The following is a 72,089-nucleotide window of genomic DNA, read 5'->3' on the forward strand; positions in this document are numbered from 1 at the left end:
GTGGTTGGTGCCATGCCAATGGTCCGACAACCCATAATTCCAATACCCCAATAGTTTGAAAAACTACCCTTTGGACGAAAGCCCATAGTCCAATGCATAGATTTATGCATTATGATTTATATGTTATTATTCATACTTTATGATTTATACTTTATGATTTATATTATCTGTTAAATTATGTTAACTGAGTCTGGAAAGAAGTAAGGCACGCTGTCACTGAACTCCAGCATTTTCAGTAACAGGTCTTCGGAATAAAGGGCTTTTGTTTTCGGGATAACGGGCCGTTGGACTATGGGCATTCGAAACCAATTGTAACAGTGGCTAACCTTGTACTTGGTTAGCCCCACTGCTAGCCTTGTAGTGACTATTTTTTTTGCGTTGGTTTGTTAAGTAAAAAGGGATACAAAGAAATTGTGTATAGCTCTTTTAAGCTGAAGTACGAAAGTTTTGTCCCCCCCGGCAGTGACAGTAATTCCACCAACACTGTTGATGTGCTAAAGAAAAGTAGTGGGATTCATAATAACGCTGCGTCGCTTTGGTCCCTCCCCCCTTCCTGCCTGTCAAGGTATTGGGTAACACAGGTAGACTGACAATACTGTGTAACCAATTAGAGAGCCAGAATAAGCAGGTACACTGTCAAGAACTGTAAGTGAGTGAGCAAGGTTAGTTGATAGTAATTTGTGTCGGCTCATGTTAACAACGTTGTTGTGGAGTAAATAAAACTACTCGAGTACAAATGAGCTGTATCGGCATCCTTCCGGTGCGCCAGCGCGGGATATACAGCGAAATACAGAGAGCTTTCCCTGGCGGCTTAATCGGCATTGTGTGAACTTGTTTGGCAAGGACTTGAATGTAACGGACGTTCATTAAGGCTATATGTAAAAATTTTGCATTCTAGCTTAAATATTTTATTTTATTTAGATGTAACTCCCAGTGATGGTTACTTTGCAGTGAATGACTTGAACACTGCATAAGGTCAAACCAAGAGAGTAATTTATTCAACAGCCCCAACAGTCTTTCATGACAGATTGCTATTGTATAGTTCTATGACTACATGCCTCTCATCTATACAGTGATAGGGGAAACAGTCCATCGTTGTCTGTGTGCCTTTTTGAAGTGGACCACAACAACAAGCGGGCTACACAAGCCGATCAATCCACTTGAACCGTGACCAGCGGCGGGTTTGTGGTCCTGTGGGGCTACATGTCACTGCCGGCGGAGCTGTGGCTAATGTTGAATGTGTCGTCTGGTTTGACCTTTTAGCTAATGGTGCTGGCACTCCTTAGCAAAGGCCACATTCTACATTTCAACCAATCACTGCTCCCTGCGTTAACTGTCTGCGTACTGGGGACTGAACGAAACAAGCCACCGAGGATCACAGTCCAGTAGTATTTGGGCCATTCCACAAATAATAATGTGGCCAGTGATGGCGATAATCAGTTTCACGGTGAATGTGATAGCGTGGCATGACTTGACCTTTTATCGAGCCTGAAATGTATGAGCGCTAGGTCTAGGTTATATTACAACATCAATATTTATGATAATAACATCGAAGTGCGTTATCACCCTCTCCATCTGAAACAGACCACCTGTATTTTGAGTGTACTGTCAACAACTACAGCGAATGCAGTTTGGGAATTTGGACGGCATGAAAGATTAAACCAACGACTTATCACACATGTACTGCAAAGCAGATTTTCAATTACGATGCAAAGCAGTCTACTTTGGTAATTACGAATTGCCAAGGCTGTCTTCATTAAATTGCATTATTTGTCATATTAGCATTAAGTGCATAATTAAATATGATTATCTGTAATTATTCCCATAAATTACATTTAGGCCACTGATCACCAAGGTCTTAAACACAACACCGAGTCTATGGTGTATTTTTCATGCTTCCAAATTGACTGTCCCGGAAATACATCCCCCAAACAAAGCTAGCATTAATATTCTATTCCCACAAATCCCATCTGTTGAAGAGTTTACAAAACTCTCCTCAAACTTTCCTTTCTTCTTCTATTGACAGTGTAATACATTATGTTGCTCCAGTAAAATGTGGAGCGATTATGAAGAACTGCGAGCACAAAGCTGTTGTAACTTGACATCTTAAATACCAAATGTTTATTTTTTTATTATTATTCATTCTCATGCAATGTAAAAAAAAAAGAATGAGGGTGTAAGTAGCATTAATGGTATCATAATTCAGCAACAAGCATACTTGTACATCTTATTGATTCAATTGTCACTTCAATTTTATTTATAATGTGAGAGAGAGAGAGAGAGAGAGAGAGAGAGAGAGAGAGAGAGAGAGAGAGAGAGAGAGAGAGAGAGAGAGAGAGAGAGAGAGAGAGAGAGAGAGAGAGAGAAAGAGAGAGAGAAAACGGAGACCTACACATCTTTCTAGTCATTTCTGCTCATTTGGAAACATTAGATGGGGCATTGTCATGCAGTGTGTCAAATTGTCATGGCAACATTGGAAAAGAAAAAGGCAACATGTTTTGGAAAGAAGAAAAAAAAGACCTTTTTCTGGACTTGGTGAGGTAGTGGACCAGCCTGCCAGCCACCGGGGGAGGAGACAAAACCGAAAACAAAGTGTGTGTGAGCGTGCGCGTGCGCTTGAAACTGCTGACTGGAAAAATGTGGGTTTCTTCAAGAGCTCACAAAGCCATGAAAGCATGTGATGACAGTCTGTTGAACACACTCAAACACTCATGTGGACACAGAGAGAGAGACACACACACACACACACAGACACACACATACACACACACACAGAGACCCAGTCATATGTGCACACTCACTGAAGGCTGTCGCAGCAGATGAAGCCTCTTTAAATCTTGTTACAAGTACCTGCCTGGAATATGAGAACTGTTTGAAATCTGTGATACAATCTTGTAGCCAATGTTGGTGTTTTGTAGTGTAATTGTAGTCTCAACTTACATTGCAGCTATTATAAAAATTTAAATAAGCTATATGTATCCTTTTAAAAACTATACAAACATGTTTCTGTAAAGCCATTACTTATTCCGTTACTCTCATCTATTAAGGCCCAAAAAGACCAAAAATAAACAAAAGTACAGTCTTGTGTTTATATTTAGACACCCTGGGCTGTCGACCGAATATTCCTCTGTGATGGGTAAAGCACTTTACATAAAAGCCCTGCGAATCCAGTGACTGGCATGTTGCTGCACAAGAACCATTTTTAATAATCAAATTCCCCTGTGGCTTGAGTAAGAAATATGTGTGCCCGTGTGTCTGTTCGTTCCTGTTCTCATTAAGATCTACACTACAGGGCTCTGCTTCAATGTTGTTTCCTGTATAGCCCATTACCGCTACCTGCCCCGGGGTTGGAAGTTGAAGCCTGAGACAAACAGCCAGCCGTGTGCAGTAAAATGCACCCGGGAGATTAGCGTGGCGAGGAAATCGGGGTGTGTAAGAGGGGTGAACTTAAGGTTGAGTCAACCTGAGGCCACAATGGGTTGTTGTGGAAAGACAATTTCCAGCCAGGCTTTTAGTGTGGGGGCAGGGGACAAAAAAGGAGGAGGGGGGGGTTAGAGAGATGGTATGGTAGAGAGACGGAACATTTAATATAATTTAATTCAGAACTTACAGACATAGATTTTTTTATTTTAAATCATATTATTTACTGTATCCCAGAGGAAACCCCAGTATAGTGTCTTATTTGCACACATCACATTAAGGATACAGTCAAAAAGTGCGAACACCGCTCTTTTTTTGTTTTGTTTTAATAGTGCCAGAGCAATATTGCCATAATATATTTTTAACCTAGAAGGACAACAATTGAAGGTGTGTAAAGGCTGAATAGAAAGTTGTTTTCATCATTCAAATGTGAACGTGTTTTTTTTTTTTTTTTTCTTTCATACTGTTTGCAATGGCCTTGGTTTGAATATCATTGTGCACAGCAAGGTGTTGCAAAATTACCTTTTACCACTGAAACCTCGGAGTGGTCAGAACTTCAAGACCGTTTTAATATAGGAACGGACACAAGTTAAGCTTCCACTTAAAACTCTGCCCTGTCCTGTTCTGCAATTCCACACTCACCCCGCTGTAGGATTTACCTGTGGTTGCTCCCAATTGCCTGTGGTGTGCCTGAGCACCCACAGAATCTGCACCTATGTCAGTCGGACAATTGAAATTTGCAGGGGAGAGAAAATCCAGGTGTCTGTACTAGGGATCGACCCATACTGGTTTTTCAAGGCTGATAACCAATATTTGGAAGAGATTACATTTACCGTGAAAATGAAATCTTTTAAGTCAAAATTAGATTTTGGAACGTTACAAACTCCAACACAAAACTTTGTTTAAATGCTTAAGCAATTATTTAATAAATGAGAAACTTTCAACATAATACCCAGTAACCGATAGTCAGTCAGATAATGTTGTGATCGGGACATTAAGTCCGACTCAGTGGTGAGAGAAACCGAAGCAGACGGACAGACACAGAGCTGTAGCCGAGCCAAAGAAGCACATTTTTTAATGAATTAACTATCGGTTATCAGGCAAATAAAACGCTGATACAGATAATCTGCAAACTGCCATAAAACGGCCCTATAATCAGATAATCGGTCTATCCCTACTCTATACTGACTCTATAAACGGAGCAGTCTGCCCCATGTTTTTTTTTTTTTTTTTTTTTTTCTGTCCTAAGAAACGAGCAGTACTTTCCAGCCACGTGATTATGAAAAGGCCGGTCTGTCAGCCTTGCGTGACTCAACCCCTACTATTTCTGTGTTGTGCCAATTGCAATTTAGCAGGTGTTGGTGGGGGCGGCTCACACTGATACTGTCAGTCACCATGTTTTCCAATTACCATAGCCTGCACACCAACATGATTGCCTGATTGGCAGTGTTATTTCCGTGGCAATTATTACGATTCTGATTATGTCAATCATTTCACTCTCCGCTCCATGTGGCATCAAATAGCAGTAGACGAGACGCTTTTTATTTCCACTCGTGTGTCCTGATATGGCTGTTTGAGGTATATTCTCTCTTTTTACAGTAGAGAAAACTTTTTAAAAATTCATGCTTCATCGCCTCTAGCGCCATTACCTTTGAGCTTGGTAGCTCATTCTAGATTACTAACGGCTTGTATATGGTCCCCATAATGATAATTTTCGCTCTCTGTCAGTAATAATTGCGAGGTTAGTTCTATTTTAGTGCAAGCTCAGGGCTTTCGGTTTTATCTTGCTACTTCTTGTATTATTCATGTCATCCTCGTGTCTTTGACTTTTCCTAGAGAGCCCTCCATTTAAACAGCAATTACTACTATTACCACCTCTACACTCCTCTGGTTAAAAAAAATAAATAAAAAAAAGCCATTTTCTTCATCATCATTGCCACCGCCGCCATCATCATCTATTTACTACATGATTCAATTAGTGAGCCATCAGATAAAAGGTCACAGCTGTAATCAGTCCATTGAGAACCTGCCTGCACCCCACCCCTCCCCCCGCTCTTTTTCTTTTTTTGCACCTTTCCACTGTGCCTGGCGTTATATCTAAGGGTGGCTAATGACCTTGCACTTTTGAACTAACGCAGTATCCGCGGCAACAAATGCATTTTGTCTGCGAGGCCTTCGAGCTACAAGCAGTTCATACAGAATCAGTGGAAATGCGTCGATTGGCAAGGCTTCATTTATACCCTCTTCTGATGACGCTTTATCAGAACCTTTTTTTCAGATTTGTTCCTCAGTCTCACAAATGGATTGAACTGACTCACGCCTGCCGCAAATGTTCAATATTCAAACTCGTGTCAGGACTCCAGACTGCAGTCTATTCAGGTGTAATGTGCTCAGTGATGGCTGTTTTATCTTGTGTGTTTTATCTACTGAATTGCACTGTGGTTTCTTATTTGCTGTGCACAGGTATGCTCAGATTGCTTTTTAAACCATCAGTAATCCAATCCTGGGCTCACAATTTGCAGCTTCAGCCTAGTGCTGATTACACAGCTATTGCGATGATTTGCCTGTCCCATATAGATGTTGGTAGACACGTGGAATGTGCATTCATGTTGTTGACTTTAAGCAGAGCTACAGTTTTCCAATGAATTTGATTTTATTGTAACCTTGATTGACATTTTAGCCACACTAGTGGTCTATATATCGACGGTGGTTCATTACGGCCGCCGGAAGTCCCGCTGGAAGTCCCGCTGGAAGTCCCGCTGGAAGTCCCGCTGGATGTCCCACTGGATTTCACGCTGGATGTCCCTCGCTTTCCGCTTTCTTTGTGTTAACTTTAAACTCTGGTCGCATCGAGTAAAATTAACCAGAACCTCTGAGCAGCGTTACAGGCTGAAAAAAAACGTTACTGTATTGTGTGAACAGTTGAGTAAGGGATAATGTAGAGCGAGGCGGTTGTTATAGCGAATACAACCCCGACAGGGTGATCAGGTCTTGAATCAGCCTGAAGGAGTTGTATTCGCTATAACGACCGCCTCGCTCTACATTATCCTGCTTATTACAGGACTACTTACCAAATAAATCAATACCGTATTGGTCCGAATATAAGAAGTTTTTTTCCCCTGGAAATACGTCTGAAAAAGGGGGGTCGTCTTATATTTGGGGTCTAGACCTTCAGCTGTTCAAGTCGCTGGTTTAAGGGATGCCACCTGTTTAAACAGCCAATAGAGAAGTCAGCCGGTAAAGTCAGCTATAAACTATAGAAATTAAATGATCCATAATCCATTTTATTTTAATGTTACAAACAGCTAGTCGAAATGGCAGAGTTTTAGATTTTTAGATGGAGCCTCAACGACCGCCTGAATACATTTCTGACAAAAACCACTGGTCGGGCACGCATTTTACCCTTCCCCCCTTGTGGAAGTAGCCGTATATTTTATGAGTCAGGCTGCTATGGGGTGCTGCTGTGCTATCGCTAGCTATAGGTGGACAAATTCATTCACCCAGCTGCTGTGTTAATCACTGCAGGTTGACACATCATTAGCTGAGGCGTTGTTAAGTGAGCGAGCAGGCTATCGGCTGCTCTAATTCACATCAAACTCTACATTTCCGTTGATGGTGAAGTGAGACAAGGTGAATGGGACTTTTTTGGGAATATTTATGTTGACGTTTCTGTCCTCATTCATTTCGTTTCCTTCTTGCAGTTGACACAGCTGTAAACACGATGTTGCAATGTCTTCTTCTTCTTCATCCTCTTGGCCCCCTTGGGAGCATAGGGTGTCCAGCATGGATCTCCACCTCACTCTCCCCTGCGCTAAGGTCTTTACTTCTTGCCAGGAGGTCCCCCGTCTTGGTCAGTTCATCAAGCGTGGACCGCCTCCAGTTGGATTTAGGTTTCCCTAGCTTCCTCTTGCCTTGGGGATTATAGTCCAGAGCTAGTCTTGCTGTGTTCCTCGGATCCTTGTTAAGTGTGTGACCGATCCATCCCCACTTTCTAGATTTGATTTCAATGTGGATTTGCTCCTGGTTCATGCTTCTCCACAAGTCTACATTTGATATCTTGTTGTGCCACATGCAGACTGAGTTCTTGGCAGCAGTTCGGATCTGACCTCTAGCGTCAATATGAAGCTGACATTTTTGTTTTTTTGTTAAATGTCTTGATACTGATGAAATTGCCATAAAAGTTGGTACAGATATCCATGGTGCCCGGAGGATGAATCCTAACTACTTTGATGATCCTCTGGCTTTTCATCTAGTTCCACCAACACGACTAACCTTTTACTTATCCTGTCAAATATCTACAAGATATATTGTCACAAAACTTTGTACAGGCATTCATGGTTCCCTGGCAATGTATCCTGATGACTGGTGATCCCCTGTTGTTTTCAGTGAAATGCATGGCATAACTACTAGACAAATATCCATAATATGTGGTACAGACAGCCATGTCTGGCAACCAATTACAGTAGGTTATGAACCTGGCTAGGGTAAATGGATGGCAAATGTTCTTCTAATTAGCTATTTATACGATGCATTTCACTCCAAGATGATTTTGCACATAAGCTTTTAAAGACAGAACCTTAGGTAAAGTGTTTTTTTTTTTTTTTTTTTTTTGCCTAACCATTGGCTACCAAACTTTTTTTTTTTTTTTTTTTTTTTTTTTTTTTTTTTTACATCAAGTACCCCTGAACTGACACCTATTAGACCACAGACCCCCACTGATAAGATTTTTTCCCAGGGTCTTTTTTATTAGAGAAAGTGTATGAAACCCATGAGCAAAAAAGTCATACAGTCTCTCATTGTGTTACTCATGGATGGAATTCTAGTGAAAATAAATGATTCCCCCTTTTGGTGGGGGACTCCCTGGAACGCTCTCAAGGACCCCAGCCTTATACAGTAATTTAAAGTGTAATTCAACTGACACACTTACCAACAATGGCCTAACTGAATGAAAGCGGACTCTTACAAACCCACATGGGTACACACACACACACACACACTCGTAATCACCTTAAACATCCGCGTCATATCTTTCCCTGAACTCACATACTGTACGCCTGCCTGATCAAAGAGGAAAACAGCAGGCGTGTGTGTGTGTGTGTGTGTGTGTGTGTGTGTGTGTGTGTGTGTGTGTGTGTGTGTGTGTGTGTCCATCTCAGCAGCTGCTCTGTCAGCATCCTCTGTCTGAGGGGGGGGTCCACACAGCATGGCTAAAGAACTCATCAACAACCCCAGGCGCTGTACTCAGTGTGTGGGATGTGCGCTGCAGACTCAGCCTCTCAGCCCAGTATATTCACACACACACACACACACACACACACACACACACACATCATCATCAAGGACCCAACTGTACACACATCAGCATGCTTACTGTCTGCATTCATCCAGCCATTATGCCTTGTGCCCACTAGGACGGGTATTTTTTAATGGGGGGTTAAGATTCGGCAGTGCGAGAGCTTGTTATGATAAACTAGAATCTGATTTGTTATGAATGCAAAGCACACAGCTAAAAAGCTCTCGGGGTATTTAGTCTCTGGCTACAGGCTTAATGAGTTTGTGTGTGCATACTGTATGTGCTGCATTAATGTGTGTGATGCATGCGTGTGCGTCAGCGTTTTGTGCGAGGGCTCGTGTGTTTGTTCTGCACTCGTCAAAGAGGAGAGCTCTCTGGAAGCGTAATACACTCATGCGATGGCTAGCGGCTGGAGGCGGTTGCTCGAATTCACCCGCAGAGGCTAATTCCATGCTAACAAGTCAGCGATGCCACATGCTTGTCCTTGCCCACAGCCCAGTGGGCCAGTCTCAAAGCAAAACCAATTAGCTTGCTCTGGGTCTGTCAAACACCCCCCAACCCCCCCTCCTCTGAAAAGTCATTCTAAACTTTTATTTTCCCCCCCTCTCTTCCCTTGGAGGCTTTTGATTGAAGGAGGTCTGTGAGGAGTGTAAAGGGGCTGCACATTAATAAGCCTGTATCACTGACATGAAAGACGACCAGCAAGGAACATCAAATACACAAGGCTAAGCTGCCTTGCCAATTAGCTAAAATAGCTGTTTAGTGACAAATCTTCTCACCCGCAACTGAAACCACGTCTAATGTACAAGCGAGCAGATGAATACAGCTTTAATGGACGCATTAGCACGCTATGGGATTCTTTGTGAAAACTTTCTTTGCGCTATCAGTGCGAGTCTGAAGAAAGCTGCGAACATGAAGGTGTCAGGACTCGCTAAGTGAACGGACTTGACACTGTGCAGTATGTGCTGCATTTCCACTGCGGGAGTAGCTTATTGGATGGTAATTAATGGAATGGAGGCCGATAAATACCTTTTTGTGAGCGGGCTTGTCAAGGACATGGAGACGGTGAGAGAGAGTTTGAGAGAGAGAGAGAGAGAGAGAGAGAGAGAGAGAGCTACAGGACGGACACCTTTTCTTCATCGTGACAGCTAATCCTCATCCCTTCATCCCTCTCCTCAATTCCTAAATGAAACTACCCCTCCCTCATCACTCCTCCCCTTCCACTCCTCTCTCTTCCTCCCCTTATCAGGCCCCCTGCCTATTCTCCCCTGCCCCAACTGCACTTGTTTCCATGGAAACACAGGATGAAAAGAGTTACTTCTAGATTAAATCAAAGATTTTGAAGTGCCGAAAATATTACAAGCTCCTTTTGAATCGTGTTCCTCAAGTTCAGGATGATACTCTATTTTCTCCTTCCAGATGCCGCGCGCGTTGTCCCTTTCTTCACTGTAAGAAGAAAGACAGAGCAGCGCAGCGTATTCACTCACTGAAGCAAACTATAAGACCTGTCTGTCTCTATGGGACCAATGAATGCCTTGTAAGTTGACAGTTTTTTCCTCTGTATTCCAGGGCCTTGTACTGTACGTGTCCCACAAATCTGTCAGCCGCCACCGTGGAGGTCCAGAGAAGAATTTTGTGCATAATTGAATATCCAGGCCAGAAAAAGAACAAAAACCTGAAAAAGGATTCTTTTGATGTTTCTGTAGGATACTGCAGTCAACCGTCTGATAAGGTTGCTTGTCTTCAAACATTTTGGAGGTTAGTGTGAAATGTGTTTTCTTTAGCCGTGTTTTTTTTCAATCCTGATTTACCACTACAATGCGTAGCTGGAAGCGCCGCCTCACTTAGCGTGCCGGCAAATAACTTAACTCGCTACTTGCTACGAACACCAGTGTTGGAGATGTCTGCTAGCTTGCAGATCAGAAGGAAAGACAATGACTGTAACATGATCACACACTAAATGCAAAAGATGTAGCAGTAGCATAATTGCTGGGTCAAAGTCAAACTTTCCAATTCGCTGGACTTATTCTGTAAGAAATATAAACGGTGATGATACTGCAGCTAGGCCTGTAACAATTATTACACAGTTGTCTAATTGTCCACTTTTTTTTTTTTTTTTTTTTTTACATAATTGCAGTTTCTTTATTTAAACGCAGTTAATTGCTAACATTAGCTAAGGTCCTAAAGCGTTTAACTGGTAATTGTTGATTTTGTTTGGATATGCCAAATTGTAATTTATATAAGTGATTATTGTTAGTTAGTTGTTGGCTCTTGAGCCTATACACGTGCCTGTAGGGCTGTACGATATGAACTAAAATCAAAATCCCTATTAATTGCACATTTTAGCTCGATAACTATAAATGACCGATAATTACATATTTTTGTGATTCGATGATGGACACTGCGTTTACATTTTTCTTTTTTTTTTTTGTTTAAAGTTTAAAAAAAAACATGTTTTGCATGATAAAAATGTGAATAGGCTATACAATCTATTTCCTAACTGCTAATTGACTTGTTAGTCCTAACTTTGAACCAGCAAGTTGCGTTTTAAGCTCCTCTTTTTTTTTTTTTCTGCTTGTGGAGAGCTACCTGACACATGAAACTATATTGATGAGGACCGGCGAGTTAAATCGGCCATCCGAGAGTACACCAGGCAGACAGACAGCTGACAGCCTGCAGGTGGAGGCGCTGGAGACAGGCTCGGACATGCACGCCGCGGGCCGCTCTGGACTTAAGTAAGTCCCGCGAGCGGTTTCAGGAAAGTGGCTGCACGTGTCCCAACAACGCACAAAACATCAACACCGCAACCTGCAGCTGTCCGCGGACACGGAGCGCGGAAAATGTGTCGGAGCCTCCCGGACGGGTGAACTGAGACTCCGTTTACATTTAATTCCATTGTGCTTTCTTTTGGAAGGCTGGCTGCCAAAAATCTCCACTTACTAGCTAATTAATTAGCCTGAGTTGAACGCTAGCGATCAGTAAACAGAAGGTCGTGGCTGGTGTCTGGTGTGTGCGCGTCAGCCCGCCCCCCACATTTGGCGACTGGCGAGCGTTAATTTCGGACCATGCACACACGGTCGAATGTTTTTAAGGAGAAAGTAGGCCTATCAACAGAAATAAATTATCGTCCTGGGAAAAATACATCGATAACAGCTTCAGAATTTCAATGTCCATTTATATATTATTTCTGAGACCATTATTTGTACAGCACAATTTTGAATTGTTTAAAGCTCTAACTGCAGCTGTTGCAAATGTTTCCATTTTTTATTTATTTCAAAAGAGTATTAAAACCATTTTTTTGACATTTTTGTGTAAATGGCTACTAACAGCAACTAAGCTTCTACCGTCTTTTACCGCGATTTAAAGTGACTATATGTAACTTTTTAATGTTTCTGAAACTGTGTAATGTTCCATCTGATGATCATAAATGACCTGTAACATCAAACGAGACTAACATTGAAAAGAACGCTAGTTTTATATAGTTTTTATTAATGCCTCTGCCCGGGTCCAATTTTTCCCGCAAAGTCACAGAATGACTTACGGCAGGTAGACGGCGCTACAGCAACACATTCTGAAGGGTCACAGATTTCGGCTGAATACCAGAAAAGCCTGTGTTAGTGAGTATGCAGGTAAAAGGTAGCAGCAGGAGATTTCTTTATATAGGCCTAATTAGGGCCCGAGCGCCGCCAGCGGCGAAGGCCCTATTGAAACTGAAGGATTTATTGTTTCTTTCCTTCTTTCTTTTCCCGTCAAATGAATTGGCTTTTTGAGGGGCTTAAGATATTCAAAAACTCACCAAATTTGGCGGTCGCATCAAGTCTGGTGAAAATTTAAGTATTTTAGGGGTTTCGGGAATAGGCTTACAAAAATGGCTCGGTAGCGCCCCCTAGAAAGTTAAGAAAATTGAGCCCCTGCAGTACGTTTAACGTAGACTCACGAAACTTGGTACACATATGTATCATGTCAAGATGTACAAAACACTTCATTAGAGCCATACCCTAAACCCAACAGGAAGTCGGCCATTATGATTTCAAAGTTCGAAATTAGTGCGATTTTGCCCATTTCCACATGTCGTACTTTAACGAACTCCTCCTAGAGATTTCATCCGATCAACTTCAAACTCGGTCTGTGCCATCTTAAGATGTTAAAGATGAAAAGTTGTTAAAAGAAAAACTTTTCGTCATAGGGCGGCCATTTTGTGCGTTTCACCGCCGAAACAGGAAGTGGGTGTAACTCGAGTGTACGTTGTCCAACTGGCTCGAAACTTTTCAGGATTCATAAGAGTCCAACCCTGAGGACAAATAAAGGCCTTATATGACAAACATCATCCGATTTACATGAAACTTAGAATGTGTGGTCTACATGTAATACTGAGCCGGCCCCTATAATATAACCACGCCCACTTACTCAAGCCACGCCCCCTTTCATAACATTTGGACCGTTTTAAGGTAGAGTCTTGTGTGAGGTATCACTGAACTCAGCAGAGAGTTCCTTCTTCATTGGTCATGGTTTGGCCCGCCCCCTAAGTTTAAGCCACGCCCCCTTTCATAACTAATGACCCGTTTCATGTAGACCCCTGTGTGAGATATCATTGAACTCAGCAGAGACTTCCTTCTTCATTGCTGATGGTTTGGCCTGCCTCCTATGCTTAAGCCATGCCCCCTTTCATAAAACCTTACCCATCTAAGGTAGAGTCTTGTGTGAGGTATAACTGAACTCAGCAGAGAGTTCCTTTTTAATTGGTGATGGTTTGACCCGCCCCCTACGCTTTTGCCACGCCCCTTTTCACAGCTAATTAACCGTATGACGTAGAGTCTTGTGTGAGCTATCGTTGAACTCGGCAGGGAGTTCCCTTTTCATTGTTGACGATTTGCGGCGTCCGCCGGTAACCCCGACGCGCGCAGAGGCGCGAGGGCCCGTCCATCGCTGCTCGCAGCTTTAATTGTATTTTAATTTTATTTTAGAAGTTATCTGCTGTAGTGATGGCTGATACTGGGGCAGGGCCATCACAGAAAAGAAGGAAATTTAACAAAGAACAACTACAAGCTCAAAGGGAAAGCGAAAGACAACGGGTGTAATCAGAGTCAAACTCGTCGGGCTTTTAACAGACAATTATGGGATTGTAAATTATTCAAAAATGTCCCCGAATTGGCCCTCAGGTATGTTATATGTCTATTTCATTCATATAATAACTTTAAATTGCGCGATGTGGTTGTACGTCAGACGTTTTATTCCTTTTAGTCCGTGTTTGTGTCGGCCTACTATTTTCCTTTCCCTTGTTCCCTTTTAGTTGTGTAAAGCGTCCGTGGGTTTCATGAAATGCGCTATATTAATCTAAGTTACACTATCTTAACTAAATATTGATTTATTAGCAAAAAACGTATTTAGATTTTTGTTTGACATCAACAGTCAGAATTGAAATGGATTGTGAATTCCATGTTGTAGAGACTGCAGAGCTGTACATTCAGACACACAGTCAGCTGATCTCAGCCGATGTTACCAGGAGCTGACCTCCAAGATGGCTGCAAGAGAGTTCTTTTAGTACGTCACCTCAAACCCTCTCCATGGAAACGACTGTCAGTTGTCCCTTTTGCTCAGTGCAGACGAGTAACAAGAGATCCATAGTGACACCGGTAGCACGCAAAGCTTTTACCAGCAGCAGCAGACTGAGTGCGTCCCTCCTTCACACATGGCCGAGTCCTGAAGGAGATGCAAGTGCGAGTTATACCTGACTGGGAGCAGGCATGTACAAGGGCACACGTGTGTACGCACGCACGCACGCACAGTGGTGGCTTAATCCCGGGAGAGAAGTTTGAGTCTGGACATCAGTCTTTACAGCAGAAAGCACGCTCCATCAGTCCACAAGGGGACCGTTTGAGTAAGAGCAGTCTACCTTACTCTCCATCAAGCTTGTCCTACTGCTCTGGTGACATTTTTCTTCCCTGAACAATGACTTTAACGGATGTTCAATCTTCGGACTGTATCCCCCTCCGAGTGCAGATCTTCAATAAGGGTGCGATTATTAAATGCTGCAGGACTTATACATTTTTTAATGCATACATTTTTTTATGCATGTTAAACACGGTTGTAAAACTTATGTCCCCCTTCTTTGTGGCTCTATTGTACTGAGAGCAGTAGCATGCTTCAGGGGGAAAGGATTTTTTTAGACTGGGTTACATTATTCTGCCCATCCCCGGTGCTACCACCCAACAGAGTATGATTTATGAGGTACAACATCACCAAATTGCACCTAATGAATTGTATTGCTACTGCCTGAATTTAACACCCCCTTCATTGTGCTGCCTTTGTTAAACATGGGTTAACTGCCACGCGAATACCAATCAATGCTGAAATAGTTAATGAGTAAACGGTGTGAAATGGAGAATAGGAAGGATTGATTTGCTCTTGGCCTAGGTGGGATTTATAGTGTGTGTTCTCACGCTGGGCCTAAAGATTAACCCCATGCTCTGTACAAGTGTTGGTGGAGGTCTAGCTTCATGTTACTGTATCCATGTGTTGAGTCTGTGGCCCATGAGGACGGCGTATAAACGGATCCCACACATCAGTCTGCATGTCCCCCCCCCGTAACTGATTGAGGGGGAATAAATTTAAGTTTAGCAGACACCTGCATCAAACCGACAAAATCCGCAGCGCCGAAGGTCAGCGTTGCGTAAATACCCTCTCGCTCTTGTTAACGTGTCATGGCTTTTAAATGGATCGACAAACAGCCCACCTGGGACTCGTGGCAAAGAGAGAGAAAGGGAGTGGGCGGGAGGGGAGTAAAAAAAAAACGGAACACGGCCCATCCGCGCCCGTCGTTATTTTTACAAGTCTTTACGACTCAATTTAGCGGATGGGGAAATAAAACAAGCAAGGTGTCGGAGCTCCAGGGGCTGAGATGAGTTAGTGGGGCTCCCTGAGCTGTCAGAGAGCTTGGCAAGGCGGCATGGGGGCTGGGATTAGAGAGAAGAGGAAAGGGATGGGGGTGTGGGGGTGTATGGGGGGCGGCAAGTTTATTCAGATTGACATCAGTCTTTAACTTCGCTTCACATCTCAGCTACTTGAAGTCTGAGCGGTTAGCTGAGGGAACTTCTCTGACCTAACTCTGTGTTCCTAGCATGGGTTCTACATGGAAATCAAACACATTTAGTGTCTTTTCCATGAAATTCTAAATGCTCCTAATTCTCTGGTGGAGTAAGACAGGCCTCTGTCCTTTTTAAGGTAAATGATTGACATGTTTTTTTTTTTCTTTTTTCAGTTTTCTTATTGCAATCAGGTGGCTGACTTGCTCCACGTGCTGTTAATTTTGCACACTGATATTGGTTTTTCCCAGCCCGCTCTGATAGTGCCGTGTTAATGGCACCGTGCACCCCTCAGAAAGGCCTCCTATTCTTTCATTCGCCTCTGTCTTTTTTTTTTTTCTTCCCCCCTGCTGTTATTTCAGACCAATTGGGAGCGCACACGCGTGGTAGGGCGGAGAGGGTCGGTAATTAAAATTCTGTTCAGCATGACAACGCTGTTTCATGCCTCATTTTTTTGTCACACGTGGGATGAATACGGGATAAGCACAGAGACTTTTAATAGGTAGGCAGACGCTGGCGGTATGTGCTCAACGTGCACGCCGCGCAACCACGAGCACACAGCTGCAAAACGCACGCACACCTACAGCTTATCAGTAACGCCAGCGCATACGTTGTGTTCGGTAATAGCGGAGGCTTTTAATGTTTTAATGTGCGCTTAAATAAAAGGGCTGGAGCTTTGTATTCCCTCTGTCCCTCACTGGCAACTGGAAACTTGTGTTTGTGTGTGAGAACATGTTTTCAAGGGTTTGTGTGCGCGCGTGTAGTACACACTTGCACAGCATGTGCTGATTCTGTGATGTGTTTACCGATCTTAAAGGGGGGGGGGGAGCAGGCATCACAGAGCCTCCTGGGATGCCGTCCACAGGGCTTGTCAACTACTGTCACTCAGTCATCACACCATCCCCATATCCCATACTCCCCTGCTCCGATCCCCGTGCAAAACAAAGACAGCGGCAGCCGCGGCAGCCGCATCCAAAGGGACCGTCACTCCGCCAGTATTTAACCTCTGCTACAGCTTCTTTCTGTCTCACTCGCTTTCCTTCGCCGCGCTACGTCTCTCTCTGTCTCCCTCCCTCTCCGTCTCCCCTCCCTCTCCGTCTCCCCTCCCTCTCCTCTCCTGCTCTCCTTCATCAAAGCATTTCTGGCTATTTTGTTTCCCAGCTCTACAGAGAGTTATTGCCCATGACAACGATCACGGTCGTTTATTTTCTCTCCGCAGCCCGGCCTCTGTATGCACGCCGGGGCTAGTATTACCCTATGATATTCAAGCGCTCTCTTATTAAATATGCATGAACCCTGGAGATGAAAATTAATTTTGGGAATGTTTTCTCCTTCTTTTTTTTTTTTTTTTTTTCCCCCCTCTCGCTCTCTCTTTGAATGCTCAAAAATGCCTTCATCTGCCTTTGTGTCAAGCCGTGAATTCATTATTTCATTTACCGGTGATGGTGTAACATAACACAATATGCGGGGGTACAGCGATGTTGCGATATAGATCTTCTGAAAGCAAAGGGGGGAGGGAGGGGGGGTGGTGCGCGACGACAAAAAAACAACTCCGGCCAAAACACACGTCGCAGGAAGCAAGTTTTCACAGATTCGCCGAGTTTTGAACAAGTTTGCCCTGAGCTCTTATCGTTCATGAATATTTAGGGACATAAAATGGGAAAATATTAAATTGAATAATGCATGTATGAAGCGATGGAAATCTGCAGTAGGACAGTGCAGTCTTTTACTGCGACATGATCTTTTTTTCTTTCCAGACACATGCCCCAGCAACCTTCAGACTCCAGACCTGAGCGTGTGTTTGAGAGCTCTTAGACTGCGTTTAGTCTATATCCACGACGTTCCACTGCCGGGATTGGTCTGTTGCCACCGGAAATTTTGCCGGGATGTCCGTCACCTTCCGCTTTCTTTGTGTTGGAATTCTAAACTCTGGTGGATTTGTGAGGACTATGGTTAACTGCTCCTCAGATCTCTGCAGGGTAAATCCAGACAGCTAGCTAGACTATCTGTCCAATCAGAGTTATTTTTCTGTTGCACGACTAAAACAACCTTTCAACCAGACTGATCTCATAAAGTGGCGTATGTATGACACGCCAATTCGTATGCCATTTTGGCGTCTTATAAAGATGCATAATCGCTTTTTAGCGTGTTTATCAATGCCATTGCCGTGTGAATTTTTTGCCGTAGCAAGTAGTATTGGGAGGGAGATTGGTTGAGGTGGTGGTGGTGGATGGGTAAAGCACAGGACTTTCACCCAGGAGAGCCGGGATCACGTCTCGTGTTTGATGTTAGTCAACAGTTTATTTTTTTATATATATATATTTTTTTTTTAAGCCTTCCAAAATGTTTCTTTCCTAAACCCAACCGTTTATTGTTTTCCTAAGCATGTGACGTTAGTCACAGTCGTGGTTTTGTTGTTTTCTTTTTGTGTTTTTGTCGGGGTTTTTTGTGTTACTAAAGCCTTTCCCAATGTTCTTTTCCTAAACCCAACCTTTTTTTTTTTTTTTTACACGCGTGTGACGTTCTCGCGATAGTACGGCACGTTCTCACGATAATTTTTACATCCGCTGTATACAGCGTAGACATACACGTGGATAGCTCAAAGTGCGTACAGATAACACGCCATTTGGCTTCAGGAAAGTGGCGTTTATGTTTACTCAAAGTCATGATGCCACGTTGTTTCAATTTACACACGTTCCACCAAAACAAGTTCCTTCCCGAGGCAATTTTGCAGCGGCACCGGGGCTCTGTGCGGCGCTTAGAACCGCCCAAGATGATTGGTCTAGAGAAATGCCAATAAACAAGTTTTTCTTCCATCCCGGTATGCTGTGTCGACTAGCCACATGGAAGACCCAAAGGGGCTGTTCGAGCAGGTTAGTATAGGAGGTCGTTTTTTATTTTCAAAAGCCGTTGTTGACTTACAGATGGGCTGCCATAGTGACCCCATCTTGTACTATTAGTTTTTTTATTTTTATTTTGTCAGCCATGTTTAGATTCAGTCTTATTCCTGAGACCAAAACTCTGTGTGAGTTGTAGTCCTATTCAGTCAACTTCACCCTTTTTAGTCGAGAAAATCCGCATGTTAGTCTAGTTTTAGTATCAGTGGATATGTTGACAAATTAGCCTAGTTTTATTAGCCTTTTAGTCATACTCTAATTGATTATAGGCTGAAATAACTGGTATTGAAAATTGGCCAGAAAATGAAAATGTTTTTTTTTTTTATAAAGAATGTACTTTTGCATAGAGGATGTCTAGTCTGACGTCAAAGGAATTTGAGAAATATGCGTATTTGCGGTCTTGTCAAGAGTAAGATGAGAAGATTGATACCACTGTTGTTGTTTATGTTTATAATAATGTTTTTATTATGGCTGAAACGATTCCTCGAGTAACTCGAATAATTTGATTACTAAAAATCCATGACGCAAAATGATTTGCCTCGAGTAGCTTCGTTTAATTAACGTCACCAACGTCGTATCGCTCGCGGGGTTTCTGCACGGATGCTGCTGGCGACACACGCCATGGAGACTCACTGACGGCGCAGATTACAAAAATGAGGAAAGAGAGCGTAAACAGCGAGGGGCTAAGAGAGGAGACAGGCTGGAGAAAACCGACAAAGTGTCCAGAGTTTGGAATCGGTTCAAACGTAATTAAAACGAAAACTCTGTACGGCGTGTCTATTGCAAAATGGAACTAGCTTCCCACAATAATAGCACCATGTCAGTGCTTCAGCATCTCAACCGGAAACATGGAGTCTAACTGAATCCTCCATTCCACGAAGTGGACCCAAAGGTGAAATTACACCAAATGCAACAACTTCCAAAGACAAAGACAAGAAAATACCATTGACATATATACAATGGACCAATAGACCCCGTTGCTCCGGACGGAGACCAGTGAAGGCTATTAGAAGCGTTTTTCCGGTGATCTCTTGCGTTACTGCGCAGCCTCCAACTGACAGAGACAACGTAAATGTGACGTGAGCAACGTGTCTGAAAGTTGTAAGTCTTCTGGTAGCTGTGCCAAGAGAAATCTCAATCATTCCCAATCTTACAGATACGGAGAGTGTAGGTGTATGTAAGGAGATAACATAAGCACAGGCTAATTATTGCTAACTAACATGCTAGTTAACATTAGTAATTAAACGTAAACAGCTAATGTAAGTCTAAACTGCCTGCGAGCTTCTCCTGTACTATACGGTAATTCCTCTACTGTGCGACAGTAAGTCGCTTGGTTATGACACAATCGTTAGCTTATTTTTACAAAAGCGTCTGCTACGGAGCCATAACGTGAGGTACAAGGTAATGGAGCCTTTTATACATTTTCGTGTTTCTTTAGAAATAAACAATGGACAAATAGAGTCTTTAAAGCTTCAGATGTAAAGTTATTCGCTGTCAAGTGACGTAAAAAAAAAATGGCGGTCAGTGTAATGCTAACAGGAGGTGATCGCTTTGTAGCAACAAAATGGCGCCATCGGAGGTTCGCGTTCTGAAGCGAAGCTTACGCCCTTGGAAAATACGTAGCGGTGACCACAAGTCTGCTCTAAAGAGCAGACTTGTTGAAAAACAGCTGATTGTTGCGCACCAATCTCTCTCCCTCTCTCTCTTCACGGACAAACAGCTGATCAACGATCTACTAGCATAAGTGTAACAGCTGTGTAGCATTGTAATCAAATCTATAAATGAAAATAGGTTGAGTGTAACTAATATTTACATATAGGCCTATATACAGATCAGTCTCAGGTTGAAACTTGTAGTTCTGAAAGTTAAGTTGCACAACGTACGGTAGTGTTTGTGTGTGTTTAATGTATGCCTTAGTTTGCGGTTGTTTATTTTCAACTTTTTTGTCCACTAAATCACCTGGAGATTTAGTCACAGTTATTGTTTGCTAATGTCCGTTCCGTCACCACCTCCTCCTCCTCCTCCTCCTCCTCCTCCTCCTAGTGGAGAAAAAAAAAAAAAGTCTGTTATCTGAATATATCTCTTGAAAATGGTTGCCTACGAAATGAACACTATGCACTATTGTATTTTGGTGGCTCAATGTGACACCCAAAGGCTTCTGTCACCTGGAAGAGCTGACCATTGAGCTGAGGGGGGAGCTTTGGGCTGCTCCACACCAGCCCCCTATGGCCTGCATTCACTCACGCTGACTCCATCTGCATAACTGCATCTTTCATGAGCTCTGGTCAATGCCCAATCCATACTTGTGTGTGTGTGTGTGTGTGTGTGTGTGTGTGTGTGTGTGTGTGTGTGTGTGTGTGTGTGTGTGTGTGTGTGTGTCCATCCATCCGTCCGTCCCTGCGTGTTATTCTCTGTTCTGGCACTATATTTCTTTTTTTGTCTCACTCCACATTAAATAATGTAATTGCATTCTTACTTGTTTGGGACCCAATCTTTGTCATAGACTAATCTTCCAGGTCAGCGATTGAGTGGTCCCTTTTTTTTTGCTTTGCTACGAATTAGCACTCTGACCCGAATCTCTTCATCACCTTCGTGGTCCCTACTAGTGGCACCTTGTTTAAGCCCGGTCAATATTAGCAAAGAGGGATGTGGGTGACTGGAGTTGGTAGACGGCTACTGAGGTTCTTATCAGGCAAAGTGGTTTTTGATTAGTGTTGATGGCTGGGACTAAACCGCCTTCAGCTTTTCCACTGGCTACACCTGTTATGTGTGGTTGGGTGTGTGTCTTTGTGTGCTGCTCTGCTCAAGGGTATGCCAGCGATTCATCACGTAGCAAAAAAGCTCCAGCCGCTGTGCAGTGACGAACAGGTTTTATGTCTGCTCCCTAAACTATAACCTTTACACCGTCTGGCTGCCTTTTAGCTATTTCCAGAATGCTGCTGTGTGTCTCCCTGAGCTTCAGCATCACTAAGGTGTACAGACAGGAAGAATGAGGCTTTTCTTGTTGTGCATTCTCCAGCCATGAACCACACTCTCTCGTGGCCCAGAAAGCCAGGCGGCGGTGGCGGCGGCAGCAGCAGCAGCAGTGGCACCCACTCTCTGAAACGCTCGGCATCTGGTGCAACAGACAGCCTTGCATGTTAATGCCGAGTTAATATTATTATTATGAACTGCGAGTGACTTCGCATGTTAGTGAGCGCTCTGTCAAATTAATGTCGGTTCCACTAATGCCGCCGTCTATTTCATGTCACAAGTACGCTCGCTTCAGACTCCCCGCTTGCTCAGGCACACTGGGGCTGGATATGGAAACGCACAAAGGAACGCACACGCATGCACACTCACACACACACACACACTCACACGCGCATCCTACCTCATGAAAAGATTCACACCCCTTCATCTCAACAGTAGATACATATTTACACACGCACACTCACACACACACACACACACACACACACACACACACACACCCTCCCTTTCTCTGCAGAAGCGAGAGACGAGGGGAGGCAAATGAATGTCCTGACTCATTTATCACATAGCCCCAAAAGTACAGATGAATCTAGTGATGAGAATCTGTCCTGAGAAATGTCAGGAAGATATTAACTCCAATACATCAAAGTGGAGCTGCAGTCTCTAAGCTGACTGCCAGCTGATGCTCCCAGCCTTTGGTTAAACGGGGGGGGGGGACACCACACCACACCAGCGACGATGTAATTTTTGCCAACTCTGACCATTTGTCACACACAAAACGAGTAAATAAAGACACAAGCGGCTTCCGTCCGAAGAATAACATCCGATGTGATGCGGAGCGAATTTCATTAGTGTGCAAACGCCATTCTTTAGATCTGTCTGATCTCAATGAAGTGTGAGAGTGAGGGGAAAGAAAGGAAGAGGGGGAAATTGCCTTTTCATGTAGATTTCACTAATCGCTTCCCTAACAAAATACGGCAGACTTGTACTAATAAGTAAGTTAAGGCTCAGTGGACAGATGGAGTGAAACAGTGCAGAGGCTAATGGAATTGAGAGCTTTCCATGCCTCCATGGGTGTCTTAATTGTCAAAAGGGAGAGTCTCGTATGAGCATTTCGCCACTCGCCTGCTGGATTGTGGGAAGTCTAAATTGGAGTGCGACTCACTGGGCTTGTTTTTAAGCCGGAGCTTCTCTTGTGTGTGCGAGCTGGATCCAATCCCTTATCCAGTGTCTGGAAACGAGTCCTGCGACTCACTCTTGTTTATTTGGGAACCAGCTTCAGCAAAAGTATACATTTCCAATGCAGCCAGTAGGAACCGCAGTAGACTCGTATCTAAAATCTATAACTTCTGCTGTTCTGTGCCTTTTCCTCCTGCACTCTCTCCTGGAATGTATAATGTGCTCATTTAGTTTTTGCATGGATTTATTTACTCATAAATATTCATTCTGAATGTCATATATGTGATTCATTTGAAGAAAGGAAAAAAAAATAAAAAATGCTTTTTCAATCTCAGCCAGCCAGGATTTATTGGCTCTCGTTGCTATTGTTATCACGATATACCTTTTTTATTTTTTTTATAGTAATCTTATTTTAGCTTTGCTGCTCTTCACTTGTTATTACAGCACTGGAAAAAAAAAATCCCAACCGCTGTGGTTCATTTGAAGGGAAATTGCTCGGTACGGGACTCCATGAGAGAGAGAGAATGTGCTTTTAATCTAAAAAGGTCAATGTGCGCCAGCTATTTTTGAGATTCACTGCAGGCTTATAATTGGGGCCTTGTCTGAAGACGAGGTAGAATTAAATGAAGACAAAGTTACCGAGCGTGTTGTTGGCCTTTTGATGAGAATCAGGGAGTGAGGACCCTTCATTTGCAACCTTTAACCAGTCCAATAAGATCCGATATCGCATGCAATTCTAGAAGAAAAATAAGTAAGGGGGAGAAATGAAATGGTAATTAGTATTGATTACCTATGCGCCTATGACCCTGCGGTCACCTCTTGCATTCTTAAATCAACCCAAATTATTGGGTATACTAATTTCATGCTCGGAGAGAAGTAGCCAGCAACATGGCAGTGTTTCCACAATGAAGCATGTGCCCATTGTGGTCCGAGGAAATGATAGCGATGGGACGCATCTTTGTAGTGGGCAGGCGTGGATGTGAGGCTGAATCCAGCACACTGGTTTAACTTAAGGATGATAATTATTCTAGGGAGGGTCTGTGGGGAGTAAAGGTGATTCAGGTGGCTCTTTCTTCAAATTACATTTTACGTCACCGCGCTGTCGCTAAGCGATGGCCTCAGACTGGCCATATATGCATGTAATTGCTCGCAGTTAAAACCGAACAAAAAGAGCCATTTAGGCGGGAAAAAGCAGCCCAATTACGTGTATACACAATTAATACACCCATGGGAAATTGAAAAATGTCTTTAAAAATGATAAGATTAATTCCTAATTATGGCTACAGACACGTGCACATTCACACAAGGCCTCACACACGTAATCTGCTCTAGTGATAATAAGCCACCATGTAGTGAAAGTGTGAAGAGCAGAAGTGGACAGCGACTGATGGAGGGAATGTGTGTCATAATGCACCCGGTGAACCCGGCCACCAGCCATGTGCCAGTGCTCTGCCGCCCCCTGCTGGCCTTTAGCTACAACATGAAGACACCAGCACCACTCTGGGACTCTTTTTTATTTTATTTAATCTTGTCAGAAATAATCGGTCAACTGTGTCTCACGGTAGAGGTATTTCCTAGACGTTTCTTAATCAAGAGACCACAAGATGCTTGTGTATTTTCCGTTTCCACATTTCATCTCTGACATCTTTGGATTTATTGGAGAGGATACACATATTGGAAATGTATTTTTTTTTCCTTCAGTATTCCAGTCCCTTACAGGGTCAGATAGCCGGAAGCTGATTTTCTGTAAAAACAGCACTGTTTTAGATGACAAATTGAGCAGTTTCTCTTTTTAATCTTTGAAATCATATCATATTAATGGATTTATTTTTATTTGCTGCCTTTTATGTGTTTCTCTACTGGGTTTATAGTGTTGCTGATTTGAATGCCCAACAGAGCACCATCAACCCACTATGGATGGATGTTAAGACAATTGGCCACTGGATGCAGACATGCAAAAGCCCCCTGGTCCAGAGAGGCCCCCAAATTAACAACTTATTTTTGTTGTCAAAGCTTTGGTGGAAACTCAAAGAATTTGGGAATTTATTCAAATTCTAGCAAAGATCCAAATGTTTCAATAGATATCGCAGGCTGAATTTTTTTAAAATGTGTATCAAATAGGGCCCAAGTTAACTAAAATATTGCCATTAGATGGAATGGTGCAGAGTCTTGTGTTTCAATATTTCATGCAGAGAACATCATATGACTTAAGTGAAGAGCTGGAAAGAATGTGATAAAGAATATATAGTTAGACAGAGTAAAATGTTTTTTAATAAACGTGGAGGGGTTAAGTAAATAAATCCAGAGACACTAATAGGGTACACTTCTCAAGTGGGATTTTTATTCTGTGGGAAACATTAGTCTCTTACTGTACACATATAACTTGTTGGTGCATTATGACAGACGGCTACTCAGTACAGCAGCGTCTACTGTTAATAAAATATCCATGTTTACGAGCAAAATAAGAAACAATGTTAAAAAGATAAATATTAGTTTCAGTGTAAAGCACAGCACGCAGTTCTCTTGACTTGCAGCAGTAGAACTATATTGCATCAGTCTCTAATAAATATGCTGAACTTCACACTGGTGCTAGGCAGATATACACAATAGATACAGTGTCTATTCTGTCCTCGTGCAGCTCTGAGCCTCAGAGCCTGCCTAAGCAATTGGACACAGAGAAAGTGCAATTTTAAAACCGCGGGGACAATAAACATCCAGGGCAACAAGGACACACAGCTGTGTGCGAGAGCATGAGGGCGTTTGGTATTAAGGGCGCTGCACAGGCTAGGTTACAGTTCATGAGTTTGTTGAGACAAAACAGAGTGGAGTGACACCTAAGGAAATGACACAGACAGGAAATGAACACAGCATGTGGCCAAACAGAGATGGCTGCTGATTACCGGAGCTCTTTTACTACACACGCGATGACTCCTCACAGACGTTCAGTCTTGCACGCAGACTGGATTTTGTTTTAGGCCTTCACATGGCTACTGAAGCGTCGGACTCTTTAGGCCGGTTGCGTACGACGTGCTCCAGCTGTCCGGAGTCGGACACGTCGAAGGTGGTCTTGTACTTGGCTAGGATCTTCATCAGAGGACGCAGCTTCAACCACCACTGCTCCTTGGGGATCCTGTGACTGCAGGCAGGCGAGCAAATATCATATATATATAATAGGGAGCAGGGACCACATGGGCATGTCATACAAAAGTGACTTTAAAGGCTAAAACTGGTGTTTGGGATCATTGATGGATCATCTCTGACATACAGTACAGGCCAAAAGTTTGGACACACCTTCTCATTCAATGCGTTTCTTTTTTATTTTCATGACTATTTACATTGTAGATTCTCACTGAAGGCATCAAAACTATGAATGAACACATATGGAATTATGTACTTAACAAAAGTGTGAAATAACTGAAAACATGTCTTATATTTTAGATTCTTCAAAGTAGCCACCCTTTGCTTTTTTATTAATAAGGGAAAAACTTCCACTAATTAACCCTGACAAGGCACACCTGTGAAGGTAAAACCATTTCAGGTGACTACCTCATGAAGCTCATTGAGAGAACACCAAGGGTTTGCAGAGTTATCAAAAAAGCAAAGGGTGGCTACTTTGAAGAATCTAAAATATAAGACATGTTTTCAGTTATTTCACACTTTTTTGTTAACTACATAATTCCATATGTGTTCATTCATAGTTTTGATGCCTTCAGTAAGAATCTACAATGTAAATAGTCATGAAAATAAAGAAACACATTGAATGAGAAGGTGTGTCCAAACTTTTGGCCTGTACTGTAAATATAACATAATATTTAGCATCATTCATTTTTATACAGACCTCTTAGTTGCGGCCCCACATTGTTGTTGGGGGAGCAAACACTAACGTACCACAACTAGGGGTGTAAATCACACGTTATTTATCCATATTTACGGATATCACAAAGTCTGCCACGATACGATTTTAATTCTATTCAGCGGCCTGTGACCGATACGGGACGATACCATAAGCCCATTTAACACAATGTTATATATATTTACAAAAAGCAACTAAAATATGATTTGACAGTTTCATTACGGAGCTCTTCCAGACATTGAAATGAAAACAAAGTACTCTATTTAATAAAAAAGAAATCTAAAGTGGGAATTTCAAAATACAGGTGCATCCTAAAGATGACGATGTGTTCCCACACCACCTTCAGTATCAAATTCAATGACTTTCCAGGCCCAACCACCCCAAAGTCCAGCATCAACCACGGCACGGATCAAGGTTAATTACTGCTACAATACTGAGAATTTTTGTAGTATGAGTAAAATATATAAATTCTAAAGAACTTTTACTGAAACGTGTATTTTCAAACCCCCCCCCACACACACACACACACACAGAGAGAAGATTGGTGGAGTTTGAGTAGTGCGATACGTACACAAAGTCGGTCTCGTCCTTGAGTTGTACAACGGGCTGGAAGACCAGAGCCCTGCGACGCATCCCCAGCAGGCAGCAGGAGTCCTCGGTGTTGGCGAACACTCGGCCTGCAGGGAGACACCGGAACAGTCAGAGGAGGAAACACAGTACCTTCGCTGGTTGCAAACAGATAAGACATTTGGCAGTGGGTGTGAGAGGTTCTATAGAGGGGTGGAAGCAGTTCTGTGTGGATCTACAGGAGGGCGACAATGAGGTGCAACTGAAAGACGGGAAGCAACTGAGGCAACATCAAGCATCATAGACGGACAAGAAAATGTGGGGTAAAGCAGGAAAATGGTTCCATTATTGATACAGGTCATGCTCGTGGTTTCCAGTCTTACAATTTCAGATGACCTGGGAAGTGGAAATCGAGTACCAGATTTAAATTTGTGAGACTAAGGACCCTATCTTGCACCCGGCGCGGCGCAAAGCCAGACGCAAGTGTCTTTGCTAGTTTAAGACCGACGCAGTTGTCAGTTTCCTATCCAGCGCCCGTGTCGTTCAAATAGCAAATGCACCTGCGCCCCTGGGCGTGCTGGTCTTACAGGGAGGTGTGTTCAGGTGAATTCTTGAGGCAGCAGAAAGTGATCGCGCCATTGGCCAACAAATACCATAATATGGCAGAATAATCGCAGAGACGACAGAGAGGGACATGGAGCTAAATATACTGCTCAAAAAAATAAAGGGAACAGTTTAACAACACATCCTAGATCTGAATGAATGAAATAATCTTATTAAATACTTTTTTCTTTACATAGTTGAATGTGCTGACAACAAAATCACACAAAAATGATCAATGGAAATCAAATTTATCAAACCATGGAGGTCTGGATTTGGAGTCACACTCAAAATTAAAGTGGAAAACCACACTACAGGCTGATCCAACTTTGATGTAATGTCCTCAAAACAAGTCAAAATGAGGCTCAGTAGTGTGTGTGGCCTCCACGTGCCTGTAGGACCTCCCTACAACGCCTGGGCATGCTCCTGATGAGGTGGCGGATGGCCTCCTGAGGGATCTCCTCCCAGACCTGGACTAAAGCATCCGCCAACTCCTGGACAGTCTGTGGTGCAACGTGGCGTTGGTGGATGGAGCGAGACATGATGTCCCAGATGTGCTCAATTGGATTCAGGTCTGGGGAACGGGCGGGCCAGTCCATAGCCTCAATGCCTTCCTCTTGCAGGAACTGCTGACACACTCCAGCCACATGAGGTCTAGCATTGTCCTGCATTAGGAGGAACCCAGGGCGAACCGCACCAGCATATGGTCTCACAAGGGGTCTGAGGATCTCATCTCGGTACCGAATGGCAGTCAGGCTACCTCTGGCGAGCACATGGAGGGCTGTGCGGCCCCCCAAAGAAAGGCCACCCCACACCATTACTGACCTACCGCCAAACCGGTCATGCTGGAGGAAGTTGCAGGCAGCAGAACGTTCTCCACGGCGTCTCCAGACTCTGTCACGTCTGTCACACGTGCTCAGTGTGAACCTGCTTCCAAGGTGCCAGGGTGCCAGTGGCGAATTTGCCAATCTTGGTGTTCTCTGGCAAATGCCAAAACAGTGTTGGGCTGTAAGCACAACCCCCACCTGTGGTCGTCGGGCCCTCATACCACCCTCATGAAGTCTGTTTCTGACCGTTTGAGCAGACACAGGCACATTTGTGGCCTGCTGGAGGTCATTTTTCAGGGCTCTGGCAGTGCTCCTCCTGCTCCTCCTTGCACAAAGGCGGAGGTAGCGGTCCTGCTGCTGGGTTGTGACCCGGCCTACGGCCTCCTCCACGTCTCCTGATGTACTGGCCTGTGTCCTGGTAACGCCTCCATGCTGTGGACACTACGCTGACAGACACAGCAAACCTTCTTGCCACAGTTACCATTGATGTGCCATCCTGGATGAGCTGCACTACCTGAGCCACTTGTGTGGGTTGTAGACTCCGTCTCATGCTACCACTAGAGTGAAAGCACCGCCAGCATTCAAAAGTGACCAAAACATCAGCCAGGAAGCATAGGAACTGAGAAGTGGTCTGTGGTCACCACCGGCAGAACCACTCCTTTATTGGGGGTGTCTTGCTAATTGCCCATAATTTCCACCTGTTGTCTATTCCATTTGCACAACAGCATGTGAAATTTATTGTCAATCAGTGTTGCTTCCTAAGTGGACATTTTGATTTCACAGAAGTGTGATTGACTTGGCGTTACATTGTGTTGTTTAAGTGTTCCCTTTATTTTTTTGAGCAGTGTATAAAGATGGAGGTGGTCATGGAGCCAGCAAAAAAAAAAGATTTACCTTCGTCTTATGTCATCCATGTGTATGGGAAATAGACATAAAAAACAGAAGAGGAGTTTTAACTTTAATTGTAGTATACACTTGCAGTGTGCTTTTAAGACAAACTACAGTTCACACATCACTCAACACTTGTTAGCGTTATCCGTCCATAAGAACATTCAAGTCACTTTCTCATTAAATAGTTACGCTGATGGATGTAAATGATCAATAAATGATTTCCTTTTGAGAGGACAGAAATGCATCAAAATGGCAGACAGTAACTCCATGACAGAACGGTCACGCCTCTATAGGGAGGAAGAGGATCCACTACCACGCCTCGTCTCACTAATATTGAAGTGGAGCATTAACCTTACCCTGTCTGAATGTCTCCAGCAGCTTTTTGCTAACCCACTGCATCGCCTTGGCGGAGATCTTGGTCCCAAAGTTACGGTCGAATGGAGACGGCGCTCCTCCCTTTTAAAAAGAATCAAAATGTTTAATTTCATCGCATTCTTTAAACCCAAAAAAACAACATGAGGATGAAACAACCTGACGATTGATATTTTGTCCATATATGCTGTGTATTACTGTGGCCAGACTCAGTCTCATTTGTTTCAGAATTTTCTGTTGTCTTCTTACACACCAGCCTGCATTCTCGGTGAATATGTCACATCCACAGTCAAGAAACAGGAAATGATGATAGAAAGATGTATATTCCAGGGTTTCCACAGGGTTTTAAAAAAAGTCTAACATTTCAAAAATCAAAATTAAGCCTTAAAAAGTCTTAAATCCACTGAAGTATTGTGTTCTAGGTCTTAAATCATTTTAAACCGGTATTAATTTTCCTACGTCAATGACTACGTTTACATGCAGCCAATAACCCGTTCAAAACCGGAATATTAGCAATAACCCGGTTGCAGGCGGCCATGTAAACACCGGCAAAAACACAAATATGCTCATATTCCTGATTTTAAAAACCCAAAAATGATCCCTGGGTTACCCCTTTTCTAACCCAAAATTTTGGTCATGTAAACGCGTATCGGCATATCCCCATCAAAAGGAACATTGATTTGTGTTCTGCGCATGTTCTATTCGCAAGGAATCTTGGTCTTTGGAGTAGAGGAACTTCTTGTATGCGCCAGAAAACCTGCGCGTAAACAAGAAATAGAGGTAAACATGGCGAGGCACAGCACCACACTTTTGGAGCGATGAGGAAACCAATTTCTTTATTAGTGTGGTGAAAACCATGAATATGTCTTTTTTTGACGGCAGAAAGTACCGAGATAGTGAGATTTATAAGAAGGTGACCGAAAAGTTACGCGAAGCAGGGTTTGTCCGTACGTCCAAACGCTAACCGTGCGTCGCCGTTTACATCGGGATATTGCCAATTGATTACAAATTCAATGTATACAGTAGTAACTCTCTCTGCTCACGCATGTAAACGGGTTATTCCGAATGTTTCAGAAACCCAACCATAATGACCGTAACCCAAAAATTGACAGCTTGTAAACGTAGTCATTGTAACACTACCTCTAAGGCCGGTTTCACACTGGATGCGTCGCGCGAGCGTGGTGTTTCTGTTGCGTCTCAGCTGCGTGGATTTTTCTGTGTCCTACACACTCAGAACACACAATAATTTGACTTGTTGAAACCTGTAGAAACCCTGTATTAATCAAATGTATAAGACCAGATTCAAACCTAGAGCCACCAGGACACACACATTTTTTTGTATTATATTTAACGGTTATTATTATTTGTGCTATGTTTTCTGGAACAAAATGTATTTTCATTTTTCCTGAAACCCATTACTTGCTGCAGGCACAACCCAATTTTCCCTTGAGGATCATCAAAGTTTAGTTTGATCCAGTTTTATCTGCGCTACTCTCGAGACACACAAAGCCAAAATACAACAAAGCCCATCCATGTAAAATGAAGATCTGCATATTTATGATACAAATATAGAAAAATGTTATTAAATCTTTCTTTAGTCTGAATGAATTGTTACCCCTGATACAGCTACAGAAAGGAAATACTCCCATTTAGTCAGTATGAAATTGTTTGGTCTTTATTATATTATAGGGTGTGGTCTCTAGACCTATTCTATCTGTAAAGTGTTTTGAGTTTTTGATTTGACACTATAAATAAAATTGAATTAAATAGAAATGGGAACCAGTGTGGCTGGGCCTACCTGCTGCATGTGTCCGAGCACATTCTTCCTGGAGTCAAACACTCCCCTTCCTTCTTCAGAGTACAGCTGGTAGATGAAGTCGGTGGTGTAGTTTTCATTACAGTTCTCATTCCTACACACACACACACACACACACACACACACACACACACACACACAGTTATTAGTCAGATGTCTGAGTCTACATGTAGCCATTGTTCTTTCCTCACTGAGTTCATGTCATAGTGAAACAAGATGAAAGCAAAATTGCAAAATGTCAGCTGTTTAAGTGTTGACATCAACATTGCTTCTGTTTACTATACAAGCAGCTTAAAATCAAGTGCTGAGGACAGGAAATACTGGATCATAGGAACTTCAAAAATGCAGCAGCAGTGCACCAGTTATGTGTGTGAATTTGTACTTACACAACATCACATAATCACTATGTGGCTCAGCCTTAAAATTAGCTGTGACTGTCTGGACTGCTGGAATCATCATGTTACCTGAGGACCAGTCCTCTTTGAATGCTGGTCTTCATTTTCTCAGTCAAATGTTCAACATTGGCCTGTAGGAATAAATAGGAAATGTGAGTGACCAGTAGATGGCATTGCACTGTTGAGGCCATCCCAGAATTAGTCTGAATTGCCTCTTGTAGATGAAGTGAGAGTGAGCGGGTGCGGCAAAACCGCAGGTCTTTCCGTTCATTTTGAATGGGGGTAGTGCTTCAGGCTGCGGTGGGGTTTGCCACAAGGGACCCACACAAAACAACGCAGCGGGCCTGCGGCGTAAAGTTGAGACCAACTCAACTTTTGAAGAAACGCAACCCGACATCACGCTGCAGCGGCCAATCGTGTAACCGCAATCAGACTTGTCAACCAGTTTTGAGGCGGTGTGAGAGTTCTGTACAGTAAACATCACTACTTTTATCGCTGCCACAAGAACGTCTGAACTGCCCAAGAGTTTGTGCAACAGCTGACTGTTTGCCAAACAACAAAGCACAGTCGATCTGTCTCGCTTGGCTGTTCGTCTTTCTCTCTTACTTCGTGAAATGAAGCTGCCTTCAAGTGCAGTCAGAAACATCGAGATCTATAAACAATTTGCCGGAAAAAGGTAACTGTGAAATATTAAGTCTAGTCGTGCTACATTGGGGGGTTAAGGAACACAACAGGATGACGCACAAATGGGCAGTTTCAGTGACTACACCGCCCGCACAACCCTGCGGCAAATCGCTTGATCACTATTTTGGTCTGAATGGGGCCTTAGGGAGTGAATGCCTTGACGGAGAGTTGAGAAATCAAAGAGGAGACGCAAACAGCAGAGTCAGTCAATGTTGAGGTGAAGACATGATGGGTTACCTGCAAGTCTCTGATGTCGAATGGCTCCTCGTAGATGTAGGCAGCGTCTGCTCCAGCAGCCAGGCCACCTACGCTGGCCAGGTAGCCGCAGTAGCCTCCCATGGTCTCGATGATGAACACGCGTCTCTTGGTCCCACTGGCCGACTGCTTGATGCGGTCACAAGTCTGACACATGCATATAAGCTCACAATGTCAGTACACATGAGGTGATTATTACAAGCTTAGCATTATGAAACTATGTTAATATGTGAGATATCTCCAGATAAATGTCTTGTTTAACATATCAAAGTGCCAAACCAGCAAGGTTAGAAGTGTGACGATTAGTCATGTTCTGATAAATAAATTCCGCATAGAAATACAACAGCAAGACACTAGATTCAAGGCCAGCATGCTTATTTCTCAATCTGCACAAGAGTCAACTTGCTACGTTTTAACAATTCAGGCAGATTCAGGCTAAAATGCTGCTTTCGCCAGTTAGACTGGAGTCCTGCATAAGGATGAGAGAGCACATCAAATGGTAAACTTCACATATCATTTACAACTCAAATGTTTGGTTAGAACTTTTGGTTAAAATTGTATTTATAGATACGGTATAAACTATCTTTTTTATTTGATCTGACATTAAAACATTATTTTAATAGTCCAATGCTGATAATCAGTTTGACATCAGGTGACTGTGATGTCAGTAATAAGTCCAGTTTCAGATGCTACAACAATGTTAAAGGTGCATTCCACTGATTCAGCATCACACCTCTATAAAGCTGGGACACTCGCAAGAGACGGATCAAGGCAGCCGAGGCCGAGATATTAAAATAGAATGGGTCAACACTGAATCAACATTTCCAATAATGCAATGTGATAGTATCTTTCATTAGACTCTACTTGCTTCAGTGTTTGGGTTAAGGTTAATCCGGAGTTATAATGTTAGAACTACAGTTAGGGTAAGATGTGGGTTGGGATAAAGTTAGGTTAAGATACAGATACAGAAATCTATAGAGCTGCAGCAAATACTCATGCAACACTTTACTGCACATCTGCTTTTGGAAGCTGACAATTTGCTGAGTATAAGCACTGGACCATTAACTCCACTGATACGTGATATTATGTGTCATTTTCATCCTCTGTGCATTAGCATTTTAAACAAAGCGGTCAAAGTTGTTGGGGCGGTGGTTTGTCTGCCTTACCTCCACGATGGCATTGAGGGCTGTGTCTGCCCCGATACTGAGATCTGTGCCCGGTACATTGTTACTTATGGTGGCAGGCAGCATACACATCGGGATGCAAAGCTCCTCATAGGCAGAGCGAGCCTCATACAGCTGCAGCAGACTCTCAAAGGCCTGAAGCGGCAGTATATGAAAACGCGTTAGAGCCACTAAAGGCTGGCCACTGAGAGAGACAAGTGAATCTCTCTCAGTTTACAGGAGTGTATCCTGCCATTCCGGCTCTTTCCGTGTGATAGCGGCAATGGCTTCCCTTTGGCAGAAAGGACGGAGGGACAGAAGTGTGGATAGAGAGGTAGAGAAGAAAGCGAAGAAGGGCAAATGAAGAGAATGGAAGGACAGGACATTGCAAGGACAAAATGTAGAAGGAAGGTGATGGAACAGATAGAACAGAGGGAAGAAAGACAGAGCTCTGCGTGTTGGTGATTCAGCAGCTCAATGCAGTGACACTGCATAGGACAACCATATGACGGACACATCTGCTGTGGAAGGTTATCTGCAGGCAAGACGAGCACCGATCGAGTCCGCATACACAGAAGGATGAATAAGATGGGGGCAAAGATTCAGGTTCGGAGATGTTATCCTGTTTATGTTCACGCTGGTTCTTTAGTGCATTTGAGTTACCATGATGCTTTAAACAAAAACAGCAAGAGCAGTGTTGAGTATTATTATTATTATTTTTATATATCCTCCACATAAAGAACCTTAAATGTATGCAATGCTACTAAATAAAGTTTGTATAGAAGCTTCATTATCAATACAAGCAGATAGATGCAATACAGTGCATGTTAAGTGTACTACAGGGTGTTAGTTTGTGCTCTGTAGCTGTATGTGAGAGCTAACTAGACATCATGTTAACCACTCATCTTGATGTTAATGATGTGGGAGGACACAAACACACAGACGGGGAGAGCAGAGCAAACATGGCGGCCACGACTCTCGTGCACCTCACAGCATGCCCGCATGTTGTCACTCACTTACTCACCTGATAGGGAAGGGAGGCACGCTATTCTGGACCTTGGTTTGACTTTTACCAGTCAGGCCTCACAGTTACAGACGTGACTATTCGTTTGTCTGGCTGAGTTTCTGATGTTTTAGTTTTAGTCCAGATGTGGCTAACAGGTGCAATGTTCACAAAATTTCCTCCAAATAATTCACTTATTTTTTCCTTTGTTGAAACATGATTGGCTGGCTGGCTATGTGAGCATGAGCAAGTTTGACTGTGTCTGCTTTGTGTGTCTGCTTGTGTGCATGTGTGTGTGGTTTCCATCTATCCGTCTGTGTGTTACTGTGAGTTCAACTGTTCTGGTTGCCAGCCCCATCACTTACAGTAGTGATGGCGTTCAGAGCCGTGTCAGCGCCAATGCTGAGGTCTGAGCCCGGCACATTGTTGGAGACAGTGGCTGGGACCATGACCATGGGCACACAGAACTCGTCATATTTCCCGCGCGCCGTTAACAATTCCAGCAATGACAGGAAGCCCTGCAGGGCAGAGCCAAGCACTTTAGTGTCTGCAAGGGTGGCTGGCAGGTTGGTTTGGTTGAGAGGTGCTACTTGCCACAAGGAGGGGAAGGACAGGGTGCCAAGGGGAGGAGCCAGGTCTATCACAACGGACAGCAGCGAAACAGACAGGTACCACTCCACATACTTTAAACATTCTCTCTCTCTCTCTCTCTCTCTCTCACACACACACACACACACACACACACACACACACACACACACATATATACACATGTACTTGCATATATCACAGGAAAATAAAGCTGGTGAGCATCTAAATGGGATTGCGTGAAATGGCTGGAAAAAAGCAGGTGCTCCCTGTTTCCAATTATAACCAAAACATCATATTGTTATATTTCAGTTACAGTGTGTGTTGCTTTACTTTTCATTTCAATAATTCAAATGCCCCAAATTTGTAATCCTACTTTCTCTCTAATGATATATTTAGAGTGATGAAAATCAACTGAACCAAGAAATTACTTTGAAGCATGATTATGTAGATGACTATGTAAGGAGCCATATGGTGGTATGCTGACATCAAATGGGATAAGACTGATGGAAAGGATCAACATTACAGTGTTCACTGTCATATACTGTACATATAGACATCTGACAATATAATTAGTAATACTTCAACAGTTACTTTGTCGTTTTTAAGCGTATGAGCATTCTCACCATGTTGCTGAATATGAAATATAGCATTAGCGCTCCTGTCATGAATTTTCAAATGTCTAAGAGCTTAAAAGATTATGGAAAGTAAAAATGAAAATGTAGCCTCATTAGCTATATTAGCTAGCAGGGACAAAAAAGAAAGCTTAAAACATACCTCAAATCCACCAACAATTAGGAGTGCATTAATGTTGTTCTTTCGCATCTGCTCAGCAATTTTATCAATATGCTTTGCAGGAAGTGTTCTGTAGGAAAGGAAAGAACAAAGTTGTCATTTATTTATATTAGTGCTGTCAGACAATTAAAATATTTAATTGCGATTAATTGCATTAATGTCACTCGCAATTAATCGCACATTTGTATCTATTCTAAATGTCCCTTGATTTCTTTTTGTCCCATTATTTTTTCTCATTTTAATGCTCTTATCAACATGGAAAAGTGGATCGGCTTGCTTTGTGCTTTTGTCGCCTGGCTTTGAGGAGGGGGCGGAGAATTGGCATCAGCTGAGTGCTTGGCCATCATCAAGTGGTATTTCAGACTGGACGTGCTGCGATGATAGCTCAGTTCACAATGACAACACACACAGATCACTTTGGTCTTGTCAACGGAACCATTTGGCAACTTTTCAAAAGTAAACTTTCCATTCAGAATCTTATTGGCATCCGTTTCGGCGTCTCACGCTCGCCATCCACTCAAAACGTAACGTTAGCCTACTACTCTTTGGCCGGCTCGCAAGCCCAAACAAGTGTGTGCGGTGTGCCTGTTTAGTTTCCGGACAGTAAGCAACAGACAGAAGGAAAATGTTGCATTTAATTCATCAGTGAGGCACCTTCCCGCAGGGGAAGGATATGCATAGGGGTTTATTTGTGCTTCATGTAGCTGCCGTGAAACATTAAAAAAAATAACTTTTATTCCTCTGTTTCACTGCTTTTTCCTCGCTAGCGCCCCTCCCTCTTCATTCACTCTCTAGCTCACTCGACTACCGCTGCTCTCTCTCTGGCTCGTTGAGGTGGGAAGGAGGGGCCAACTTTGAACGCTGTGTTTACAAACACCAAATGACAAAAGTTGGGCTACATATTATATCTATAAAGCCAACATCTGTATGAGTCTACAGCAGTATTTATATCTGAGTTTACAATACTCCACCACTTCAAGGAATGACTTAATAAATAATATATATAGATATTTCTTTAAACCTTATGAATCTCATTTTGAATGCTGAACAGTTGCTGTTCAACCAGAGATAACAGAGCAAGACTTTACCTTTTGGTTCCCAACAGGGATCCACCTTGTCCCGTCCATCCTCCGACATCAGCCCATTTAATCTCCTTAATCTGAGGGGAAGACAACAGCGACACATGCAAATCTTACTCCATCACGTTTTAAATATGTCCTTCTTTTAGCATTCAAATGTATGAATCCTATGCCTAAGATTGATTATTTATTAGTGTTGGTTCATTTACCTCACACCTGAACACATCCAGAACCTCCTGTGTTAGTTACAGTTCTGTATATCTGACACATCTTCCTGGTGTCTCGGAGCAGATTGTTTAGGAGCGTTAACTTTCTGGCTACACTCTCTTATATAGAACAGAGGAACTGGACCGGTGAAAACACAGAGGTGTGTAGCAGAGAGTACCAGAGCACTGAAGTATAGAAATCCATTACTCCCGCTGGTCTAATCTTCTTGGGGTCAGTTGGCACAGCCTGATTTCAGCTGGCCAGAGCACACACCGGATGTTTAACTAAAGCCTGGCTCAGACTACAGGAGTTTATAAATCATAACCGATTTTGAAATCTGGTTGCAGCACACACTTGAGGAGAATCTTTGCAGATTTTCTTCCCTCAAATCTTAAACATGCTCACACTACAAGATTTGAAAATAGTGGGGCATCACACACTACAAGATATTCTTAAGATTATCTTGCCAGATTTAGCACCTCACGTGACGCGATCTCACGGGGAAGCGCATGTAAACAAAATGGATACTGTGTCACGGCAACTTGCTATAGTAATACTTATCCTTTGTACCAATAAAAAACAAAAGAAAATAAAACGATAATATTATTCAAACAAACTATCGTATTTTCCGGACTATAAGTCGCACTTTTTTTCCTACTTTCCTGCTACTTATAGTCAGGTGCGACTTATATATCAATATATATATAATTTAACATGTTAATTCATACTGAAACATTACGGTCTACAGCCTCGAGAGGGCGCTCTAAGCTTGTGACAACTATATGCTGCTCCTAAAGACAACTGAGAAAGAAAAGAGATAAACTGCAGGTAGTAAAATATGCAGCCGAAAACAGTAATTGAGCAGCAGAAAGAAAGTTTGAAATGAGGGAGAAACTTGTGAGGGACTGGTGGGGCAATGAAGAAATCAAAGAAATCAAAGAAAGCTAATCGGCTAATCGCGGGCTGAAAGCAGGATGGCCAGAGGTGGAGGACCGAGTCCACAGGTGGGGGCTTGAACAACGTGCTGCCGGGAGGGGCTTGACAACGGTACGTCTCCACGCCCTGCTACTTGTTCTGTGTGACTTATACTCCGGAGCGATTTATAGTCCGAAAAATACGGTATGTGCAATGCATCTTTTGTTAGACCTGAATGTAGCAGATGATCACTGACCTAGATCTAATGTTTACATTTGCTAGCTAGTGCGCTAGCAACTTTGTACACTCACCCGGTAGGTCCAAATCTGCAGCGATCTCTCCCCAGCTCTTCTCTTTATCATCCCGATTATGAGACTCTTTTGGTGATACATTAAACAGACACCCGTGCTGTCGCCACATCTCCACCATCCTTTCTTCCAACTCCGTTGTCCACCAGTACTCGTACTACAGCTGCTTTCGCGGACATTTTCAAAAGTTTCCGTCACTTCTGGCTCCTTGCAGACCTGTCTCTCATTGGCTATTGTGGAAGTACTGACGTAATCATAGTCGTTTCACGCCCGATTATAATCCTGGATATCAAACATGTTTGATATTATCGGGGCGGCCCCGATGTGTCTGCGAGCAGATCGGGAGGTGCAAGATTCAATCTGTGAACGCCTCACATTACCAGATAATCTGCGCCGAACATCGGGACCGATCGAGGTCCTCGACAAGATTTTTTTCTCAGATTCTCGGGAGGGGTAAATCGGGCATTAATCGGCCTAAAACTCCTGTAGTCTGAGCCAGGCTTTAGCACTAATACTGAGGATATTTTGATGAAGATAAACAATCAGATTGTTTATTAAGTGCTGTTCTTTGAATAAGCCAACTATGGACTGAGGTGACTTACAGTTTTTTTTTTTTTCTCCGGGAAAGGTCAAAGGAGGATAAAAGAGAGGAAACCACTTCTACCAGTCACAGAGCAGGAAAATAGCAGTGTCTCAAATTACAGCACAGTCTCACACAGAGCTGGGTCTGCTTTTACCTTTCATTCATCATTGGAAATCTACCACTGATTGATTACTCAGAACCTGTGTTTTACTGTCTGTGTATTCTTTTGCCCTCTATCAGTTTGTTGTGGTACTGCATCAACTTTGGCTGAGCTGGGCAGAGGAGGGAGACTCAGTGCAGGAAATTGGTTTACATTAATCCAGACAGATTATCCCCTTGTGGCCTAACAGTGGTTGTGCACTACGACTCGCCAATTCTCTTTTGAGCTATTGATTAAAACGTGGAACACACAATATTTTTATTAAACTGTTAGTGTAGATTATTTGATGAATACATTTCAATTTAACATTAAATATCCTTAGTGTGATGACTTTCCTACAAAGATTTTCAATTTAAGAGAGTGAGATTGCAAAGTGATGTATTATATACATGCAACAGTGCACTAGTATATAAGTCATATACAGTAGTACCCACCTGGCCTTTGTAAAATCCCTCAAACCCGTCACTGACAGCAAACATCTTGTGCCCCTCAGAGATGCCCACTCTGACGGCTGAACGAACAGCAGCATTCATGCCCGCTGCAGGGGCACCAACATTCAACACTGCCACATTGAAGTTGCTCTGAGGGCAGAAAACGGACATCAAATGGGACCCATACTTGAGTAAAAGTACAAGTAAAAGTGCTCTATCAAAAAAGTGACTTGAGTAGAAGCTGAAGTGCTCTTTAAGCACCCCACTTAAGTGGAAGTACTAAAGTATTCAACATTTGTTGTACTTAAGTATTGCAAGTAGTTTATTTTAAAATGTACTACTCAAGTAGTAAAAGTACAAGTATTGTTATGTAGTTATTAAAGAAAGCAGTCAAATTTTGAATATCATGTTGTTGGAGTTCAACTTTTTACTTGGTATTAAGGCAGTCACAAACTGTACATTGCTGGATATAAAGGAAGTTTCTGAAATAAACCCCAAAAGGTACATTAATGTCACAGCTGTTATAACTACTATTATCTGATCTAACAGTGGGTTATTAATCACTTATTAACAAATACTGAAATAAAATGTGTGATGTAGTGGAAAGTTAGCAAGCTAGCAAAATACAGATAAACTAGCAGCTTCACATCACAGGGTCAAACGGTTAACATTCAGGACTCACTGCAGACTGAAACAACTCAGGACTAGCTTAATCTGCTGCAACAGTAGCTAAAAAGAGTACAAACTTACGTTATTATTGTACGTAACTAACATAGCCGTTACTACACACGCTGTAACCTACACAGTCTCCGTAGCGTGAGGAATTCACAACAGTAATGATGCAGCACATAAAAAATGTTTTGGAATAAAAGTATTACACTCATTGAAAATATGTACTCAAGTAAAAGTGGAAGTAGGAGAAAAAAAATAATACTCCAGTAGAGTACAGATACAGCCTTTTAGTACTTAAGTACAGTAGTGAAGTAGTTCTACTTCGTTACTATACAGCTATGAATGGGACTGAATGGAAACATTGTTTTATCATTGCACTAAATAAAGACTGTATGTTGCAGTTGTTTTTGGAGGACAGTTGATCAAGCTCCGCAGAGCGAATCAATAAATGGTTTCTGCTCTGCTCTCAGCGCCATGCTGGGCCTACATTGGTCATTATCACAGATGCAGGGGGAGCCAAACCCTGAGGCGAGCTGCACAGCATGGCATCAGCCATGCTGCCTCTACACTTCACTGATCTGAGCTGCTTCTTTTGGAGCTACAGCAGCAGGCTGTCACAGCTCCTGGCAGGGTTGAACAAGTCATCCCTTAGCAGGGAACCAGGTGTCATATGATATCGCTGTATGATAGACCAACACTGAGCCACCTGGGCCTTATGTGAAGCATACCGCTGCAACTACACAGCAAGCAGCTAAAACAGTTTATTATTAATAATATAACATAATTACAAGTCACCTTATTTTCCACATAACAGCAGGAAACCGCTGACACCATGTTTAACTAGCATGCTTTATGCACCTGTTTTCAGAGAAATACTCACATTACTCTATATTGCCAAACCACGCACTTACAGGAATACTTTAATCAGTACATGAGCCTTGTTTTGCCAAGGATACCTCTGAAAATAGCAGCACAGTGCACCACAACTGCATCAGCTGAGTCATTATTTGTTGGCAGATCTTTAGGACAGTAATAAAAAATTAAACATCTCATTGGTTTGGGGAGGCAAATGTAACTCTCTAAAAACAATCTGCACTCCAGGCATGGTGGGGGCTGCTACTATGTGTGGGGAAAAAAACCAATTCCTGCTTAGTGTGTGTCTGTATATTTCTGGCTTGTGTTAGGAGCGAGGAAACCGAGCTGACAACACCGTCACTGTCAAAAGGAAAGGAAATGTCAAGACGTGGTGAGGTGACTTACAACCGGCAGTTCGGATTCTGGTTTACGATGAGCCAGCAGTTTGTATGTCCTCAGGTTGTTTTCAAAACTCCTGCAGTAAAACATGGAACATGCAATATTGTTACACCAGTAGTATGGAACATTTTTAGCACGACATACATGAAAATGCACAATATAGCAGTCCCTTCCGCTGCTTTTTTTTGGGATTGTTGCGGCCCAAAATGCCAGATTTTGCGGCAGCTTTTGTAAACAATTGTTAGAACAAATGTTCTGTATTTTTGTTGTAATGAAATTGCGGGAGATGGTGAAAATTGCAAAAAGGTTTTTTAGTGTACTTCTTAAAAAATAAAAAGAAACTTGTTTCAGGATGAATAAAACTACTCTGGGCTGAGTGTTCCTAGTAGGCTAACCTTACCAAAAAGGCTCAGGATACTGCAAAGGCTGGTATAATGTAAAAATGGCTGGTGGATTTATGACACAAAATAATCTGTTAGTGGCTGGTTAATGTTCACATTTTGAAAGTTAATTTCCTATCCTGGTCTGGGATATATTCACTTACGGTTTGATAAAGTAGGCTACTAATTGGCCTTTAACTTTTTATTGCACTTACAATAACGAGCGTAGCTTTGCTCAAGTCATCTTATTACCTTCTCATCTCCGGTTTCTCCTGAATCTACTGTGTGTGTGTGTGTGTGTGTGTGTCTGTCTGTGTGTCATGTGAGGTAAATGTGAGGTGTTTGAGTCACACACATCTCATCTTCGTACCAAAAACAAGGAAATGAATTTGGCGACATACGTGTGTTACGTCAACCCGTTCTCACTCCCGCTTGGTCAGCGGCTCTCAGCGTCCGGTACCAAGGCAAAAGTCTGGCACGGGGTACTGCTGTGATTGGTGGAAGTTGGGGACGCTCGGGTTATTGGTCAAAGTTGTGGTGATTGGACAAAATTGTGAGGAGCACTAAACTCTCGAGAGATTGTTTGAATTGTTGCGATCGCGACATCGCAAAATTCCTGGAATGACTGAGGGTCAAAACTGAGGGTTGTAAATTAAATTAGCTGCATCATTAGAATTTCCAACTAATCGTTGACTCTATGCTGATGGTGCTCTAAATAGCACCGTGGTCCACTTTCTGTACTACACCTGTCTACAGTAAGCAACATCAAACTCATTCCATGTCTTGATCTTGAGTTAAGCGATGTCTTTGGTATATGGGATTGGTCCCAGCGGGCTGTCCGTCATACCTGCCCCGAAGCTTAACAGCCTCCTCAAACCGTTTCCCGTCCATGGCCCTCTGGACCTCTTGAGTCTAAGGAAAAGACAGGAGTATTTTCACTGTTTGAATTCAGTATAATTTCATACACTGTACTTCCTGTATGTACAAAAGCAGAGGCACTTTGTTTAACTTATATCAGCTAAGATGAAATATATGTAGGCATTCATACTGTGATCTTTGAAGGGCCTATTATGAGCGCAACTATTGCAGCATGTGGGACTCACCGCCTTTCTATTTTAAAGAGACAGAACAATGCAAGAGTAGACTTGTCATCAATACTGAGCCATGTTTTGACCTGGAATAGAATTGCATTCCTTGAACCACTTTACAAAATCTGAAAAAAATAATTGAAACATTTGGCAAGATTGTCCCTTGAGTTCTGTCAAAATCTAAACATGGTATTCCAAGTCCAACAACAATACCTCTTTATGCGTTTCTATGGTGATGGGTTGCTATTACATCACCATCCAGCAGGCTGTCATCGCCAACCCTGCCAAATGCTTTACATAATCATTAACCAGACACAACTGCCTCTCAAACAATACAACTCTCTTGTGAACATTACTGGCACTTCAGGCCCGATGGGCCATTCCTTAATGCTCCTCCAACCCGCCCCCATTGACTCTGCCTCTCTTAGTCCAGCTGAGTCATTTCCCAGTGTTTTGTGTTTGTATGTGCTCTGCAGTTCCCCTCTCTCCCCAGTTTCCGTACTTTGGTAAATACGTGTTTGTGTGTGTATTGAATGTGTGGCTTGTTTCCAGCCCAGTCCAGTGCCTACCATCTGTACACACTCCATCAGAGGCAGGCGCACCGATTGGTTACCGCACAGAGAGACCACGCAGGCTGGCGTGTTGGCTGTGGTCTCAAGAAGGGCAAGAACAGCCTCCACACCCATACGACTGGCCTGTGTGAGCAAACACACACAGATAAAACTGCATCATCCTCACTATCAAATCGTCCATTTCTTTGTTTCTCCTGTACACAGGTAATGTTTTCTTTGCCAACACATTCTTCCCCAAATCCAGTGATTTCTTTTTCACACTGGACACAAAATTGAAAAAATAAAAAATCCTCCGATATGTCTTTTGCTCTGCTTCTTTTAGTTGGTCTGTGGTAAACGCAAAGAGATTTGTCTCTCACTGTTGGTGATGCAGTGCCTCATGTGTTGAGCCACAAATCTGTTAATGTGCTTAGACTGAAACCTGGAGCCAATTCTCCTCAGACACATACAGGATCACACAGGAAATGCATTGGACAACTAGACTATTACTACCAAAATACCTCAAATAGAGCACACAGAAAACGTGTACAACAGATTGATAGTGTGCACACTTATATAGAGAATTTATATAATAAATGCTACAAGTTGTAAAAGTCAAACATGTAAATGGTAGTCAAACAAAGGCAGATAACCAGCAAATGTTAACTATTTTGCTTGAAAAATGGCTTAATTCATGTTAAAAATAAGTAAGTGGTGGACCTACCAGAATGCGGTCAAAAGCAGAAGGTGTCCCTCCTCTCTGCACATGCCCTAGGATTGTCACTCGTGTGTCAAAACCCAAGCATTTGACAACAAGCTAGGAGGATAAAATGTACACGTCTCAGCAAATACTGCGGCAATTTTCTTTATTAATCCTCTAAAGGCAAATACTTCTGTACAGTATATTTAACGGATTCATGAGATTATGCAAATGTATTTCATGCATATTAGTAATTCCGCTAAAAGTGCAACATGGCATCATGACTTTGCGTAAACATACACGCCACTTTCCTAAAGCGTGTTACCTGTACGCATTTTGAGCTATCCACGTGTATGTCTATGCTGTATACAGCGGATGTCACGTGGCGTCTTATCGTGAGAACGTGCCGTAGTATCGAGAGAACAATGTCACGCGCATGTAAAAAAACAAAGGTTGGGTTTAGGAAAAGAACATTGGGAAAGGCTTTAGTAACACACAAAAAAACGACAAAAACACGATGGTGAGGAAAACAATAAACGGTTGGGTTTAGGAAAGAAATATTGGGGAAGGCGAGACGCAATCCCAGATCTCCTGGGTGAAATTCCTGTGCTTTACCCATCCACCACCCCAACCAACCTCTCTTGGAGTTACGTTCTTTCATACTACTCGCTATGGCGATAATTCACACGTAATGTTGGTCAATGGCGGCCGAACGGCGGTGATAAACACGCTAAAAAGTGATTATGCGTCTTGATAACACACACAAACGGCATACGAATTGGCGTGTCATACATACGCCACTTTATGAGATCAGTCTGAAAAGTGAAATTCTGTCTGCAATAGAACCATACTATGAAACAAGTGTGTATGCAAACGTATATACATACATACAGACATGACCAGGCACATCACACACTGAAACACAAACACAGTAGAAAAGCTTAAGAGAAGGGGAAACAGCAAAGCACAAGCAAGCCATTCTAATTTTTCAGTCATGTTAGCAGGGAGCTCTTAGCTTAAACTGAACATCACAGAAGATCCCAAGCTGGAAGTGCTAAATCAAGTGGTGATACTCTGGTACTGTACGAGAAAACAAAACGCTTAAAATGTTTGCCTTCAAATAAAAAAAAACAGTTGTGCAGGGTCATGGTACACAGTGATTATCTCTGTGAGCAAATTTACAGTGTCATACATACCCATGTTACATTTAAAAAAAACAAAAAAAAACACATTCAATACAACTATGTGTGAAGCGGTTAGAAATGAATGACAGTGGATTTCACAAATGTCTGGGCGTGAGGTTTAGTGAGGGTATCTGCTCAGGCTTTTATAGCGGTAGTAGTATCGTGACAGCCATCTCATACTGTAAAACTAGAGAGTGTCTGATAGAGCACTCCAGAAACACAGCAACAGAGTTAAAGCCACACCAGGGCAGCAGTACAGTAGTATAGGTCATACAGGAGGCAATGCAAAGCTGGCACTTGCCACACTTTTACACAAAGCTCTGTACTTACATCCTTGATATAGTCAGTGGTAATGGGTGTGTTGCTACGATCAATCGCCCCTTCGGCTACAATTATGATATTCAGCCTTTTCATTCCTGCTCGGTTCTACAAGGAGGGGTGGTGGAGAAACAACATGACAGAAAAATTGAGACTGTGGCTGCGACGTGGGCTTTCAGAAGCACAGGGGCCAGACGATGCTTACAGCCGGGAGGCTGAGAATATATTATTTCATAATGAAATTTGTCTCTGCAGCTTGTGTTTGCACTTTGTAATCAGCAATATCCTGCCAACCTTATTGCTGGTCATTACTGCATTATTGTGGACTTAGCATGCAGCCTCATGGTTTTCTTATCAGGCGCAAGGTGGGTCTTTTTTATACCCACATGAGCATCCTGTTAGGATATTCTGATGCCAATTATCAAGAAAACTGTAATACAGACTATTTAGGCTATTTGTGGCACAGAAGACTGATTTCCATCAGTCGGGTCTCCATGCTTCTGGCTTCCCCTTTCTTTGCACTCAGGTACTCACATCCTTGACTATACCAGAGGTTATGGGCTTCCCATGCCTGTCTATGGCTCCCTCTGCAACTATGATAATGTTCAGCCTTGTGCCCCTGGAACGGGTCTGAATCATAGAACAGTGGCATGTTTCCAAAGCAGAAAAAAAAACACAATATGACACTAGACGACTCAGACCAAACACTTTCCTTCACATAAGTCTTCTCTGATAGAAGAAACACAGGATTTTCTCCTTGTAGAAAAACAGAAATGTTGTGCAGAATACTAACATTGTCATGTTAAACAAGACAGCAAGAGAGAATTATATACACTTGTTATGAGTCACTTGGTTTACTGTGGGGAACAAATAAGATTGTGTTACCGCAGACAGTTTTTCACACATCTTTTCCTCCCAGCCGTCCTCTGGGGGCATCTCAGGGATCAACACCCAGTCTGCTCCACACGCCAGGGCACTAACCAAGGCCAGGTAGCTAGGATAAAACACGCAGACAGAACACTGTATATATAAACAGAGGTGATATTGGTATCTATCTCTACCTTAGGGATTATGTTTTTGGATCTGCTATTGAGTTTATGAAATGCATTCTTACCCACAGTGTCTCCCCATCACCTCCAACACAAATGTTCTCTGGTGACTGAAAGATCAGAACAGAAAATATGACTTAGAAGTGCGTTTGCATTTGAGTAACACAGCGCTATACTGATGTATTCAAGAACAGACGTTTGAAAGGTGATGCTAAATAGAGCTGAAATTAGCCTAAATATGGTGATGTGTTTGCTGTTCAATTGCCTGACAGGTCGAAAATGGAGCACATGTTTTATTTCAACAATAATTCCTCAGGATATTCTGACATTCCATTTCCAATACTGCATTAACCTTACATTTGTTAAAAAGCAAGTGTAAGTAGGTATACATAAATCTTTCGTAGAGGTGTATATTTATCCTGCCATTGTCATGCTAGGACAATGAAATGCTTAGTCACAGTAAGTACAAAGTCTCCTATTTAGGACTTCAAATGGATTTTGCATTATCCAACCTTAATTTGCAAGTTCAGGGTGTACAGTACTTCTGCTCATAGCCATATCAAATATAACTGATATAAACAAACAAATAGAGCTGCTCTATCTCCCCCTCACCTCTGTGCAGTTGTCATAATTGCATCCACCACTTCGATGATTCTGTGCAGAGCAGAGTCAGTTCCGATTGTCATGTCAGTTCCACAGAAGTCGTTATCAATGGAGCCAACCATCCCGACGATGTGAAGAGCCGAATACTTCTGAACAGCATCAGCCTCGATCAAGCCTGAAAGGATCATAATATTTATGTTATCTTGCTTATAATGCTAGATTCACATTTCTAATGAGCCTACACACGCAAGAGTGAAGCTGGCAGCTGGAAATGGTCTCTTTTTCTCTAACTTAAAAATAGACCACCCTTTAATTCAGTTTTCCTGTGAGGTAGTTAAATCCTAACGGAAACATTTAGCCTTCGATGGGACATCTTTACCATCATGCCCTGTATGGAATAAACCCATATTTGCTGGAGGCAGAACACTGACAAACAATACATGGCAGTGTTGAGGTGTCTGCTAATACTGGCAGGTGTTGTAGCGAGTCAATGTGACAAAATGTATAAGTGACCAAAGTGGTTTTTAACAGCATAGTCTATATCCACGATGTTCCACTTTCGGGATTGCTCAGTTACCTTCCGCTTTCTTTGTGTTGGAATTTTAAACTCTGGTGGATTTCTGAGGACTATGGTTAACTGCTCCTCAGATCTCTGCAGGGTAAATCCAGACAGCTAGCTAGACTATCTGTCCAATCTGAGTTTTCTGTTGCACGACTAAAACAACTTTGAAAATACACGTTCCACCAAAAAAAGTTCCTTGCCGAGGCTATTTTGCAGAGGCACCATGGCTCTGCCCGGTGCTTAGCGCTGCCCGTGACGATTGTGATCGGTTTAAAGAAATGCCAATAAATCAGAGTACGTTTTCCTCCCATCCCGGAATGCTGTGTGGACTACCCAGACCCTCCTCCGCAGTGATGTGGAGGAAGGTCTGGCAAAGCGAGACTACTAACAGCACAACGTGCAGTTACCGGGTTTGCAGCTGACTGAGCACACCTGAAATTAAGAAAATAGTAGGGGTGGTACGGTTCATGGAAAAAACATCTGAACCGGTTAGTTCGCTTGTCTCCGTTCGGAGCGTGTGTGCGTCGCACGGTTCGTCAGTACACTGTTAATGTGCACTAACCACTTACTGCCGTAGTGCCCACTTTCGACACCTATGTTAAAACACTTACTTGAAATGACGAGCGGGATGAGCGTGACGAACGCAACACATGGCAGCTGATTGGACGAACGCGCCACGTGGGTCTTGCTGCTGCCGAATTTCAAAACGGACTCTAATGGCGTCTCGTTCTGAATACGATCTCGTATTTTACGAAAATAGTTCACCGAACCGAAAACCATGGCTTTTGTGAACCCCTAGAAAATAGTATGAGGGTAAAGCAGAGAGGAGGTTTATCTTTCCTCAGTACCTTGCTCTGCCAACTCTCCCAGCAGCCCACTCCATTCCTCCCTAAAAAGGTTGGCTCCGGTCAGGCTGCCATCTCCACCGATCACACACAGGTTGGTGATGCCGTGCTGCACCAGGTTGTGAGCTGCCTTCAGGCGTCCCTCGTGGCTACGAAACTCTTTACAGCGGGCACTGCCGATAACAGTCCCACCCTGATGACGACAAGCGTGAAGATTTCAGCCTATTACACTCTTTTCCTGTGACTTTAGGTCACTCCGCTTCCTTTTTCTAACTCAAGCCCTGAGTACTTGGTGCAGTATGGTGTTTGGTGTCTTGCTTGAGGACACTTTGACAAGAGTAAACTCACTGCTGATAGTACATAGTGACTGCTGGGATGTTAGGGAATGACCTCTTTAACCACTAAACAACTTTGCCTATTAGCAATGTGATTTGCAAGTTCCTCTTGAGTGCCCTATTGCATTAGATGTGTGGCTGCTGCCAATGATAAGTACTCACCACTTGTAGCATGCTGGAGACACTTTCCCATGTGGCTTCCTTTATGTTCTCGCCACCGTCCACCATACCCTGATATCCCTGATAAAAAAAAATATAAAGCATCTTAGTAAATAAATACGAACTAAGATTACTAAACAGCTACTGCAAACAACATCAAGCTAACTGCTGGAGTGATGTGGACTCCTAATGGCATCATTAGCTCATCATCACTCAGTTTTAAATAAATATATCAACCTAATGCAATATCATAGCAAAGTGAAATGGGGAAAAAAAAGTGTAATTGTGAAACTCAAGAAATTAATATGGTCAAAAAGTGTGTCCATCCTCATATGTTGTCATGCAGAAGTGTGCATGACAACAACCCAGAGTACCGTGGTACCTAAGTGGGAGGGGGGTTTCATACGAGGCATATGCTAAAGCCTCAAGTCAGTTATGTAACCGCACGCTGAGCAAGGAGGTCCATGACATACACAGATGTGCAGGGATCACAGGGTGGGCAAGCAGAGTACGGACCCTCGCCAAAGCTCCTGTAACATCTGCTATGTGAGAATAAACATCCCTGTGTCCATAGATGTAGACCGGGATCTTACTGTTGTCAATATGCAACTAAAGTGCAGCCTTTCCTTCATTAAATGCATTTAGGGTTGGGTACCGTTCACTTTCAAATTCGGTTCCGGTACCCAAAAGTACCTTTTTTTTCTGTACTTTCCCTCTGTTATAACAAAACATCAATTTCAGTTGTAAAAATAATTCCTATCCTATTTACTTGGAACATTTTGTTATTTATTGAAAACATTTTACACGCCACACAAAATAAAACACCTACCTCTCCCCTCCCAGACCTGTCCATAAAACCTATCTAATAATTATTAATTTCTTGGACTCGCTGTATATTTTATTCTTGTATTTGTATCTTATTCTATTTTAGCCTGTTTTTATTTTCGATCTCTTTTTAAATTGCTCTTTACGGTTTTATATGAAGTGTTTTGAATTGCCTTGTTGCTAAAATGTACTATAGAAATAAAATTGCCTGGCCCTACAACCTCAGCCTGTCAGTCAATAATAGGGAATAGTGAACACTGGTGCCTGCCTGTCACAGAGGAAGTCTAAAGTTAACCCATACTGCGACCACTTTCACCTCACCGTTATATACGCAGTCTGCATGGAGTTTTGGAAAGTGTGTGTGTGTGTGTGTGTGTGTGTCGGAGCTCCGCTCTCTGACAACACGTGCTCGCGCTTATGTGCTCTCAAGTACTGAAACCTGGCACCACTTGATTTAACGTGAATCGGTCCTCGGTAGTACCGAGGGAATTCGGTCGGTACCCAAAAAAGTACAGAGTTCGGTACCCAACCCTAAATGCATTAATCTGAAACACTTGTCACTACTTCCGATATCTTTGACATTAGTTTGCTAAAATATGGATGTCTTATACCTCTGCTGTGTTTAAAAAAAAAAAGGTTAATAATTAAACATTTTACCTGTGTTACCTGTGGAATTTTTTTAAAAACAAACCGGTATTACTATATAAAGGTGATGTGGCTGCAAGTCATGTTTTCCTATGTCGGGCACACTTCTATTGTATAAAATAAACTACGAGCTGTGTCAAAGGCCTTAACAATGATCATCACAAAGTGTAGGCTCACCTCATGAATGAAATAAACTTTTGCTCCCACATATAACCCCATTCGAACCACGGCACGTACGGCAGCATTCATCCCTGAAAAACAATAAAAGAATACCTTTTAAGTAATCTTAGCAAAACAACTTTGTGCAACACTGCAGTGATGAGCAGAGTAAATAGTTAAACTTTAAAGAAAGAAAACACGTTGTTTCCACTGTAGCAAATCTTTGTAAAATCCTGATTTGCCTGGCTGTTTCACAGTTGCATGGATACCAATTTTATCTCTGTCATAAAGAACGGCAGCAGCAGACCTTTAATTCCTTCTCTCTTAGTATTTATGTTACATAAGTGTGTGTGTGTGTGTGTGTGTGTGTGTGTGTGTGTGTGTGTGTGTGTTTGTGTTTGCAGTCTTTCTGTGTTTAAACTCGTCTGTGGCTTGGGCTACATTTTTTTTCACCACAGCATACTGCCATTTTTGGTCAGTCAGTTTCCCAGCTCCTTCTACAGCCTCCCAGTTACTTTGTGGTTAGTCCAAGTGAACTTGAATGTCAATGACAGTGGGGATAATGCTTTACCCACAGCATGCAGACAGGAACTTGGCTGACGACTGCGGGAGATATACACAACAGAAGAAAGGACCGAGTTTCCCTTCTCTGCACAAACCGGTAAACAGTACAGATCTAATGGCAGCCAAGCAGTGTTGTTACTAAGCAACACAAAGGTTTAGGTTAGTTGGGCAGTTGAGAAGACAGCAAAGAAAAAAAGACAGTGAAATGTACAGTATATGGTAAACTATACTGGGAAGTAAAAACTCTTGATAAATTAGTGTTTTTTTCCTACATTCCTACAGTCACAAAACAAAGCACCCATAACCATTAGAACGGGACCAACTATTCACCATATTGCCAGTGTAACAGCCTACTGTTTTATTACATATTACATAACTATGTTCAAATAAACACAGTTAGAGAAGACAGAAGAGGTTTAGGGATTGATAAACAGGCACACAAAGAATGCAAGTAAGAAAGACAATACGACATATATAACATTTTAAGATTATCCAAAAAAAATGATCTTTCATGTTTCTTGTCCAGCTTAGAGGTTTTTATCAAAGCTAAAAGTCTTAAGTTTTCATTCTGCATAACTGACACTATTCTCTTGCAGAGTGAGTGAAAGACCAAGCCAAGGCTACACAATGCCCTCTGACACTGACATTCAGTTCCTGTCATGCATGCCACTGCCTCATATCGTTTGGCTCTGGGGCCAACTCCGTGCTTTTTTGTTTCTCCCTGTGTGTGTTAATGTGTAGGCTGTTAACAGTGAATTCCAATTCTAAAGCCACCCACCAAAGATTGATTGATTGATTTTTTTTATTTTTAATCCTGAGCCAAAGAGAGCTATATTGTCCATTACGTGGCTGGCAATTACAGTAAAGCGTATAAAACTGCAGTGCTGCTGATTGTTAAACATGCAAAAAGTAGAGTGCAAGCTAAAACAACGTCTCCAGATAGACCTCCCACAGCCTTTTTCACAGAAGAAAAATGTATGCCACATCTTAAATGCTTCAACATGTTACACTAAATTCTGGTGCAACGTTTGTTCTAAAATTGTATTATTATTAAAATATCATATTGCCACAAAAAAGGCCTACTGGTTACTGGTAGCTTTCATTTAATAACTTAGTTTCTGCCTTCAAAATTCCTAGCAGGGCTTGAACTGAAAAAACTCTATTGGTTTTTAGCATTAAGTTGCAGTAGCCATTACTACTACAGCTTTCCGGTAAACTAATAGCACCAAATTACTATGAAAATGTAGTACCTTATATAGTGAAAAATAGATTATAACTAGTGTTTCAGTCAAATGAGGAGCCGGTGAGCACGTGACCAGGGTTTCCTCTATGACGCCCGAGTGGGAGAGACGTAACGAGAGACGGTTTAGTATAAAGGATATTTGATGTAGCTGTGCAACTCATCACGTACACAGGATACAGTCATTCCAGCACAGGCACTCACTGTGACTGCTAACTAACCACAACCTCATGTCTCATGTCACTGAAAACATAGCCTACATGTTAAGGATCCTATTTTTTGCAGTGTCTATTGTCAGTCCCTGCTTGTTAATAGCCTAACAGCACAACCCGCAATGCAGTGGTCTGCACTTCTGTGGCGGCCACTGCTTCATAAATTAATTAGAACAAGCTAATTAAATTGTAACCTTAACTCGTCAGTTATGCTGCGCTATGTCTGTGAATAGGAAAAAGCGACACGGCTTGGCTCGACCTTGACAGCTCTTGTAACTGCTGTCACCGTGCTTAGCGACAAATATGTCCCCACATCAATGGCAGAGGATGATGCTGTTAGCCAGTTAGCAAGAAATGTCACGTTAGCATGCTAACTATAATACATCCATGATGCTAACTGGCGGGCTTCTTGACTGAATGGTCGTAACCTTATTCACGGTTATAGTTTTGCTGCTGTACAATACTTCTTACACTATAATAACAGAAGCGTAGTCACTTTACTAATAGTACAGTGCATCACCCAGTTGAAGAAGTGTATTTTTGCCCTCTACGGGCCTGTCCTCACTGGCACAATAATAACGTTACATTATCTGGGAAACTGTCAATCCGACAGTTTACCTTGAGCATCCCCTCCGCTCGTCAGCACTGCGATGGCTTTCCCCGCTCCCGACAGGTTCTCAAAGAATATTTTCTTGCCGTCTGGCTGCGCCATTTTCACAGCGGTTTACTGTATATCCCAGTCCAATTCGATAAAAAAATACAACGGGACCGCAACAGTATAAAATTGTGCTAAAATGATGAAGGGCAACACACGTCCGCCCCCTCTACCTATTTTTGCCAGGCCACTATGCTCTCCTTTTCCCTGTTCCGCATCTATTCGTCGATTTGCAAAGACTGGCCGTGGGAAGAGTGATTGACATCGCCGTGAGCCAACCAGATCTCGATTTAGGAGTCCTTCCTTTGATTTGAAACCAATTGGAGGAAATGTAGATGATATGTGGGCGGAGCAGACAGTGGGAGGATGCCGGTGTCATGCCAAGGTACTTGCATTAAACGAAGCATTAAACAATTTACACGTCGCCTTAATGTAACATACAAATAAGCGTCTTTATGTAGCTAGATAAACTTATTTATGTAGATAAATGAGACCCTTGTTACTGTGGAAAACCCTGTCAAGTCTTCCACGTCGCTATTTGTTCCATTTAAGAGGTGAGTTCGAAGTGCAGCAGTTAAATTCCGCTCTGAGTGCACGCACGCTCCCGTGGCCAGGGGATACAAATCCTGTAGGAGATTAGTACCTTGGCATGACACCGGTGTGGAACGCAGTTCTCAGGGACAAGGATGTTGTTGAGGGGTAAACCCACCTAAACTAAGTTAAATTACTCTTAATTAGTATGAAATATGATTAATGGAAGCAGCTGGAAGGCCACAACACACTGTAACAAGTTAAATGTAAACGTTCCAGAAAACAATGCTGCAATGTAGTAGCCATACTGTTACATCAGTGTAATAATGTAACGAGTAGGCTAACTGGCTCAAAATGAATCAGTAATTATCACAGCCTGACGGAACCGTCATCAATTGATCATAGAAAAGTGCTTTATAAAAAGATTGTTCATAATAATAATAATTATAATTACTCAATATAATTTAACTTAGGCGAGTTGAGTAGGGCTATAAGTATACTTTATTTTTTTGTTGCATATCTGTATTCATGTGTTCTGACTGTGTGATTTTTATTCTCTTTTTCTCATCTTTATTTTGTATTCTTGAACAATTTTCTGATCCAGTTTGCCCACATGTATCAGAAAATATATTCTCTTCACTTACCATTTCCCAGTCTGCACCCATAGATGTGTTTGAAAACACAGGTTGACACCTTTCTGAAATTTCAATTGGCTTTTTCTTGATTTCCTTATGTTTTTTTGCCTGATGGTCACAATTTATCAAACTATACTTTGAATTGCATCACTGAAACAACCCAATGTAGCCTTTCACTTTGAGTTATGATGAGGAAGTGGTCTTAATACAGTTAGGCCTAACCCTTTGGCTGAATATAACTTTCATTTTCACAAAAGCTGAGATATTCAGAGAGCCAACCATTGATTTTTGTTGGTGCATGTCAAGATCTGCTGTGGTCCTAGCTTTGGCCTTATTTCCTTTTTAGGCTATACAGTGAATTTGCTCAAAATCCCCCCTGACAAACACGAAACGTGCAATATAAGTATTCAATTTAGATGTTGTCTCACTGTCTCCATCCAGTGGTGTGAAGAACAAATTACAGGCACAAAGACATTTAAAGTTGCTGTAGGTATGATTGTGAAGATCCAGGACTTAGCCCAAAAATTTGAACATCAACAACTTCTCAGTCCCTCCCCCCTTTCTCCTAAACCCCTCCCCCCACAAGGGAGAATGAATGTGTGTGCATGAGCAGTGATTGACACACAGTTACCTGCTTCATGTAGTTCTACTGGAACATAGCGTCAGTTTCAGCAAATATGACAGGAAGTTAGTTTTATAAGGCTTAGGCTACCTACTTTAACTTGGGCACATCAACCAAAGGCAAATACTATATTGTCTAGAATTACACTGAAATAGTTTTTTCAAGAGCTTTTACCTAACCCAAGATTTCATACAAACACAATATGAGTATGTATAGGCAGATATGGAAGCCTATTTAGTAGTTCTCATCAAAAATCAAGTCATCATCATGATATCATACCTGTTTCAAACTGGTTTCAATTCAGGTCTTATCTGTATTAGTAACACTCACTACATACAAAGTGTCCAGCTTCATCTTAAACACAGTTTCCATTTTCACTTGGATGACATGCTCAAAAAAGTTTTTAAACAATTAAATTAATGGTAAAATCATTTACTTTTTCCCCAGATTCAAATTCTGAAAAGGGAAATCCAGTACACCTGGAGCGTAATCATAATTTTATTTCAAAGTCATCCTTTGATTTGAGTACTTATAACCACGGCTGTTTTTATTTCTCTGATGAGCTGGTTTGTCCAGCATGTCTTAATCAGACAGAGGACCTACCACAGTAAACCTTTCCTGGCTTCATTATTCATTACAATCATTTAAAATGTGCTTGTACATCAGTAGCTGACATTACATTACGTCCTCCTTCCATTTAGCGCAGACGTTTTATTCCTTTTTAGTCCGTGTTTGTGTTGGCCTACTATTTTCCTTTCCCTTGTCCCCCTGTAGTTGTGTAAAGCGTCCGTGTGTTTCATGAAATGGGCTATATTAATCTAAGTTATTACTACGTTGGTTGTAACAATCTCTTAATGCTTTGGCTCGTGACCCAGTGACAGTGATACCCGGTTAACATCCAAAGTAGGCTAAGTTACCGTATGCTACACTTGAAATGCAACGATGTATCTGTAACTTCTTCTCTTATTGTAAATGAATGATTTCCTGTCTGACCAAAACATTCATCGCGACTATATGACCTCCCCATAATGCTAATTCAGTAATCTACAGTGGGAAATACAATCAAAGAAAAGATCTTTACAACAGCAGGTGTGGTAAAAACACTGCCACTTTAGTCCAAAGCAGCCGCTGGAATGAACACAAACTGGAAGTTACATATAGCCACTTTAAGTACAACATTGTGTCAAAAATAACACATGCATCGTTGTAGTAAAACAGTCTAATGACAAATGTAAAAGATTGTTAAAGTTCTCCCTTATCCTCAAATGCAACTTTACCCTGGCTTGTGCTTCTTTTTTTAATCTCTAACTTCTGGGGAAGGGAATTGCTTGCTTTACATTAGCGAGTGTCCTTCCCCTCCGGCGTTTACAGCAATCGTATGGTTTCACTCCATGGGGTTGCTGAGGATGGCTTTGCTGGAAACAGCAGAAATGGCTCTGCCAGCTGGGAACTCCAGTAGAGCCTCTTCATTTTTTTTTTTATTTCATCTGTGCTCCTCGTTTTTTTTGCCTTCAGCTTTTTTGCTTCACATAACATGAAAGCTCTATTTCTGTTCAAGTATGTCCTCCGCTACAGCACAGTGTGCCATCTGAGAACAGTATCAAACTAAGACTCATGACAAATGGAACTGAATGGAACTTTATTATTATTTATTTCTGCAGCAGCAACATAACGCATGCACATTTACATGATTATAGCCCACTGTAAATATCCATTACAGCATTAAGTGACAGGTAGAATTTCTAAGCTACCAATTAAACCACCGACTTTAGAAAGGTACGAGAAACACCAGTATTATCTCTCATGTACAGAGATGTAAACCCCCCAGACAGAGCTCTACTGGCTGGCGAGTTGCCATCCGAGTTGTTTTCACACGCTACCTGTACAGTCAATAGAGCTGTGTGTTTAAAGAGCCGGCTCACATGGGAAACTGAGCCTTTGTCTTTGCCTGTTACACCCTGTTAGCTTCATCCTAGAAGCCTGCAATGAAAATGATACTGGATGTGAAGCGAATGGTTGAATAAGCTGCATTGAAGAGAACTGATTGTGTACATGTCTGTGGGCCTGGTGTTGGTGAGATTTAATGGTGCGTTGAGAGACTATCAGGTGCAATTGTGACATCTGGGTTAAATTGCTGGTAGTCTGCAGGTAGATCTCCCCAGGCCCAAGGCTCTATGAAAAGCTGCTTTTTAAAAGTCAGCGCACTTCTGCACACATGCATTAAAGTCTTGTGTTTGAGTTATCATATTCACGTAGTTGTCTTTAGGGGAAAGCCTTTATTTTTTCTGATGTCTCCATCTCCACCATGCTGAGGTGTTGTCAAAGTGTAAATCCTTGGAGTGTCTGTAGATGAAATTTGTGTAGGATGCACTATTTGCTTTTTATTGTAAACCATTTCTTATTCTAACTTAGGGTTGGGCAATATATCGATATTATATACCCACTTAGTCATTGTATCCACATTACTGATGATTATTTATCAAAACTCTCATTGTGTAAATATTTTGTAAAAGCACCAATAGTCAACCCTGCAATATCGCCGCAATATCGATATCGAGATATTTGGTCAAAAATATCGTGATGTTTGATTTTCTCCGTATCGCCCAGCTCTATTCTAACTACACAGTAAAATGCAGCACTTTTTTATGTTGTTTGATTTTTCCAAGGCAGACCTGCCAGACCCTGGGCATTAATAACAGCAAATGGAAAGTTCTCATTAACTGCAGACGTTGTGTTATTATGTCGCTGTATCAGTTAGTCACAGTGCAAAATGCACATTGAACATGAACATCATTTGTAAAGGGAGCACAACTAAAATCAAATCAAATTCTTAAGTGTAAAATGATTACAAGTTGTCAAGTATGGGGCAGATGATGAGTTTTGAATTTATAAGCCCTAACCAATATAGGATTCAAAATAATAGCCTACTTTTACACACATTGCTAATAGTTTTTTTTAGTGATATTCATTTTTAGAATGGACATTTTTTCAAACCGAAAAGTTATTGTTAAATACATTTTTTCACCAAGGAGGGTATTCCAAACAGGAAGAACTTAATCACTGCACCTACAGTACTCAGTGGTGGGGAGGATTAAGCATGAAATTAATGTGCGTTATCGTTGATGTATCTAAACATTTAGTCATTCAACTCACACATATGTAAGATGATGGTACGTACAAAGTAGCCTCTTGGGCTATACCCTAAACTCAACAGGAAGTCAGCCATTTACTGTGCAATTTTAGTGCCTTTTTACGCCATTTTCAGGTGACGTACTTTAACGAACTTCTCCTACAGTTTTAACCCGATCGACTTCAAAATGTTTCTGTGCAATCCAAAGACCTTAAAGATTACAAGTTGACATGTCATTTGAGTTAGATGGGAATTCAGATCAGTTACTGCTCCTGCTCTGTCCCTTTCCAATTTCTGCTTGGATGATATAGAATTAAAAGAAAAAGGCCACAATTCAAGTGCTACCCATCAGAGTGACGCAAGAGGAAAAGTCAGCAGAGTTCATCCATCCAATACATCATCCATTGCCATCCATAGAGCCACGCCACTAGCATGGCTAAAGACTGCACTATTATACAGTCTTCTCAGGAAGTGTCGTTGAAAACTACAGCTTAGTGCGTCTGAAAAGATACACACTACTGTTTATTTACACAAAAGTACGTTGAACGATAGTATACATATTGAATATGTAGTGCAGAGTATGCGATTTCGGACACAAGCCAAATTTTCCAAACGATTCCAATAATCTTTTTCCGAAACGATTCCAATTTGGAACCGGTTCTCGATGCCCAATCCTAATACATTCTCCGGAATTAGTGAAACCTATGAGCCTGATTGTATCCGATCCCTCCCAGCAGAGGTCACTCATGGCACAGTCTCAAATCCCAGTGGTCTTCTGTCCCTTAAGGAGGACCTCATCTCTGTCAAATTACATTTCCTGCTTGCAATTTGATGCCAACAACCTGGTCCCTTATTGCATTGCTCAGTTGCTAGCTGTATCCCAGGGGAAATCAGCTCCCAATTGGAGCAGGTTTGTGCAATATAGACTTGCATTGATTGTTTATTGGCTGGAGGTTGTCATTCAGATTGGTCCCATTTGTTGGGATACATTTAAGCAGATGGTGTGTCCTAAAGGGACAGAGCTCAATCTTTATTCATCCCAGGAGGAGAGCTGCTGCCTCGTGGCTGAACCGCGGGGCAGGCAAGTTAATATCAAGCACAGAAGTTTGTAAAGTGTAACTGCTCATCGAAGCACCTACTGTAAATGTTAAAGCCATGAATGATAAAGTATTGTAGTTTATGGATGAATATAGCTTATGTACAATAAAGTTTGTTTCTGAGTGTAAGTACATGTTTTTGGCTCCATAATTGGTTAAGATCTAATGATGACAGGACAAAAAGGTTCTTCTCTAACATCAGTTTTGACCATTTGATGGATCCGACATAAAAACTCAAAACTACATGACTGTTCTGCAGGAAAAACATAGATTTTAACAGAGGAACACCCTTCTTCCCAAGCTTAGCCTAAAGTTTCATTGCCCAGCAATATGCATTTAAAAAGTTAATTTCCCATAGAATACATTATTTTTAAGTATTACTAAGAAATAATTAGATCTTACCCTTTCATTATGAAGTACGTACTAAGAAATGTAATTTATTTCTGAGTCTCTCTTGAACACAAAGTTGTTACCACATTATTCCGGAACCTCTTGTCTATGGAGAGATTGTGTCATGACCCACTGTGCGCACGTCAGGGGTGCTGGCCGAGGGCTCCCAGTTTACGTGGCCGTGTATTTCTGTTACCGTCGGACACAGCGCGCAAGATTTAAATTAATTTCCTTTTCCTTTCACATAGTGCATAGTGTTGGAAATTATGTATTTCAAATTCTGCATTACTTCCTTTGTCCACTACGTGGCACTAGAGAACACACAATTTCCACATCATGTCAATTTCAGGTAACTTACTTCCTGTTGCCAGTAGGTGGCGCTATGACTAGAACTCATTATTGACTTGTACATGCTCTCAGGCCTGTTCTCTAATAAGGCATACAGAATTTGGGGCAGATTGGACAGTGTACAAAAATACAGTATATTTTTGAGACTTTTATTTATATGCACAGGAGGCTTTGAAAAAGCAAATGTTACTAGATTATTAACCTTGACGTTATAAATGTACAGTATATGTAGATTACTGACACCTCTTCAAATAGGCTTGTATTTATTTGTAGAACCGTTTCCCATTTGTTTAAATGATTTGGTATTTGTTTGTGGATTGGACAACGCATTTGTGAATTAATCACAGATCTTCATACACATCTTGTTCTTATTTGTGGTCACAGGGTTCAAAATGTACACCATCCACCAGCAAAATGCTGGTAAAATATGCAAGTGGCTGGTACATTTGCTTCACTCACCAGTCAAAAAACCCCCAACTGTAATATATCAAGTGGCTATTGTCAAATTTGAAAATTCACTACACATTTGGCTGGTGGATGAAAAAGTTAATTTTGAACCGTCATTTCTCGCCTCACTCCTTCTCCTACCACCTACAGTTTGTCCTTGTATGTACTCTGTGAGTCCTTTAATGATACCCCATACTGTGTGTATAGTAAGTAATTAAACTGTAATTTGCAGGCTGCAATCTAAAGCGTTACCTAAAACAATTATACTGCTAATAAAGCACATTATTGCACCCTATATAAAGCACTATAAACATTTCACCCATTTGCACACTGTGTTTGTGTTTCTCGTATTCTTCATTTAAAGAGTGCAGTTTAGATTATGTACAGGTTTTTTTTATCTTCTACATTAAAGTGGGATCATGAAAAGTACACACTGGACAGACATTGTGAGGTAATGGTGTGTAAAAAGTGGGGAGCCGTGAACAATATTCTCCATGAACAGAATATAATTGTGCTTGTCATGCTTGTCTAGTGACGTGCTACATCATTTAGGCTGATACATGAGGCTCTTTAAATATTGTACATGGAAATGCTTGATGGCAGACTCTATTTTACAGGGGGGAGGGGGGGGGGTTATGCAGGAAATATGCTGCACGTGTATTCAACCATGCTTATTATAAAAAAAAAAAAAAAACATTCCTTACGTTTTATTTCTTTTTATCTGTAACTGGCAGACTAAATTGACAGTATTGTTACCATCAGGCACAAAAAAATACCTCGTCTGAGGGTTAATAGAGGTCACATTTGGTGTCAGGAACATATATTTTCAGCAGCAAATTACAGAGAAGGTGCAAAAAAAAAAAAAAAAAAGCTGAGAAAAGTAACAAAGAGAATACAAAGAGAGGGTTTATAATGTCAGGTAACAGCATAAAGGTTGTGAAGGGATTTCTTTTCCTCTCTGATTGCCACATGGGAACAAATGAGCGGGCTGCCAATCTGCTGAACTGATTTCGGGGGGCCTCAGGTTGCTGATTAATGAAATGTGGGAGGACAAAAAAGACGGCTGTGAACGGTGCCACAGCCTACCCACAATCCCTCACTGCTTTTTCTGATTGGGCTAATCACCCCATTGTCCCTCAGCATTTAGAGTCTGGGATTTTAACGCCAAAAAAAAGAGAAGACTGGCAGAAGCGATCGCACAGAAAACTGCATTTCCTTCTTTTTTTTTTTTTTTTTTGACCCCCCCCCCCCCCCGCCATCTTCCCTTTCGCCCATATCAAATATTGCACCATTACCTCCAGTTTTTCCATAACGCCTCATGTGTCATCCATCTAGCTCACTTTAATGGCAGCCTCGTAATTATTTAGATGATTATGTGTTGCAAGCCATTTAGCATGTTCAATGACACATGTTTAATTTATTTTCTGCAGCAGCTTCTCATAGAGAAACAGAGGAAAGAGTTGGAGATGGGTGATGCTGCTGCTGCTGCGGTGCTGGTAGTGAAGCAAATCAGTGCTAAAATTGTTTGATAAATTGCAGCTGTTGATATAATATGCTATGCCACATCAAAGAGCTAATGTGATACAAATAAGGTGTGCTTTGTGTAGCATTGCAAGGCAACGTTTGCTCGGGCTAATGGCGTGTGTCTCGGTTGACCAGTGAACCCACAGAACACACTGCACCATTGAGCAAGCTATTAGGACATGGTAATGGGCGAAGATGCCGGATGCTGAATGCAGACTCCTTTCCTTCAAGGTTTTTTTACAGCTCCGGCTGAAGGGGAAAAAAAGGGAAGTAGACAGAAAATTCACTTGATGATTTTCAGATTACTTCTTTATTTAAAGAAAATCCACAGGCAAGAAAAAAAAAACATTTTAGGGCAATCACGGTTGTCTGTAGGGCTCAAATATATTTGAAAATATATATATCTTTTGGCAGCAAGATAATCGTAATTTGGGGAATATATGGAGAAAGTTATGTGAAAAGACATAAAGGCTTTGAGTTCATTTTATACCTACACTTATGTATTGCTGCAGTAGTGTCAGGTAACCACTAGAGAGTAGTATAACCTCATTGAAGAGTGACAGATGGCACTGATTCTTCCTAGTAAATGTTTTTTTTTTTTATCTTAAAATATACAAAACTGTATGTTTTTGACAGCCATGATGGCTTTAACATCTATAATCATCTGTTTATTCTGTAAATGTAATAGTGTGAAACTTGATTAAAAACCAAATTAGATGAATGAGTATAAAAATGTAAAAAATACACATTTCCTTTTATCTCTAAAGGTTTGCATGAAAATGTTAAATGCTTTTATTTTAAGGCCTTCCCCACTCAAAAAAATGTCTTTCATATTGTTACTTTACTCTGATCTTTGACCTTTGCAGAATGAAATATGTGCAGCATTTGACATTAGAAGGCTGTTTTCATATTCTTAAAGCAGTGCTGTAGTCAAGACCATCTTTGTTGAGTCCAAAACAAGTCCAAGACCTGGATTAGTCGAGACAGAGACTCAAAAAAAGAGTCCTCTTCAAGACCCCTTACTTCCGAGAGACAGTATATCTTCTATTTTAAGGGGAAACCATAATTTTTCAATTTTGAGTTTTTGGGCTATTTTGCTTCCATAGCATGTCTTCTTTCAGACTATCAGGGAAAAAAACATTCAAAATACACATTTAGATGATATTTTACCCCACTTTGTCTATTTGAGCCTTGTAGATTTCTCCTAAATTCACCAAAAGTTATGCAGTGCAATGCAATGTATGGAATTTCATAATCCATATCTCTAGAGGCCGTTTTCTCAAAATGTGTTATTCTCATACTCTGAGCCAGAAATCTCCACTTCAGTAGCACTTACATACACCAAACTTTCCAGTTTCACCCATATGTTCTGAAGGTTTTTAGAGAGGGGTTTGTTCAGATATCCCTCATAGCCTAATTTATGTAACATTGTACAAACAAAAATACATACCAAATCCAAAATTCCCTGCGTAAAAAACTTTTGACCCTAATATGTCAACAAAATAAAACAAGAATTTTGAATCTAGCTGTATCCAATGTTCAGATTTCTGTTCTGGAAATGTATGCAAATTAGCACATATTTAACAAGATAATGCATAATTTGCAAATTTAAACATAACATTTCAGTAAACTTGTAATACAAAAGATATTTGTCTTAATGTAAGTAATCAACTGGGGAAGTTTCATGGTGCAAGATCGCTACAGTCGGCAGCAGCGAAACAAGCTACAATGTTAGTTAATAGGGCAATTGTCCAGCTTGTATTTACCTTCACAAAAGTGCTCGTTTTGCCTATCTGACAGGCTCAGATTAATATTCTAAGTGTCTGACAACATGATGGAAAGGACCCCTTCAGAGATGGACCTTTAAAACCTCTTTGAGACCTTTCAGTTTAACCAGAAACAGCTCTGAAGTCGCTAGCGCTAAATCCACCAGACTGTGTAAAGCCAACATGTTTTCACATGTAAATCAGTAAACTATGTGTTTATTTCAACCAAAAATAGAGTTGTGATGGTTGGAAAAGTGGAAAGACGACCCAATATGGCTTTTCATAGTTTTATTTTGTTTCTGTCGACTTTGAATGAAGTGTATTTTATGATGCTAAAATGACATACATGTATGTAAAATGATACATGGAGTCTGGTGGGTTTAGCAAACGCAATTTCGCTGATGTTTTTATTTTTAAAAAAAGGATCTTACTCTTTAACAGAAAGGTCGACCTCCTTATAAATCCTTTTCATCATGTCGTCAGACAATTAGAATATTAATCTGAGCCTGTCAGTGGCAAAACGAGCACTTTTGTAAAGGTAAATACAAGCTGGATAATTGCCCTATTAACTAACATTGCAGCTTGTTTCAGCGGTCTTGCTAAATACTGGACCAATGTCAAATAATGTTGTTCCCATCAGTCACTTAGACGCCAAAACATAGAAAATAGGGTCCAGTATGAAAAAAAAGGTAGTTACCCTTTAAGATGATCATTAAGCATTATTATTTGTAATTATCAAAAAGCAAATGCAGAGTAACAACCCTGTAGGATCAAATTAGGCCATATTATTTGTTTTAAGGAAAGCAATTTCACTTAAGTCACATAAAGCCAAAGTGCGATTCACATTTTTGATGTTGAGTCTTTTTATTATACATTCTTACGCTGTTCATCAATGGTTTTGATTTGAAGGAGGAAGTTAGTTTAGAAAAAAAACATATATTGCTGCACTCAGTTGAGAAGTCTGAGTGCAAATACCAATGAGTCCAAGACGAGAAAAACTCGAGACTGGATCGGAGTAATACAGCATAAAGGAGGAGTTTCTGTATGCGCACCTTAAATCTCAGTTTAACACGTTTACTGTACGTCTGACCAGGGTTTTGTGACATCACAAGTTTGGAAGCCAATCGTGGTCCAGTATGCAACTTACACAAACTTTGCACTTTCAGTCCAACAATAAGGACTACGTTTGCATGCACACTAATATTCCACTATTGTTCCGAATATGATAACATTCAGAATTTTAAACAAGTCGTGTAAACTTTGGATATTCAGAACAAGGCCTTTTTCCAAATATAGCATTTTCCGTCTAAGATGTGGAATATTCTGGTATTTTTCAGGTTTTAGAGGCATTCTTTGGACATGTCTACAGCACATTCAAAATATGCATCTCAAGCTGGGTTTTTAGCCCAGTTTACGCCCAGTTTATGGCCTCTTGCCTGTTTACAGCTTATGGTCAGCTCTGTCATTGCTATGGTTGCTGTACTCAAACCAACCAGCCAAAAACATTTGTCTGCGCCTTTTGACATATGCTATAAAATTGAATAAAACACCCAAATTCAATGAAAGTAGTAAACTGATCATTTATTTTACTTGTGAAGAGCATTCTAGGGAACCATCCACGTTATTTATTTATTTTTGGTTGAGAGAAAACCAAATTTCTTATACAGAAACCTTTTGAAAATGGGTCAAATTTGACCCGAGGACAACAGCAGGGTTAAAGCATTTTTGGAGGGGGTTTTTTAGTACAAGAAGTTGTGTGCGAGGACTCTGCAGACTCTGCAGACTCTGTGGTCAGTACAGATCTGTGCTCGCATGGTGCTGAGCAGCACAGCTTGCAGACAGCGCGTCGGGCGCAGTGTGCTGCAGCTGGGTCTCGACGCACGCTGAAGTCTGTCACTGCGCTCCCAGATCGCTCTGTCATCTCCAGCATCTGCTGTGACTTGTTGTTGGAGAAGCTTCTGGAACAATCACAGTTCTCTGCTTGTCAGCACCTGGTGTTCCTGTCTGCTTCTGGACAACATGTCAGTCTCTCTCTCTCTCTCTCTCACACACACAAACACACATCTACACACACATTTAACTAGTTATATTACAGAATAAAAAACAGCTGGTCATGGGCATTATTCAAAGCTTCATGCTTCAAAAGGCTTTTACTGTAATTTAATTCTCAGTAATAGAGTACTGTTTGTGTAAAGGGTAAATTTAATTCATCAAATGCAATCCAACTCTTAAAATATTTAAAACAGCAGATACATCCATCTGCTTTGGGGTTAAATACTGACCCAGAAAACGCTGGGAACATTTATCAATACTGCAGTGAGCCTTTTGTTTTTTTTATGTGGTTGATGCTTGTATAAAATGTGTATATATAGAAACTAAGCTCCCTCTGAGAGATTGACAATAGAGTATTGTAGCTACTGCTTTGTAATGTGGAGGACCTTTTACATTTGTCATTCATATAGCAGGAATCAAAACATTACAATTATGATTCCACTCAGCAGCTGTGTGTAGTGGCTTTGTTGTACAGTACGCAGTAGAGGTTTCCAACTATGAAAAGCTGTAATCAGCAGTAATAGCGATGATTTTTAAAGCACTGCATAATGTGCCATTGTTTGTATCAATTTTTTTTTTATTTGTAATATAACTACCCTGATGTTTTTATTAGGTTTCTTTATTTAAAAAAACCCCACTAAAAACACTGTTTACAGTTTCTAGAGTTTGGGAAATGATATGTACCAGTTTAGATCAGACTCTGAAAAGACTAAAGTCTGACACCATCTCACATCTAAAGAATGGATTGGAATGATATACAGTGCCAGTTATAGTAGCAATAAAGATAGTGGAACTATGACTAGTTGTAGCAGTTCAGGGCGTAGCAGGACGCTGCGGGGCATAGTAGGGCACAGCAGGGCGTTGAGCAGGGCCATGTCATGATTTAGGTGCCAACCCAATCCAAAGAAAACTGCAAAACATAAGGACTCCGGGGAATAAGCTCCCCGGACATAAGTTAACTCCCCATAGATACGTTTTTAGTCACAGACTACAATGGTACATGTCCATATACACGTTGTTTTCACGGATGGGATCACCCCGCTTCCCAGCATTGCACGCTAGTGGGCTCGGCACCAGTTTCTCTCCACTGACCACTGACAAACAAAGAAAAAGTCTCTGCCCTCCTAGAACCGCGATGGCTGCAGCTGATTGGACGAACGTGCCACGTGGGGCTGGCTGCTCCCGAATTTCAAAACCAACCGTAATGGCGGCTCGTTCAGAATACGATCTCGTATTTCACGAAAATAGTTTCTGAAAACATTTTGAGTGAGAAATAGTCCATGCAGTTGCTGAATCTGTCTTCATTTCGGATCGACAAAGGTCAGTTTAAAAGATTTCTGTCAGCTTTTGAGAGGCGTCGAGCCAAACCGGCTTCTCCTCATTTGCATAAAGTTGGTTGAATTCAACTTCATGCAAATGACGTCCCCGCGACGCTACCAGAATGCATTGCACGGCTGCTCCCATAGAAATTAATGGGAAGCGGGGAAATGACGCTGACAAATGACACGTACTATATTATTTTACTACCAAGACTTAAAACTTACGATAATATCAAACACGTTAGATTTTGTCGGAACTTCAAGACGGGAAAAAGACTCATAATTTTGTTCCGATATTGGAAATTGGTGTGCGACAGTGAAATCGCTTAAAAAGTTGTTTGGTGTTAAGTCGGCATAAGTAGATATAGAACATGTATGTGTATTGTGTGTCAAAGCAATTAAAAAGCTAGAGTTGATGTGTAAGACTTTCAGATTTAACAATATAGACGATGAGGCAGAGATGCAATGTGCATTTCATGAACAAAGACCTGTGTTAGTTCTGCAGAGCCCCTGCCCCAAAAGTGCAGAAACATAGCAATATAAACTGTGAAGATTATTAAAACGTACCTTATCTTATGTTATCTCCCACACTTTCTGATATTAGCCCCCCTCAAAAGACATGTAACCCGCTCATTATTGCAACACAATTATTTGGAAAAACAGTTCTTGGAAATTGTATAATAATAATAATAACAATATCTTTATGTATAGCATCTTTAAAAACAGAGTTTCAAAGTGCTTTGACAGACAATGAAAGGCAAAAGCAGGATATCCAGAGGTCAATATAACAACATAGAGCTAATCAGTGGGGCCAAACAATAGAAAGACAACTTTTTGGTAAATAAAAACATGAAGACAAAAGACGCAAGACGTAGTAGAGAGAAGAAAAAATTTGAAAAAGGAGACGGATAAAAATATGCAAATAACAAGGGTAAAAACAATAAAATCCGTAAGTAAAAAAAATAAAAAGCAATAAAAAGAGACGACATCACATGAAAGCAAGTCTATCAAAATAGGTTTTAAAAAGTGATTTGAAAGAGTTCACTGATTCTGTGAGCCTTATCTCCTCAGGCAGGTTGTTCCAAAGTCGAGGGGCTCTGATGGCAAAAGCTCAGACACCTTTAGATTTAAGCCTGGACTTTGGCCAAAAGGCCCCGCCCGAGGATCTAAGGCTGCCAACTGGCTCATATGGGGTCAACACCTCGGCTGTATAGCTTGGAGACCAGCTTTAAAAGTGATCAGTAAAATCTTAAAATCAATTCTAAATCACATAGGGAGCCAATGGAGCGAAGCCAGGATTTGGATCATGTGATGTTGTCTTATAAAATCATTCACACGCCTAGCTGCTGTGTTCTGAACTGGTTTGAGGTTTTAGTTTGTTCATGTCACCTCTACTCTTAGTTCTGTTGTGTACCAATCTGATATCCTGCGTGTATCATTACACTTTTATATGATATGAAGTATTTGGAAAGTACTGGAAAACACTTGAGTGTCAGACTTACTGGCACTCTTATCAGTTACAAAACCGTTCCCTTACTCACTATTCCCTGTATAGTGTTCATTAAATAGTGAACTATATAGGGAACGAGATTTGACACTCATTGAAAACATTGTTGCGTCAGAAGATGCACCGGTTATTTGTGTGATGGAGGCAGGTGCGCCCAGCATCTTGTAAACAAACCGAAACAAAATTACTTCTAATGTGTCCCTGAAACAGACCGAGCACTCAGGAGAATAGTAAAAGGCTGTATATATATATATGTTGCATGTTACATTAACCAATGTTTAGAAACGAAATTTTTCCTTTTCAGATTTCGCAGGTGCTCCTGCTTCTTCTTCTCCGCCTGAAAACACGGCCATGTTGCATTGTGGTATACGGGAGTATAATCTAAGGTACATCGTATCAGCGACGATTTAGAACCGAGGCGCCCCTATTCAGAGTAGTTTCCTCTATCTGTGTCACGTGGGCCTCCGCTACTGCCACGCCTCTTTAGGGTGCCTCTTGATTCCAACGGGAGAAGTGAACTTGAACATAGTCACCAAAGTAAATATTGGAGCCATTTCTCACAAGCCACATATCTCCAGAACATTCTAACACTATAACTGCATTTTTCAGACGGACACATTAGGAGTAAAACTAACTTAGTTTGAGACCTGTTTCTGTCTCAGGACCAAACTCTTGTGAGATCTGGCAACACAGAGAAGCTAACGTCAACTTTGTGAACGCCCTAACAAAACTAATCTCTGCGATGCTAAATATGTCTTTTAGCTGTGTAAATATCTAACGTCAGCAAAAGAAAATATTAATAAATTCTACAAATATAACTTTTCATCCATCCACATGACGTTTACCACACTTTTAAACAAGGCCACACCCCTTTAGGAGACAGGAAGTGTGTACCGTTTCATGCCATTGGCGTGGCTTGAAATGCGCATCGTTAGTATAGAGGTATTTTATAGTGGACTATATAGTTAATGAAATTAACTGCGGAGAATTTGAACGCCACTACAAAATGGCCTTGACCAACTGCCACTTTGCTTGTTTGAAAGCCATGATGTCTCTTTCTCATGGGTGGGCCAAATTCTCTGGGCGGGCAAAGCAGAGAAAGGGGAGGTAACCTTGCTCCTTATGACCTCATAAGGAGAAGGTTCCAGATCGGCCCATCTGAGCTTTCATTTTCTCAAAGGCAGAGCAGGATACCCAGGGCTTGGTTTACCCCTATCGCCATTTCTAGCCACTGGGGGACAATTAGGCAGGCTGGGGGAACTCGTATTAATATTAAAAAACCTCATAAATTGAAATTTTCATGCCATGGGACCTTTAAGCAAACATGTTCCCCTCCACTTTGCCATTTCGGCCAAGTTAGATTCAGCAGCTCGGACACATATCCAAACACTTTAAACAGGGAAAGAGAAGCAAAGAAATAAAAAGTTCACATTCTTCCGCTCAACTTTTGTCTTCGGCTTCTCTGAATAACAGATTCCAAACTCTCTGTAGATATTTTTAACCTCTTCACTATTCATGTTGCTTTGCAGACAGTCACTCTTTTTTTGTTTTTCACCCAGTATCTCCAAAGTGGGGTACCTCTGAGTCGCATCTCTTCCTCATCACTATTAATCACTAATTAAATGATGATTGAAAGTTGCCTCACCTGACTGCTTATCGAGATGTATTTCGCTTGCTGATTGAAGTCTCTCAATCAGCAGCTAGGTCTGTAATCAACACCTGATTATGATATGCAAACATACAGTGGTCCTTCTGCCCCCTTCCCCATCCTAAAAGCATCTCTCCATTTATTTCAATTAATCAGCTAATGGCATTAAAGTCAGTAAATGTGCTGCCTATCACACCCCCTCTTTGTTTTGACTCACTGCCTTTCACTCCAACCTGAATCAACCCAGCATTGCTCCATTCACTCCATCAAGCAACATGTTAAACCAGGTTACAGAGTAATAATCTGGATGTTTTTTCACAGTGATTGATTGCCCAGTCAGAGAGCAGGGATTCTGCTAAGGTCTCAGATAAAGTGACACCACAGCAAAGACTGTGTCCCAGTTTCTTTCCCTCAAGTATGACACAGATCTGATGTTTTCCTTATCACTGCGAACGACAAAAAGCTGCACACAGAGACTACTGAATTATATGAATATGTGGCACAAAATCAGATTCTGGGACATGCAAATGAACGGCATCCGATTTGTGTTTGATCCCAAAGAAAGAAAGAAAGAAAGACAAACAAAAGACTACTTGGGAAAGGCACCTACATTCAATCAAAGGCTGAGAGCGCGATGCATGATTGAAAAGTGCTCAAACAAGCTGGAGAAGCGTAGATACAAAAAGTGTGATACCTTTTGTAAACGGCTGTGTATACGTTTTGACAATGGTGTCTGT

General features: G+C 41.7%; 1 protein-coding gene across 7 annotated transcripts; it reads right to left on the bottom strand.

Moving 5' to 3' along the window:
• Nucleotides 1-25,158: 25,158 nt before the first annotated feature.
• pfkpa (phosphofructokinase, platelet a) lies at nucleotides 25,159-54,570 on the bottom strand. Of its 7 annotated transcripts, none has more exons than XM_028569824.1 (23): nucleotides 54,300-54,570; nucleotides 51,684-51,757; nucleotides 50,040-50,117; nucleotides 49,546-49,735; nucleotides 48,145-48,310; nucleotides 47,598-47,642; nucleotides 47,369-47,477; nucleotides 46,496-46,591; nucleotides 45,006-45,098; nucleotides 44,300-44,425; nucleotides 43,490-43,554; nucleotides 42,269-42,338; nucleotides 40,340-40,486; nucleotides 37,742-37,812; nucleotides 36,636-36,723; nucleotides 34,271-34,423; nucleotides 33,087-33,251; nucleotides 32,235-32,296; nucleotides 31,753-31,864; nucleotides 29,939-30,038; nucleotides 29,586-29,591; nucleotides 27,269-27,374; nucleotides 25,159-25,980 (listed from the first exon to the last, which is right to left on the bottom strand). In XM_028569824.1, exons 1-23 carry the CDS (start codon nucleotides 54,391-54,393, stop codon nucleotides 25,824-25,826), a joined length of 2,373 nt encoding a protein of 790 aa, XP_028425625.1. In that variant the 5' UTR covers nucleotides 54,394-54,570; the 3' UTR covers nucleotides 25,159-25,823. The 7 variants fall into 7 exon arrangements, with proteins under 7 accessions (XP_028425625.1, XP_028425626.1, XP_028425627.1 ...); XM_028569825.1 differs by lacking the exon at nucleotides 34,271-34,423 and adding an exon at nucleotides 35,636-35,788; XM_028569826.1 differs by lacking the exon at nucleotides 46,496-46,591 and adding an exon at nucleotides 47,018-47,113.
• Between the last annotated feature and the right edge of the window lie 17,519 nt (nucleotides 54,571-72,089).

Source organism: Perca flavescens, chromosome 22 (assembly GCF_004354835.1).
Source record: "Perca flavescens isolate YP-PL-M2 chromosome 22, PFLA_1.0, whole genome shotgun sequence".
In the NCBI taxonomy this organism is placed as follows: domain Eukaryota; kingdom Metazoa; phylum Chordata; class Actinopteri; order Perciformes; family Percidae; genus Perca; species Perca flavescens.

What these genes read in the sequence shown, in the direction of transcription:
- pfkpa (XM_028569824.1), bottom strand. Translation starts at nt 54,393, where the DNA reads ATGGCGCAGCCAGACGGCAAGAAAATATTCTTTGAGAACCTGTCGGGA. An exon ending in TCCCTGTTGGGAACCAAAAG is followed by an intron (nt 36,724 to 37,741) that starts GTAAAGTCTTGC and finishes CCTTTCCTACAG; the next exon opens with AACACTTCCTGCAAAGCATA. An exon ending in TCGACATCAGAGACTTGCAG is followed by an intron (nt 32,297 to 33,086) that starts GTAACCCATCAT and finishes TTATTCCTACAG; the next exon opens with GCCAATGTTGAACATTTGAC.